The 72,089-nt window shown below is 47.3% G+C and overlaps 2 protein-coding genes across 2 annotated transcripts in view; one reads left to right on the forward strand and one right to left on the reverse strand.

Moving 5' to 3' along the window:
• Positions 1 to 1,888: 1,888 nt before the first annotated feature.
• On the reverse strand, positions 1,889 to 52,015 carry LOC142583716 (tryptase-2-like). Its single transcript, XM_075694205.1, has 6 exons — positions 51,913 to 52,015; positions 27,351 to 27,436; positions 24,475 to 24,581; positions 23,023 to 23,294; positions 4,327 to 4,478; positions 1,889 to 3,945 (listed from the first exon to the last, which is right to left on the reverse strand). Exons 1-6 carry the CDS (start codon positions 52,013 to 52,015, stop codon positions 3,781 to 3,783), a joined length of 885 nt encoding a protein of 294 aa, XP_075550320.1. The 3' UTR covers positions 1,889 to 3,780.
• Positions 52,016 to 68,439: 16,424 nt separating this feature from the next.
• LOC142583717 (uncharacterized) overlaps positions 68,440 to 72,089 on the forward strand; it is a 9,772-nt gene continuing 6,122 nt past the window's right edge. The window contains exon 1 of the mRNA XM_075694206.1: positions 68,440 to 69,500. Within this exon, the coding sequence (XP_075550321.1) occupies positions 68,451 to 69,500 (1,050 nt within the window). The 5' untranslated portion in view covers positions 68,440 to 68,450. The remainder of the gene's footprint in view (positions 69,501 to 72,089) is intronic.

Consider the following 72,089-nt stretch of genomic DNA (forward strand, 5'->3'; position numbering starts at 1 on the left):
TACGCTAATTTGCAAGCGTGTTTGCTCGTGCCTCGCTGAGCGACCACTCGTTGCTTCCATTACACAAGTCTGCGGGCGGCCAGGAAATCGTGATACGAATGTTCTAAGTTTCTAGTTGGATATCAAGACGCTGTGACGGGCACAATATCAAGACTGAATCGCACCTCTAAAAATATCCTTATAGCGTTAAGAATACGTGAAGAGAATCAGTCAGCGTAAAGGAGCAATTGGGAGGAACCTCGGGGCGCAGATTGAACTGTTCGAAGTGCCTCGAGTTCTGCCTCCGTCGTGTCGACTTCTTCCGTAGAGCCAAGGATAGCCGTGTTTGCCAAGCGATGGCTCACGTCTATCGACGCTTGTGCCCCGATGTGTTTTCAGGCTCTGGACTTGCCTTGTCTGTCTGATGTTTCCGCCATTTGGGTGCAACTTACTTTGTAAATGTAGCGGCTGGCTTGTGCACCGCGCTGCGGCTGTGCGCTTTGGCGAGAAGTTTGCGTTGGTCTGACTTCCTCGGTCCCACAATGCGCGGCAGGAGTCCTTTACTGTTAAGCTTAATCGTCGGCGACATTGGAGAACATAAGTTCAGGAACTCTTGATCTCACTGTAGCTTGCGGGAAGCAGACGTCGTGAAAAAGGTTTACCAGTCAAGGCGTGCATTTTGTAACATTTTGTAACGTCGCGTTATTTTCATGGCTCCCATACCCTGGAACACCTTATTTCATGTCATGTGATTAGACAGGGCAGCCAAAGCCTTCGTTTGCCATGTCGAAGCAAAACTCCCGGTGGGTCGATTCCGGGAACAATTCATTAAAAACCGTAGTTGCGCCGATACATATGAGTGTTCTCTACAAGCGGCATCTCAAGGGATTGACCATGAATGCATTATAAAGGCCAACAGTTGACTTTTGGCAACGTAGGAACGTATGTCCTCTGAGGAACAACTTGTGGGCAAAGCGCAACGGAGCGCTGAATGAGGAACACTGGTGTGGTGTAAAGTGACGTAGAGAGTCACGCGATAGGAGGAGAGGCCGCGCATGCGCGGGTGGGTGCGGCCGTCGAGCTGCATTGCACCGTGCTTTCCGCTACACTGCTCTGCGTGAATGTGGTTGTAACGAAGCGATGGCTGTTGTTAGCATAGTTAAATGTGTGAGTGGTTACACAGGAATAGGTGTGGTCAGTGTGTAATAAGTTCTATATAGATACCTGCACGGTAAGTTATATATCGATGGCTATAGATTATATGTAGCATGTTTAAAAGCAACAAACAGGAAGCAGTAGTTGTTCCATTGTGGTTCCGTTGATCATAGCTGACGTACGCTGCCCACTCGTAGACAGCGACAGGTAGACAGCAGCAATACATATGTGATATTAACTCACAACTAACCAAGAGGCAGGAGAGGCCATGCTTATGTTGATAAATAAACGATAGGATCCCGCTGCTGCAACAGTGAAGTCGCTCATGTGAAAGATGAGAACATGCGAGTTTTTTTTTTCATATGTCTGTATGCTAATATAATGTCATGAGCACAGATGAACGTGACCCATTGTACAGCTGCTAATCCGAAAGTGGAACCTGCATGCAAATTTATATTGCTTTTGAACTGTATGAGCTTCCTTTTTACTTTTCCGCTGTACGCTAGTCATTACTGGCTCTTATGTTAAGCCGGCGACTGCATGGTCACGTGTATCACGTCCGTAATCGTACCGAAATATACCGCTGTTACACTTTAGTTTTCTCGCAGCACCGGTATGGCAGAGCGTGAATAAGGTTACCGAACTTACATTTAGGCACATATAACTCGAAAACCCGAAATCAGCTTAGGTAACGGTTGTCGCGTGGTTTATGTTCCATTTTGTCACTCGAAAGAGACATTCAAAGAGCTGACGCTGTTCTTGCTTATTTTTATTTACAATGCGAGCATTGACAGACTTCTTTTCACAAAAGGCATAAAGTAATACGCCTTTCTCACAGGACCAGATCTGTACAGGTATCACCACTCTCAGTTCGCAAAATAAAATAAAACAAACTACACGCAAAGATGAGCAAACAGAATCACAAAAGTGAAGGAATGTGGCGAAACCGCCTTCTTGTCCTTGATATCAGTGCAACAATCTTTTCTATTCCTTCTTTAGTTGAGCCGGAAATACAACGGCAATTTCTGTATAGATGCATTGTGCACACTTTCACAGGCCTACGCGCGACAAGAGTAATCTCTCTCATAAAACATAAAAGCGCGTGAGATGAGGTAAAACACACAGTTCAGTTATAACAGAGAAATCCACGGGGCGATTGCATGCGACTGTATAGAGTTCGAGAGGCGCTCTCGTGAGCGAACGCACAGAAACATAAGCGCGACACAAGAACAAGGCCGCACGTGGTGAGTAGCGCCTGTGTAGGGTCTGTGTATGTCCCCAGCTGGTAGTCCTTCTCGCTTTCTTCACAACGGAAGCAAAAAAGAAGAAATAAGGGGGAGTGGAGGACGGGGGAGAGGGTGCAATTTCTTTCACTCTTGCTCACGCCTTTCTCGATTCGTTACGAGCAGCCTCTGAACATCGGGAGCCATCATGCTCTTCGCCCAATCGAATTAATTGCAATAACAATTTTTACGAGCAGGGCACTTCAAACTTAGCAACTTAACACGCATAACGACATCCTAGTGACCATCGCAGAGCTTACGCTAGCTAAAAAATTTCTACCCTCTTGTTTAAGCCATCTGCATTCACGACACTCCCTTGAAACGCGTGTGAAGAACACGTTCAACTCATGTTTCGTGCGCACATTGAACAAAAGCTTGATATCGGTCTGACAATGCTGGCGCGGTATCTTCCTAGGTTTGTCTCAGGAACCCACAAAGGAGGGCAAAACGAAAGAGCTTCTCTTCCGTCTTTCCGACCGCTCTACGTTATTTTGTGGCTATGAACCTTCGCAATAAAATGTACTCTGCGTTCATTATGAAATTGTCATTTGAGCACGAACTTTAATTGATGTAGCTCGATCTGTGACAACGGCGACAGAACAGCAAAATGCTGAGTCGCGCCACATATTCCGCACTCTATCAACTGGCCAACGCGCTCGTCACTTGGACGGGTACTAATGACACAGTACGATGATGGGACCATTGAAACAATGGGTTTTCGGTGGGTATGTCGCCGCGTGCGAGAAGCGTGAGCTGCTTTGATAATAATCGCGGAAACAGAGTTTAAAAAACTATTTGGCTGTGGTGCAATAGGCAGATCTTTGTGCATGCTCAAAGGATTCAAGCATTAACCAGTTGCCAATAAGCACTTCTCGTGTCACTAACTTCCTGTATGAAAATCGAATAGATAGATTAAAGCTTTTGACAGCCCATGTATAACGCGTTCCCTAGGACTTGTCCCAACTCAGTTTGCGCAAATCCAAGAATGTCGTAGGCCGCGGCTTACGGCTTGGAGGCTCTTGAATGCTGTGCTTTGGCTAGTTGACCTTCGGTGATTCCCTCAGCCACCACCGCAGGACGGAGGAATTCACAGATAATCCAGTTGTCCTTAGGGCACACCACTCACACATTGTATAGGCTGGGCGAATAAGCCTACTGTCCTGACTGTTGATCACAATAGAGGAAGAGAATCCGGGGCACCGGGTTCACTCATACCCAGACTCTCCTTCCCTCCACGTCGCAGGGCGTGGCCTTCGAGGCTGGTCAAAGCCTTCACTCTGCGGCACAGGATGACCTAAATGTGTCTTCAATGACGTGTGCAAGCTGCCTGCAGGTCGGCGTTGCTCACACTTTCGCTGACTGCTTAGTGGGGACGCTGCATGACCTCCTTGATCCAGTCCACGTAGTGTGCCACTTTTGTGTACACGTCGGGGAAGCCCTTCTTTGCGCAGCCAGATCCGAATGATGTGATTCCTGTCAAGTGCCAGCGGCCAAACAGCTTGCACTGCAGAGGACCTCCGGAATCACCCTGCAGTTTGATTTGAAGTGGAAAATAGAGAAGTGAATAATTGCGCCACATACTGAGACGAAACCCTACATCACTGCCAAAAATTTACGTTCTCTTGTTCATTTGTGGTTCTCTTTCGAACCATAGTCCTCGCCTTATGTTTAGGGCCCAGTCGCTCAACATCATGATCGCTCAACATCATGAGCCCTCGACAGGGTTTGCTGTACAATTCTTCATTCCTCCTGGTAGCACTGTTTTAATTACTCCTTTGTAGTAGTTACTTATGCAATCATCACGTGTACTTTTTAGCGCAACAAGAAAGACACGGGATATGGCGCTGATGTCAATGCTGCTGCATACACAACAAGACGAAATAGATCACACAGAGGAAGAGCGTCTCACGTGACAAGTTCCTCGACCGCCGACCAGGGTTCCGGCACATAAGTGCCACTTTTTGATGGGGATTTTGAACTTGGGCTTGTAGGCGGCGTCGCACACACCGTTGTCGTATATCTTCACAAACACCTCCTGAAGAACGTTCGACGGCCGCGCATCTGCGATGTCAGGATGAAAGGTGAATTCAGGTCTCCAAGGTACATTATTTTGCCATAATCAAGGTTTGAAAACCCAGGGCAACGCTTTCGTTTTCCTTCCACACATTCCATTACTTTCATGCAGGATAATGAAACCTGGTAATAGAAATAGCGACGGTACATCGGGTGGGCTAAAAAAGCTTAATGGAAGTAAGAACTACGCATTCCGCCCAATTAGATTCATTTGCTTCCACTTGTTCTTTAAGCCCAATATCAGCTTGGAATGAGCTGTGTAACTCGTCAATCCGACATTACGAAGCCTTAGTGCTTATATCGCGTTATTCGGGCCACTTATCTGTGCGCGTTTATGCATTTTCTTACAGTTTTTCTTTTTTCATTCACATAAGAGGAAAAGCAACACCCATGGTGTCACTGCTTCGCAATGAAACTCTGAAATTAATTTCGTTTATTCTTCCTGGTTGTGACTTTGATTAACACTAGTGACTAGTATTCCCCATTTCTGTAGCTGAAAATGTCGGCATCTTAGAAAGCCAGTGTCTTACGTCTTGTCAATACGCATCAAACGCTTTTTAATGCACCCATCCACAGATACACCGGTGACTTGAGTTGCACGCAGTAATACGATAAGGTGTCAAGCAGTTGCCACTTGGTCATCAATGACGTTTAGAGCCAAATTCTATTTGAAAGGTCAATTGTTTAAATGAGCCCATTGCCATCCAAAGTTATAATATTTCTGAAAAGCTTTCTTATGAGAGAAATGCATGTTTCTTATTAACGTATAAGGGCCGTACTATAACGTATTAAGGGCCGTACTCGTGTAAGAGCTGCATCTCCAACTTGGCAGCCCAAAATTTAGAAAAGAAATTGCCAAGGAATTAACTGATCGCGTTTGGTGCCCCAATGACGCGAGCGCATCAGGGAATTTTCGCGCGCTGCATACTTCCGCGTGCCGCTGCTAGATGGTGAGAGCTGCGCGTTGATCTCTGATGCAATGGTACATCCGAGCACGTGGGGTGTGCACAAGTTACCGGCTGCACCGGCACCATTTCGTCCGAAAGGTTCGGTCCCGTGTAATGGCCGCACCTCATGAAAAACGTGAAAAAAATGCTGCCCTTGCACGAGTCGAAACGGTATAAAATTGAAAATGCGAAAGGCAAATTTTCTGTGATATAAACGCACTTCTCATACAATTGCACATTGCAAGCTAAAAAGTTGACTTCTGAGTTATGCTGCGATAACAATGTAACATGTAATGTTTCAGGGTCGTATTTTACGAAGATAGTTGTCCCGTTTTCCAGGATTTTTGAACTTTACCTGAAGTAGAAACAAGGCAACTACCAGAAGTTTGGGCCACGACGAAACACAGAACGATGTGGGAATACAGTAGGTACGATCGAGGTTCCCCGGGTTATGTGGAAGAGGGTAATGCTTCCAAGACTTACGTTTGGAAATGAGGTTGTGTGTTTGAAATCAGGAGTAGAATCAGGACTATGTGGCAGCTAGTGGTCAGTGGGACGCCTGGCATTGAGACCTCACGGAAAGATTACAGAAGAAGCGGCACCTGGTGATATGGGCTGGTCAAGTTTGGAAATGAGGGAGGCTCAGAGTATTATTGATTTCGAAGAATTACTTAGAAATATGAAAGAAGGTAAATCGGTTGCGAGGGGCGTTCAAGTATTTGTACTACAAGAAGATTGACTCGCAGTGGAGGAAAAGAACTAGGAAGCTTACCAGTAAATATGCGACCGGTATACCAAGCGACATGGCAACAAAGAACGTCAAACGCGAAGTCAGAGAGGCTGAAACTTCTCCTGGGTGGTGGCGATGGAAAAGAACCCCCCCCCCCCATTATGAGTTACTATCTAAATAAATCACGAAAGAAAGAATTCATGGGGACTCAAATGTAAGCTCTTTACTTTTTGATGCGAGATCAGGATGCCTTAGAACGCGTAGTTATATAGCGAGGTACACCATGCATGTTCTTGTTGCGGTAAAGCTAGAAAAACGATGGAATACGTTTTATTAGAAAATGATGATCTCTACCGAGCCGTTGTTTAGGCTCCATGGCCTCCTTGAAGCTATTTGGCTCAGGGATAGCAGGTGGAAATTAAACATATCCATAACAAAGAATTGTCAAAGGCGATAGGAGTTTTGGTGGTAGAAAAGTAGGGAGACCACAAACAACGCAGACGTACAAAAACAAAGTTCCCAGTAATGGTTCAGAAAGTTTGATGCAGGGAATTTTTCGATTGCAAGAAAATAAGATAGGTAACACATTAGGCAAAATAAGGACGGTATGCAATTTGGAAGACTAAGGAACAAGAGCATGGCGGCACAACCCACGGCGCCATTTCAAAGGGGACGCTCATAGCATCCATCTGCCCATCCATCCTTTCTCGTGCGCCTGTTTATCTTTGAACATCCATCCATCTGTTCTCGTGGGTCTCCTTATCTTTGAACATAGGTATGGGCGCGGGCACGCGACGGGGTCACAGCTCCAATGACGCATTTCCGCCACATGCGCATTCACTGTCGCGTCGAATATACCTAAGACGCCTGGTAGCCTCTGGGGTGCTGCTTATGCTGCGCAGCAGCACAGGCCTCGCGTGCTTGCTATCGCTGACATTGCTTCGCTCTTCGAGCGAAACTAATTAACAAAGAGACTGCGCACATTTCTGGAGTTGCATTTTTTAATGTTCAACAATGCTATTACTGGTTCTTGCAATAAACGCTTCACTGTCGAGTTAAGAGGAAGCTTTAGCTCGGGCCCAACTCCGACGCGGCCTATTCAAATACACGTAAAAGGCAGAAACGCTTTTTCTGCGAAAACCCAAAATTTTGTTGCATTTGGGAAAGAAATATAATTCCAGTGAATGTTCGAAGCGGAATTTTGATTTAGGACTGTTCTGGAATAAGAGACAGAGAACTTTTAACTTTTGGAAAAATGACAGACGTCCGTTCGCTTCGAGCGCATCAGGAAGACTCATTTATTTTTGACTAGAAGGTACGGGAAATGAGAGAAAATAGAGTGAAAGGTAAAGTCACAATACACTGCGCCAAACAGGCTTTCCTGCACCGCGCACGTGCAAGCAACCCGCTCCAAACATGAAAGGCACCACCGCACCGCCTGTCGCTCTTCGTAGAACGCGCCCGCCAGTAATTTGCATGCAGTTTGAGAGGTGTCAAATGTCCCGCGCTTCTGCCACAGCGACCTAAGCAGTGTCGTTTTACGTGGGGGAGTCGTCCTCGCAACATTGGCGGTGGCCCCCAACGCGGGGGTACTCTGGCTCCAGAATGCAGGATATGCAACAACTTCCCCCGGATGAGGGAACTATTATTGAGCTCATTGCTCCACAATCTACAAGAAATACAGCAGCTGTATCGGTGGCTTCACCTCTGTTCCTCCACTTAATACCAATTTGCACGACCGCACCCTACCGTCTCTACCCTTAAATGTTTCTTTAATTCTGGCGGTCTTCCCCAAGTGGCGTTTCAAGCGGTCTTCCCTAAAGAGCACCAAGGCGTCTTTCTTTAAAAAACTCGATGTCTTTGGTCGGCACATATGTGCCGATCTGAGCTCCAATAAGTACTCTTTCCGCCACCGTCTACAGAAACCATCAGCCATGGCAGTCCGGTACTTCCAGCGTCGTGAGAGATGCATGCCACCGCCAAGAATTTCGTCCGGCAGCAGGTGTGAAGGAAAGGCCGTCAACTTTCTTCCGACAAGGAAAGTGTGCCGGTGACAATGGTTCTGGCTCTTGAGCATCAGTCAAAGGGCGTGAGTTGATCACGGCCTCCACCTTGTAAAGAACAGTGGTCAGTTCTTCGAAACTCAAGCTGCTCCGACCTAACACCTTTCGCAATGCTACTTTCACAGATCGCGCTATCTGCTTCCAGAATCCGCCCCACCAAGCTGCCCGTTCAACAATAAACTTCCATCTGATCTGGTTTCCGACGAAGTATGAATGCAATTCCTCGACTTGCAACATCATGAACATGGTCTTTAGATCCCTGGCTACACGCTTGAATGTGAGCGCGTTGTCCGAATATACTGTCAAGCAGATTCAAAGGCGTGCCACAAAGCGTTTAAAGGCCAAGAGGAAGGCTGTAGCCGGCAGGTCGCTGACGAGCTCAAGGTGGACGGCACGTGTCATAGCACAGGTGAAAATAGCGATGTAGCATTTTGTGCTGTCGCGTGACTGTTGACAAATCAAGGGCCCTGCAAAATCGATGCCAACGATGTCGAATGGGTTTCTTATGTCACTCTGTCAGCTGGAAGTGGTGCTACTGGTTCTGTAGCTGGAGGGCAACTTTGTTTGTGACAGACGAGGCACTGCTTGATAACTTTCTTTACGGCCTCTCGCCCTCAGATAATCCAATACGATTTTCGCAGCTGTGCTAGAGCATCGCGTACGCCCGTGTGCAGCATTCTCAAGTGTCCCTTCTGTATGAGCAGTGACGTGAGGGGGTGATTGCTAGGGAGAACGATGGGATGTTTAGTCTCTTTGTTGTTATCACTGAAGCGCAAGCGTCCACCAGCTCGCATGAGGCCCTCTTTGTCGAAGTACGGGTTGAAAGGCGAAACAGGAGAGTCCTTGGGCAGCTGTCTTCCCTTCTTCAGGTTTAATATGTCGCTGAACGCATCTGATTGAGCTTTAGCCAACCAGTATCTTTCGGCGCCGATTACTTCTTCAGCTCGTAATGGGCCGATCATCTTTTCTTCTTTGTTGTGGCAGTTGTCGACAAAGCGGCGGACCCACGCGGTTATTCGCACGACTCTGCTGAATGAACTATAATTCTCAACATTGAGAATTGCCATGGATGACGATGATACTATGGACATCACCGTCACCTTTTGCTCTTCCATTTGGCACTCCCCAACCTTCGAGCTCGGCTCACTTATCGTTGGCCAATGCGTGTCATCCTCCTGAAGCCAACAGGGTCCTCTCTGCCACAATTCGCTTTCCTGCAGGGCTGATGGGAGAATGCCGCGGGTGATTAGGTCAGCAGGGTTGTCTGCAATTGGGTAGTATTTCCAATCATTGGGATCTGTCAGTGCTTGTAACTCCGAGACTCGATTTGCTACGAAAAAACTTCCATCTGGCAGCGTTTCCCTTAATCCAGTACGCAGCTACTGTAGAGTCACTCCAGAGGATGGTAGCAACGTTCTTCCGATTCAAGGCCTTGGAAATGCAGTGGCATAGTCGTGCGCCAACAAGGGCTCCCATCGGCTCCAATCGGGGTAGCGAGAGGCGTTTCAAAGGGGCCACTCTTGATTTGGCCATGACCAAGCTTACATTTATTAGTCCGAACGGACACTTGGTCACGATAGATGTGACAGCACCATAGCCCTTCGGGCTTGCGTCACAGAAAATATGCACCACTTTCTCCGTATCATCGTCTCTAAAGTCTGCCGCCATCACTCTTGGAATAGACACTCCTTCAATGCATGGAAGCTCCTTACACCAGCAGTCCCACTCAGGCTGCAGTGTTTCAGGCAAGGGATCGTCTCAACCAATTCCCAACTTCCACAACTTCTGGAACATTACCTTAACGCATAATGTTGTGGGAGCAATAAATCCAAAAGGGACGAAAATTCTTGCCGAGACCTGCAGCCCAAATCTCTTGTCGCCTCTTGAGGAGAGGAAGTCGATGAGTTAAGTTAGGTTGTATTCAAAGTGGTCAGTCTGAGCATTCCAACCAACTCCCAATACCTTTGTAGCTGCAGCATGTCCAGCGTCAGCGTTAGTTCTTTCCACATTACCATTCTCTAAGAAGTTGACGAGATCGAGTTCGTTCGACATCCACTTGCGTAGCCGCATCCATGCTTGAGACAATATATCTTTTGATTCCTGGCACAAGACTTTACCCTTGTCAAGGCTGTCAACCCCAGTTACAAGGTCGTCCACGTAAACATGCCTGCTGTTATGATTGGGGGTTCAACCCCATCGCTCGTGATCCGTTGTCAAGATTGGAGTCCGGCATGAATTCGAAGGTAGCTGGCCCATGCCGTCGTCCAACTTATCCACGCTGAGGACGTTGATGAAGGGAAGGACTGCTTCTCATCGAGAACGAGGAAAATGGGTTTATTTACAGTATTTATATCAGTCTAACATGACTGTTTGAGAAAGTACATCAGTCTAACATGACTGCTTGAGAGAGAGTATCTCAGTCCAACATGACTGCTTAAGAAAAGTGTGTCGAGCATCCGCACAACAGCAGTTTTTAAACATTCGCTCCTCTCGTCATACAAGGTGATGCGAACGTTTGTTTAGTCATCGCAAACTAGCCGCCTCTCCGCAGGACGGTTTACACACACACATGTACACACACACGTGTTTACGGTCCGAAACCGACACCACACGAATTTCATAGAACTCGGAACCGTTCCGGGTAGCGCGTCGTCTTGCGTCTTGGTCGGTGCGTGGGAAGGAGCGCAAAACGGCGTTCCCGCGGCAACTCGCGCACCCGTAGCAGATCAGGTCCGCGTTGGGGAGTTTGGTAACAATAGTTGGCCCGCCGAACTCATTCCGTCACAACGGCGATGAGGCTAGAGGTTGGCGGCGCTTCAGCACAAAGCCTGCTTCATCGAACGCATCCTAGCTGAAGCGACGGAGAGTGGAGGATGCGCGTATTGTTCCCCGACACAAAGTCGATTTAGTCACGCTGTGGCTAGAGGTTGGCGGCGACGCTCCCGGAACGTTGCCGCCATAGTCGTAACTGGGTGGCAAACTTGCACTGCAGCTGCGCAGGATACCCGCAGTCTCACCATACTGTTCCGGCAGGCCTTCAAGATGATGTTGCAAAGTTGCAGCCAAGAGAAGTGGGCCTCGACATGACAACGAACAGCACGCGAGTCATCCTATAGGTCACCACAGCTGAAAATTATTCCCCTTTCTTTGGCGCCATAGCGTACCAGAGGAACAGCACAGCGTTCCGATCTCCCTCCGATAGGGATATTTGCAGAAAGACTTTTTCAATATCCGCAACGATGGCAATGTTGTCGAGAGTTCGACCAAAGTTCGTATGGTCAGGTAACATGGTGATGAAGAAATTGCGGTCACTGACCAAGTCAAGGTAAAGATAACACAGAGACGTTTCAGGACCCGTACGGATTCCTTGATCACACTAAAAGCGGGCAAGAGCCGCAATTAAGTCTGCCAAAATGTGACGTAGAGAACGGGTGCAGTTGGCAGGCAGATTTCCATCAGTCCTGTTGATACTGTTGTCCGTAGTTTGAATAAATAAACATTCTAACAAGAGTCGCGTCATCGGATCCTTTTCCTTAGATATTATGGCAACGTTTTCCCAATCGATGCGGTGACTGCGAATATCGGCGTGTTCTGCAAGGGCGTTCGAGGCTTTTTTTTCTTGTTGGAGACGTCCCTTTGGTGCTCTTAATCTTCTCGTGAATTTACCGGTTTCGCCGATGTAGCTGCAGGTGCAGTCGGCGCATGGTACCTTGTAGATGACACCGGGGTAATTCTTGCTTTCGAGCCGATCCTTTACGTTAACAAGCTGATTTCTCAGCTTGTTGGATGGCATGTGTGCTATTCTAAGATCGTATCTTGAGAATACGCGGTTAAGAGCGTCGCTGACACCAGGCACATATGGGACGCCAGCGCGTTTCGTGAACGACTTGCCTTGAGACGGCTTTGGATGGAGGACACGAGCTTCCATTTTGTTAATAAACTTCTTGGGGTACCCGTTCTTGAATAATCCGTGATGAATTGTCTTCAGTTCGTTATGCATTTCGTGGTGACTTGAGCAGATGCGTGTAGCCCGCATCAGGAGAGATGAGAACGGATTGCTTGTGGCAAGCCGGTTGACATAAATTGAAGTTTAAGTACCGGCTGGTATGAGTCGCCTTCCTATGCACGGCAAATGAGAGTCTCGTTCCACTTCGTCGCACGAGGACGTCCAGGAAGAGGAGGCTATTGTCACACTCGTATTCTGTAGTAAATTGTATGGCTGCGTCTGCTGAGTTGAGAAGACGTAGGAGGTGTGAAGCGTCCTGCCTTCGCACAACGCAAAAGCAGTCATCTACGTAGCAGACGAAAACCTTTGGCGCGGGAGCGAAGTCAGCGAAGGCCTTCTGTTCAATGACCTCCATGACTAAGTTGGCGGTAGTAACGGAAATGGAAGCACCCATGGCTGTTCCATGGAAATTGATCAGCAGGTCAATGAGCTCCGAGTTTAGGTTTGGGCCACTTTCCAAAACATTGTTCAGTGAGAGGCGATTTTTGACACTTGATGATGCATCGAATACTACCCTCAGTTTTCTCATCTGGCTTTCATGACGAACAACTGTTTGGTGTGGCATATAATACACCGGACCTTCCGACGTACCGTAATCCTTGCTGGCTGGCTCTGCTTAGCCCTTTCAATAGGCGCGTTGTCTGTGCTTTAAGACACCTTGCTGCGCACTCGTAGTTGTCGCCAAGCTCATAAACCATACGATCCCAAGGGAACGACACCTTATAGCGGCCATTCTCAATGTTGACGGTTTCTTTATAGTGCTGAAGGAACGCGTCCTGGTGACGAACTGGCTCATGCTCCTTGATACCGATGTGCTCGAACTCCAACAAAGACTTTGGCTGTGCTGATATTTCCTTGTCAATTTGTTCACTCACTCCTATTAGCATCACGCCAGCAGCCGAGGAGCAGACTGCTGCTGACTTCTTTGTGCCGACCTGACCCTGCCGCCTCTACTACCATCAATTTGGAGCTGAGACGCTTCGTGGTTCCCGTGACAATTTCCCAGTAATGATCAGCGCCTATCAAAAGGTCAATATTTTCACTTTCGCCGCCCTGCGAGGCGTCTTCGACTCGGAAGTGAAATCATGAAAGTTGAACTACAACGGAATTTGATGGAGTAGCCATGATATCTGCACAGATACAAGGAACTGCCAGCGATTCCACTCGCACCCTTTCTCCTTCGTACTGGCTTCTGAGCCACAGCTCCACACGACACGTTTTTGTGCCTGTTGTGGCTGATTGGCCACCAAAGGCCAAGATTTCAAGCTCCTCTTCCCGAAGCACCTTTAACTGCAGCTTTTCGGACAGGCTGCGATGGATGAACGTTCGCTCACTGCCACCATCGAGGAGAAGCTCACGCTGTCTGTAGGAGAAACTGCTGCTCTGCAGTGCACATCAAGTTATCTCCCGTGCCTAATGAAGACTTTAACACCGTAGTTCGCTCAATCACAGGATTCGAAGACGCATCCCTTTCATCAGTGCTGAGGTGTCTTCTAAAGTCAGGGTCACACATTGTCGTTAAGTGTCTGCCGTTGCAATGAGCACACCTGAGCCACTTAGCATTACGGCATTCTCTTGCCGCGCGGCCCCTTGTGCACCGGAAACACCGATTGTCACTCAACGCATCTCTCTTATCTGCCACAGACATCTTTGCATTACAGTTGCCGGTCTCATGACAGTTCGAATTACAAAATAGACATCCTGTGTTGTCCTTGATTGTGGTGTGCAGTGCCGCTGCAGTAGGCATGTTCACCTCTTTAATGTTGGTGTTGCGCCTTTCCTTTACCAATTCTCCACTGTTATCTCTAGGTGCTTCGGCCCGCTAAATGATCTCCCGCGTCGCAGCCTCTTTTCTCAAAAAACGCAGGAGCACCTCCAGCTCACCTCCCTTGTTCGTAGCCTCGTCTTTTCGTTGGTGCTCCGGACGAAGGTCGGCAGGCACCGCTTTGTTTATTACGGTCAGTAACAAAGTTCGATAAGTGCCGACACTCACGCCTCAATAAGTGAGGCTGCGTACACCTGTCTCTACTTCGTCGACGAGGCTGCGCAGTTGACCGAGATTCCGTGAGTCGCGCACTGGCTTGATGTTAAGCAGCCGTGACATGTGGTCTTCTATAATTACTTCCTTTCTGCCGACCCTCTCCTTTAATAGCGAGAGAGCAACTTCGTAGTTGGCTTCTGACAAGTCCTGCTACCGCAGCCGCCGCCTTTCCTGTCAAGTAGCTGTTGAGGTACTTGAATTTGTCTACGTTTGAGAGGTTCTGGTTACTGTTGATAGTCGACTCACACTGACTCCGGAACCCTTGCCACTCTAGAAGCTCTCCGTTGTATTTGTTGATTTCGAGCTTTGGCAGCTTTACGGTGGGGCGTATTTGCGAATTGTTTGCGCTAGATTTTCTTTGATCTGAGGAGTTTAGTCTGCGATCTGATGAAGCATTTGTGCAGCTAAAGTCGCGTAGCATGCGTTGTACCTTTGTTTTCGCCACGCTGATCTTTACTCTGTACATTTCGGAGCATGCAACTTCCTCTTCGAAAGCTTCATCTTCAACGTTTTTTTCTATTTCCCGATCTAGCTCTTTCATTGAGTCCTCTTTAAGAGAAGATGGATGGATGGATGCAAAACTTTAATAAGGTCCTGAGGTACGCGACTCAGCGCGCTGCGGGCCGCTCCCACGTTGGGACAGTCAGGCCTTGCCCGACCGCCGCATCGTGGGCCCTCTGGACAGCCCATAGTTGCGCCCCGGCATCGGGGCTCTTGATAGCGGAGAGCCACTTCTCCACATTGATTTGTTCCGTGCCTCGTAACGAGGGGCAACGCCAGAGCATATGGTCTAGGCTAGCGATGAAACTCTTCTTCCAGTTCACCGATTGAAGCGCTGCCGTACATGGTGGATACTTCGTTGAGTAGCTTGGTTGTAGATGTTCACACCACTGCCCTTCTTCGCTTGATTCTGCCGATATCCATCTTTTGACGTCCTTATCCTCGGGTATCGGCACCAAAAATGTTGTGGAATAAGAGACGGAGAACTTTTAACTTATAAAAATATGACAGACGTCCGTTCGCTTCCAGCGCATTAAAAAGACTCATTTATCTTTGACTTCAAGGTACGGGAAAGGCGATAGAGTAGAGAGAAAGGGAATGTCACAATACACTGTGCCAAACAGGCTTTCTTGCACCCCGCACGTGCAAGCAACCCGCTCCGAACCTGAAAGGTGCCACCCCACCTCCGGTCGCTGTTCGTAGAACGCGCCTGCCAATAATATGCACGCAGTTTGAGGGGTGTCAAGTGTCCGGCGCTTCTGCCACAGCGACCTCAGCAGTGCCGTTTTACGTGGGGGAGTCGTCCTCGCAACATCGGCGGCGGCCCCCAGCGCAGGGTGCTTTGGCTTCAGAATGGGGGATATACAACAAGGACCCTAAGTTTTGTTAAAAGAACTTTTTTTTTCATTCCGAAGTTAAAGAATATTGAAGCACGAAGTTTACAAATTAATAGCTCTGAATCAAGAACAGATGTCGCGGTCTTGTAAACGGCATCCATTAGATCATTCAGGGCGGTCAAATTTGATGTGTCACGTTATATCTTACATCATTTATTAATGTAATTAATTACATTAATTAAGGCTGTATTTCCATATTATTAACGCTTTTGATATTCATGTGTAACATATCAATTCCGTCTGCTTTAGATGTACTATTAAATTAAATTCATAGAATTAATATTTCATTTTTCATTGCTGAGTTGCAGAGTTGTAAACTTGATAGTTTGATTTTCTGAAAATTTACGATTTTCGCCATTCTTTCAATAAGGAATAGACGACCTGAATGAAAAATTCGAAACTAACTGTCACTAGATAATAAATTCTTCTTTTCAATGCAACAAACCTCGTCAGATTTGGTGCAGTGGTTGCCAAGAAAAGCGAATTCTCCTTTTGCATGTATTTAGATAGGAGCACCCGAGCTAAAGATTCGTCTTAAGTCCTCTGAAGGAGGGATCAACCAATTTTCGAAAGTAGTGATAAGCCGACGTATACTAGCGGCGCTGTTCACCCGGTCTGCTGTGACGAGTGGCGATCACGTCACGGCGACTTGTGCCCTTTTTGTGCAAGATTCGCCAGCCTTAGCTAATGTTCGTTCCACTGCAGTAGCACTTACTCTGATTTCTGTACGTTTTGCAAAACGTATTCTGATCTCACAAGATGCCCTTTGCCTCGACTTTTTTTGCTACATTTTTTGGCGCCGCAAGCTTACATTTGGGCGTCATCAATCATTCCAGCTTAAGAGACGAGCCATTATTACTTCAATAATTTAAGAATAACTTAGAAAGGAATCTAACTTATAGAATTCGCAGTCTTTTTCCATAAGACAAACAAAAAAGGTATCTTTCCAGAAAGCATATTGACAGAAATGTAGGAGAATATGTTATCCGAGTAATGGGGAAAACTGACTTTGAAGGTTGGCAGTTCACAGAAATAAACAACACCGAGCGCTCCACTCACCGAGCACTCCACTCACTGTTAGCTGTACAACGCTTGAAATTCATAACAAGGATCCCCTACCAAACCATCAACGTTTGACATTGCACAGATGGAAACGATAGTTGAGCTAGCCTAAATTTTGGCTCTCTGGTAATGTTTGCCAGCAGTGGTTTATAGACACATCCCCAGGAGTAGCCAGAACCATCCCCGTCGCTTCCGGGTTTGTTTTTTTCTACTGCGCAATAGGTGCTGCCAAATGCCAGATAAGCGTGGACAGACAAAAAAAATGCAGATTCAGCTATAGCCGACGTCTAAGTTATGTGAAGCATTGAATAATCAATGTTTTAATGTACTCAATGTAATTGAATGCTTTAATGGCAAGATATAAGATTGAGCGCAAACGAAGACTCAGTGGCAAAGCCAGTGGCCATGTTACATTGTACGAAGTGCACTTGCCAGCCTGAATTCGAAAAATGTGGTGCTAGCCAAAATCGGCAACCCTATAACCGCGGGAAATAATCCAAGCGTATAGAATAGGAATATTAAAAGAGAAATGTGTCAGTGCGCCTTCTGTTTTGCTATCGATAAGGAAATTGCATATTTATTGCCTGACCTATGACCGGAAGCATTACCGCGCGCATGCACCGTTGTGTAAAGATGACCAGCCGCTACCTCCTTTTCTGTTTTGCATGTTTGCTTGTACCTTTCATTACTCTCTCTAGTATATTTAAATGTTGGTCTGTCGAAATAATAAATCCGCTGAAAGGCAGTGTAACGCGTCGTTTTCCATGTGTCTTTACCTGCGTTCATATACTTAGAGCTGTTCTCGCCAGAATATGAATAACCAGCTGTAGGACGGTAAGGGGCAAAAGTTGTATATATTGTAATGGTTGTACTGAACAGTTCCGATGGTCACGTCTCTTCGTAGCCGAGAAGGCAGGTGACGCAGAGCAATAACAGCTGGTTGCCCGAACGGCTCACTCTCGTGCTAAGCACTGGCGATCCGGCTGGCCCACTGGCCCACTGGCCCAATGGAAGAGACGATCTGGCTGGCCTTGTTCTTGTGCTTTTATTCTTCATTACGATTACCCCCGGTGCAAAAGCGGAGCCATCCTGGCGACTTACGACGTGGACATGAGTGGGTCATAGAATTTTTTCAGGCGGCGAACGTGAACGACATCCCGGCCACGGCGAGGCTAGTCGGATGTCGATGTAAGCGGCTCTATGACATAGTTGACCGGAGGGGTGCGTTCGACGATGCGGTATGGTCCATCAAACTGCGAGAGAAGTTTTGTTGAAAGTCCAGGCGCGGTAGAAGGCACGGACAACAAGACAAGGGTGCCTGGAGCGAAGTTCGGATTCGTAGCGTCGCCATCACGTTTGGCTTTTTGTCGTTGTCGGTCAGCGGAGGTGAACTTTCGGGCTAATTGACGGCATTCCTCGGCGTATCGGGCGACGGCTGAAACGGGAGAACACTCTGACATGTCTGGTGTATAAAGGCAAAACCGTATCGATGGTATGGGAAGGATCGCGACCGTAGAGAAGAAAGTATGGAGAAAATCCTGTGGTACTTTGTGTAGCCGTATTATATGCGTTCGTCACAAATGGGAGGATGATGTCCCAGTTTGTATGCTCCGATGAAACGTACACGGCGAGCATATCACCAAGGGTGCGATTGAAACGCTCTGTAAGTCCGTTAGATTGAGGATAATACGCCGTCGTGGTCCGGTGAACTATACGGCATTGAGCAACCAGAGCTTCAACCACCTGCGACAGAAACACACGGCCTCTATCACTCAGCAGCTCCCGAGGTGGGCCATGACGAAGTGTGAAACGATGGAGCAGAAAGGATGCAACGTCACTGGCGGTCGCTGCAGGTAGAGCAGCGGTTTCGGCATAGCGTGTAAGGTGATCAACTGTGACAATAATCCATCGTTTTCCAGCGGGTGTGAGCGGTAGCAGCCCGTACAGGTCAATTCCCACACGGTCGAAGGCACGAGCAGGGCACGGAAGCGGCTGTAATAATCCGTAGGCCGGATGAGGCGGAGATTTGCGTCGTTGGCATTGCGGGCACGAGCGGACAAACTTCTGGACAAAAGTAAACATTCCTCGCCAGTAGTAACGTTGCCGCAGGCGCTCACATGTCTTCAAAACGCCTGCGTGTGCACATTGTGGGTCAGTATGGAAAGACGCGCACATGTCGGAACGCAAAGTCCTAGGGATAACGAGGAGCCACTTGCGACCATCGGGCTGGTAGTTGCGTCGATACAAGAGGTTAGTTATCCCGGACAGCAAAATGGACAGCCTGGCGACGCAGGGAGCGGGGGATGGGAGATGCGGGCGAGCCAGAAAGGATATCCAAAAGAGAGGCCACCCAAGGATCCTTGCGCTGTTCTGATGCGAAGGTGTTGACGTCGACCGAGGATACCGCCTTAATGGTAGAGAGGGAGGCCGTGTCGGCTGGCAGCGGAGTGCGGCACAGAGCGTCAACGTCAGTGTGCTTGCGACCTGAGCGGTATATGATGTGTATGTCGTATTCTTGAATGCGCAGAGCCCAGTGGGCAAGGCGTCCAGACGGGTCTTTTAAAGAGGATAATCAACAAAGGGCGTGATGGTCAGTAACCACATTGAAAGGCCTGCCGTATAAATGGGGGCGAAACTTCCCGAGTGCCCAAACGATGGTCAGGCACTCTTTTTCTGTGGCGCTGTAATTGCGTTCCGCTTTGGTCAGCGCACGACTGGCGTAAGCAACGACGTACTCGGAGTAGCCAGACTTGCGCTGCGCAAAGACAGCGCCAAGGCCAATACTACTGGCATCGGTATGCACTTCAGTTGGGGCGGTGGGGTCGTAGTGTCGCAGTATAGAAGGAGACGTCAGTTGACGGCGTAAGGTCACGAACGCGGTGTCGCATGCAGGAGACCAGGAGGACAGGTCGTTGGCACCACTTAAAACTTGTGTCAGAGGTGAGATTATCGAGGCAAAATTGCGAACAAAGCGTCTGAAGTAAGAACAGAGGCCGATGAAGGCGCGGAGTTCTTTGAGTGTATTAGGTTTCGGAAATTATGCCACGGGGCGAAGTTTTGATGGGTCGGGGCAAATGCCGTCTTGTGATACGACGTGACCTAGAATCATGTGTTTGCGCGCGGCGAACTGGCACTTTTTCAGGTTGAGTTGCAGGCCTGCGTTGGTCAAGGACATCAACACTTGCCTGAGGCGAAGAAGATGCGTGCTGAAATTAGGGGTGAACACAACGATGTCGTCGAGGTAGCACAAACACGTGCTCCATTTTATTCCGCGCTAGATATTGTCCATCATTCGTTCAAACGTAGCAGGTGCATTGCATAGGCCAAATGGCATCACATTAAATTCGTATGAAGCATCTGGCGTAATAAATGCAGCTTTAGGGCGATCAACTGCTGACATCGGGACCTGCCAGTCGCCCGAGCGTAAATCCAACGAAGAAGTTAGCGCCTTGCAAGCTGTCCAGAGCATCGTCAATGCGCGGTAGAGGGTAGACGTCTTTGCGCGTTATCTTATTAAGACGGCGATAATCGACGCAGAACCGGATGGAACCATCTTTTTTTTTTTGTGACGAGAACCACCGGTGATGCCCACGGGCTATTGGAAGGTCGAATGACGCCGCCCTGAAGCATGCCGTCCACGTGCTCACTGATCACCTGCCGCTCCTTGACGGTACCCGGTACAGGCGCTGCCGCAATGGCGCGTTGGAGCCAGTGTCGATGTGGTGGCTGACGGTTGACCTGCGACCCAGAGTAGGCTGAGCGACATCAAAAGAAGAATGGAACTGGGCAAGCAGGTGAAGGAGCTGGGAGCGCTGTTCGGAAGTAAGGTAATTGGCAATGAAAGGTGTGAATAAGTCAGGTGATGGCGGAGCAGAAGTGGAAAGTGCACAGAAGTCAGTGAGCTCTGCATACGAAGCATCCGGTACGTCGGTTATAAACATGTCATCAAGAGGCTGAACATGGCCAAGTGCTTCGCCGCAAAGAGCCATCAGGGCTGTAGGAAGCGGATTGTATACAACGATGGCGCTGAAACCGGCTGAAATGTCAAGCGCGGCGAAAGGGAGGGGAACGTCTTTGCGGGTCATGAAGAGTTCTGAAGGAGTGAAGAAGACAGCGTCTTCAGAGACAGCGCCACAGAAGACGGGAACAACGGCAGACGAGTACGGCGGTATGGCAATGTCTTCCCGAACAACTAGCTTAACGGGAAGAGAAGTGGCGCCGACGAGGGGCACGTCACACAGAGGCGATAATTCGAGTGCAGCACGTGCACACTTGCTGACGGCGTTATTTCGCGAAAGTCCCACCCAGGTATCACGTCGTGAGAACAGGACTGCAGAACCACAAGCTCGACAATATAGAGAACACCCTGAATAACAACCCTAGATGTGCGTGCTGCTGAAGGCTGAACTGGCTGGGCACTTGCTGTGTGAATAAAAAACCCAGAAAGTGGCGTCGTAACTTTTCGTAAAGCGCGAGAGAGGCGTTCGTTTAGGACAGACACGTCTGCTTCACTATCAATTAGCGCAACGGTAGGGACACCGTCAACAGTAAGGTCGACAACGTTCGAAGGCGACAAGGGAGGACTTGTACAGATCGATGGCGACATAGTTCCTGCCTCCTGAGCTGCGGCGCTTAATTTTCCTCTTGTGTGGAGACGCTGCACGTGGGCGTAGGGAGGCGACTGCACAAACCCATCAGAGTGCAGCATGCGGCGGTGGCAGAGTCGTGAAACATGGCCAGGAATACCGCAGGCATAAAATATGGGCCTGTTGTCTTGCGTGCGCGAAGGATTAGCAAAGGCACGAACAGGTCGATGTACGAGACGATGAACGGGTGGTAGCGGCCGAGGATGTAGCGAAAGAAGTGGTTGACGAGGAGGCTGCGCGGCGATGGATGCGTAAGTAAGTGGCGCGGCGACAGAGTACTGCTGATGCTTCATTGGTAGACTTGGTCTTCAATAACCCGCCGGAGCGTAGAGGCGAGCTGTGTAGGAGGCTGTTGCGGCAGCGGCTGCTGTTGGGGTAGCTCAGCGAAGGGTAGTAGAGAAAGCTGACGTGAAACTTTCTGCCGCACGAAAGCTTGGATTTGTGTGAGCAAGGGGGAGCGATCAGAGAAGGCTGTCATGGAAGAGAGGGCCTCGTCAGCCACTGAGGCGCGTCTGGTCAACTCGCGCTGCCTCCTCAAATCGTCGTAGATTTGGCACAAGTTTATGAGCTCTGCTACGGTGCGCGGGCTCTTGGCGATCAACATTTGGAAAATGTCATCGGCGATGCCCTTCAAAATGTGCTTCAATTTGTCATTTTCAGGCATAGAAGCATCCACACGTTTGCATAGGCCGAGAACCTCTTCGATATAACAGGTGAATGTTTCACCGGGTTGTTGCGCTCGCTCTCGTAACCGCTCTCGCAACTTGTGGACGGCAGGGCGACCGAAAACTGCAGCGAAACTGGTCTTGAACGCGGACCAGGATTGAAAGTCGGCTTCGTGATCTTTACACCACAAGTGAGCCACTCCCGTAAGGCAGAATATGACGGCATTTCTCTTAGCGGTATCATCCCATCGATTGTGCAAGCTCACCCGTTCGTACGTGGCCAACCAGTCATTGACGTCCTGTTCATCCGTACCGCTGAAAACCGCTGGATGGCGTTGCGAGACAGCGCCAGAGCAGGCAACGGGGGGTGGCGGCGACGTTGACTGGGGAGAGTCAGGCATGACAGGAGGCAGAGTCCGAGACCGGAGTTCCAGGGTGTAGATGTTCTTGAATACCCCGCACCTTCCACCAATTGTAATGGTTGTACTGAACAGTCCCGATGGTAATGTCTGTTCGTAGCCGAGAAGGCGGGTAACGCAGAGCAGGAACACCTGGTTGCCCGAACGGCTCACACTCGTGCTAAGCACTGGCGATCCGGCTGGCCCACTGGTTGCACAGCAGGCATGGAAGAGACGATCTGGCTGGCCTTGTTCTTGTGCTCTTCTTCTTCATTACAATATATATATATATATATATATATATATATATATATATATATATATATATATATATATATATATATATATATATATATATATGGCGTACCACGTAAATTGAACCAAACTTTAAGAAACACGAAAATGCCCCGTAGCTGGACGGAACCAAGGTAATGTTTGCCGTCGCTTGAAGAGATACTCCGATATTTTTTTTTTTTTTTTTGCCATCCGCCTAGCTACACGAGTAGTGTTTCATAATTCGTCAACTTCTCAAATAACACGCACGAGCAATTTGATATTCCAAAAAGGCGCCACTCACTGTAGTCCACCTTGCCCCACCCGGTGGCGGCGCACACGAGCCCCTGGAACTCGTCGTCGGCGTCCGGCAGGCACACGGGCTGCACGTGCTCGCTGTACGGCACCTCGTGCGCCAGCCGCATGAGTGCGATGTCCTGGTCGTAGCCGGAGTACCACGGGTAGTGGTACACGTGCGACACAGGCACCGTCAGCTCGCTGCCCTCAGTCAGCTTCTGGCGGTACTCGCCCAGCCGGACCTTCCAGAACACCGGCTGCGGTAGCACGAACAGCGGGCTGCTCGCGCCACAAGCACGCGCGCGCGCTCGCTTTTTTTTTTTTTTTTTTTTGCATCGAGTATGGCTGCGCGTGCACCGCTGGGCCCGAATTCACACGGAAAGCTTTTACGACAAAACTGTTTCTAAGCGCAAATGCTAGCCAATCTGGATGTTTAACAAACCATTAGCGAAGGCGGCGGGCCGATGCAAAGAACATTCACCAACGATTAGCTTTGTGAATTCGGCAGCCCTGCAGCCCGTATTCACAAAGCGCTCTTACGCTATGGAATCGTTCGCAAAATTAAATTTCAGCCAATCGGGACGTGCGACATATTATTAGCGAAGGCGGCTTGGCGATGGCAAAGAACACCCCCGAACGTAAAGCTATGCGAATGCGGGCCCCGCAGGATCTTGGCCGCCAGGTTTGAGTCAGTCAGGCTTTCTGCGGCTCATGATGGCAGTCGAGTTTCTACGGAGCTTCAGGTAGTTAATACAATCGCCCAATCGTGTGCTGTCCACTCACCGTATTACAAATGTTTTTTTCCGATGAATTATGACTTTCAGTTTGAGCAATAACTATATGAGATTGCATGCGTCAAAGCCATCGAGCAACGGAGAACCTGATACATAGTTTACTCTTAGGTAAAAGGTGTGACATAGGGGCATAAACACGCAAACTTCTGTTAAAAATGCTACAGTGAACTATGTTATTCGCGATAAGTTCAATAGAAGACACCGCCAGTGGCTTTTCTTTACCTTTTTCGGGCTACTATTAGCGGGCAGTCGCCCGTCCGACAAGTATACAACAAATGCTACGAGAATTCAGCAGTCTCGAATGACGGCGCCTGGAAAGTATTTACGTTCTTGTTGGCACACAGAGAACACGCACATTGCGCGGAGTAATGACACCCGTGGGAGTTAAGCGTGCACAAGTACGACGTTGATGGCGGTCACCTTAGACTACGTGATTAGCAGACAGGGCTTCGTGCCCTTTGAATATAATGGCCGTGGCTGAGGACACCGTTGGCTCGTGGAACAAGGTCGTGAAGACAAACATGAATTTTTGCGATGTATTATGAACAAGAATGTTCCAGGCCAGCTAGGTCACTGAGTGTTAGCGACCGAGCCTCATAGCGCGCATCGTAGCCTTTCGCAATATGCTCTCGTCGAGTGCTTCGGGACATGTGCGCTGTACTCACTTTACGATGCAGTGGGCTGCAGTAAGTATCCACCGGTTGTTGAGCAAAACGCCACCGCACCAGTGGCCAATCTTGCCGGCCTGCGGGTGCGTCAGGCGCACCGACACCTGCGCAGGTTAAGCAATCCCTTACCCAGGACGAGCTGAGAGCATGCGCGAGTTAGCTTCGGTTGCAAGCATTACCTCGTCAGCAGTAAAAAGAAACAAGAGGATTTTAAAATTCCTTTGATAACCTGAGCATTGTAAGCGGCTAACATTCTTTGGAATTATTGAGAGAGAGAGAGAAAACTCGCGGACCCGATTACGCTTCGCCAGGGCAGTGAACAGCATAAAATAGGCCCTCCCCAGATGGGCAGGACATGAGGCGCGTGAAATGCCTAGCGCCATCTATCGGTGTCGTACACTCGACGCTGCGTTACTGAATGTGTACCGAAGTTAAAGAATCGAATCTCTCCAAAAAAACGCAGCTATCGATTGGTATTTAACTGCTATATGAAAATGAGTCATTTGGGAAGATATTTTGAATGTTTCCGCCCTGTAGTAATAAACCTCCGGCGCCCATATTCACAATAACATCTACAATTGCACGTAAGAGCAAATTCCCGCCAATCCACATTTGGTCATACGATTAGCGAAGGACGTCGGCCAGTGGCGAGATCATTTACGAACGCAATGCTTTGTGAAATTGGCCTTAGGTTCCTCAGTAGTTTGGTTATTTCAATGTCATCTGTTGAAGTATATAACGAAACGAAACGAAGTATAAACGAAAGGAAGTCAGAATATCGCGCGGGAATTTCTCATGTGCACAATTACCTGCAAATAATCTGGAATATAACATGCAAAGAGAAAGCAAACATAAACAAATATTAATTGAGAAATTATTTAAAAAGTAATAAATAATTAAGGACTTATGAATGAATGAATGATCAACTTAATAATTATCTTATTTATTTATTTACTTATTTATTTATTTATTTATTTATTTATTTATTTATTTATATAAAAATCACGAGCTTGTGATTTGAACAAGCCATGAAATATAAAATAATCACTTTTTGCATTTATAACGGCAACGCAGAGTACATTTTTAGCAGACGTCAACAAGATTATGTTTTAAACAAGATAACATCAAATTTTTCTCCAGGTAAAACGACTGCATCTTCTATTCTAACGACTGCACGACTGCATTTCTGTGCGCTTTTATTATTTATCTGATGTTTTGACAGCTAGCACATTTGGGGCCCTATAACGAAAAACTATTACAATTTGTTTTTATTCCAATCTCCTGACGTCAAATTTATGTAACAGCCGACGCAAGCATCGGGCGGTGACCCGCAGCGTTGTCTGAACACCCCAATGAAAAACTCTCCTCGTTTATAGGAGGTCACTTTTGTTTGCTTTCAAAGCAAATAACATTTCCTACATTTAGCGCTTTTTCTTATCTAACTGACTGACAAGAGGCGAGGAGAACGCACAAGTGGAAAGGGTTTCTATGGGGCCGCGCCAGCGAAGCGAAAATCGATAACCGGTTGAGGGTGGCGCCGGCGTCTGCGATTGGTCCGCTTCCCATTAATAGATTGCAGTGGCTGCGAAAAATCACGGCGGCGTGCAGCGGAAAGTTAGGAATGCCACTAAAACGACCCTCTGCTATGAATAGTTGGCAAAGCGGTGTCGTATACGTGCCGAAAGGGCTCGATAACGTTATACTGTCACGCAAAAAGCTTTATTATACGCAAATAGATCCATGTTTTCCGGCAGGTGCGAGTAGCCAATGCCTGAGCGATCGGCGGGCAGCCATCTTCCATTCTTTTCGGACCGGGACAGTCTCCGGCTATCTAGAGAAAAATGCAGTTTTGTTCGGCATATTAATGCATCTTTAACGCCTACACGTCATTTTGAAGCGGTGAGTTTTCGAGGTCTTGTGACGTTGGGTGACAGACAGGCGAAGCGGGCGCAGCCTAAAAACTTTTCATCAATAGCAGATGGCTAATGTCGAAATGCGTCGAATCAGAAATAATTATGTTACTTTCGTTCGGTCTATTCACACACAATCAGTGTGTACACGTCGTATCGGACGGGGAGCTGTCGCGGGTTTCGTGACGTTTCGTGACAGACAGGCGAAGTGGGCGTTGCCTGAAAACTTTTTGACCAATTGTGGACGGCTCATTTCAGAGTTGGAATAAAAAATATTCGGATAGCTTTACGTTATGGCACCCTTGGTAGCGGTTTAATTTGTAGATTTCCTTTTTTATTTCACTGGTCAGTGGTACGGTTCCAATCGTTCGTGCTGACGTTTTTGCGAGTGGTTGTAGGGCGTTCTTCAGCACCAGCCTCGCCACATAAGTGAATCTGTCTTCACAAAGCTCGCCTTTTACTGCAACAGGTATTCTTGCTTGGGTGGGGCGTGTCGCCTCCTTTATATAGTGTCAGTTCTCATTGTCTGTACGGTGCAGTAACTGCGTTCTGCATATCTCAGCGTCCCCTGACCATCCGTGTGATACTGTAGATCAATCCTTACCGGATCGCCCAATCTTCCGTTCTAATTGACGATATGCAAAACCTACACGTGAGCTTGTCGACAAACCTCGTTTGATTTACCCGAGATGGCGCACGTCGGGCTGGAACAGCAAATGAGGTGTCAACATGCGGGCCGGTGACCTCATTCCTGCCACACTCTTCGGGACACCGTCCAAGATTTGAAAACGTATGCCATAGCTTTAACAGTGGTATTAACCGGAGCGCGCCCACTTTGATTAAGGCAAGTTAAACGTGTGGGAATGCCTTCTTACGGAGTTTTACGTTTTCGCCAACAATGGTTCCCTCTAGAATAGGAGCGATGTACATGCCTGAAGAAGGTCGATTTTAACGCCAGCTTACCTGCCACGGCCATTCATCCTTGTTGGCTTCTCGGCCGCCCACGATACGAAAGTCGGGATCGTCGGGAAACTTGCTCTCGCCACATGCTGCGGGAAAAAAACAACGGAATGAATAGGCAGGATCACGCCCCGCTTTGCGACGTCTTGTACGTACACAGGTGCACAGTGTTTTTTTTTTTGTCAAGGCTTTAGACCAGAACGTAATGCCCGTAGACGTGCTGCGCCATTGGCAAAATGCATAAAAATACACAAAATCGACCTCAATTTAATAAAGCATATTTGTCTGTTTTAATTGAGTGCAGTGATCACGCTGCTACTCGTGTGCCTACGAGGTTCGCCGGACCCTCGGTATATGTATAGGCACCCTCGCGTCACGCTAGTGCGCCGACGTTTATGCCACGGAGTGCGCAGTGATGTGAACACGGTAAGAAGGAAGCATCGTTCGCTTTCGGGCGCTTCGCTTTGAATGCATGATTCACGGGCCCTCTGGCGTCACCTTGCTAATGCGAAGTCATAAGTAATATGGCGCAACGTACAATAAGCTTGTCACTTCGTAAGTAATACCACAATTTGTGAAGAAAGCATCTTAGTCCGTGGTGCCATGTGACGCGCGTCAACGGATTACTTTCAGTGTGACATTCAACCTTTGGATGAAATGTACCAGAAAGTATGTCTAGTTCGAAGGAAGCGCAAAGAAGTGATCGAAAAATTCGCTTGGGTCTTTCCATTTCCAAGTAGCAGTCCTGTTTATGTTGTGAACATCTGGATACCCCGAAGCCTTTGGAGGTTCACGTTTTGTAACACTTGACTTATATCTGTGCAGATGTGAATCCAGCCAGCACATCCAGAGCACCCTGTTCACTCCCGGAGAGCACTCGCGCAAAACCTGCGTTTGTTGTCCCACACTACATTGCCTGTCATCGAAGCAACGGGCGCCCCCTTTCCCCTAGTTCTTCTAAAGTGGTTGCCCATGTGACTGACAACCTTCATAGTTCCACGAGACTGCCCACCACTTTCCGTGAACCATCTGAAGAGTCCGATGGCGCGAAGCACCGAGACTCCTACCGCGACGAAAGAGGAATGAGCCGCGCATGACGCCAGCACCTTCCCCGCCTCATTCCTGCCGTCGATGGGCCGCCAGAAGGATTTAAGGCAGAACCGGTCCATTGAGAAAAGAGAGTCGCCACCAGCCGCCCCGTCGTTCCGGTGTGCTCTTCCCGCTACATGTATGCTATTTTCTGTTGTATCCGTACATACTGTGTAAAGCTTTTCGCTTCCTCTTTATCTGCTCCAAGAGTCCGCCTCTCGTCCTCCACCCCGAAACCGCAATAGTGGTGGCAGCGGTGGGATAGGCCGACCAGTATCTCATCAGTGGATGGCAAGCTACGAGATACGTGGTCCGAAAACGCCTGCTACACCGCTCAATGGCCGCCACGAGACCAGCCGGTGTCGACCAGTTTGGCTGGGTGAGCACCTGATGCTTGCTTTTCATGTCGCCAGACCTCTCTAGCACAGGCTCATATTGGGAAAGTGTTTTGTTCTTTTGGTGGGCTATGATTTACGAAAGTTACTCTCTTTAAACAGTCAATTCTAGTTTGAAGTAAAGGTAAATTTATTGGACAAGCAACACGAGGAACTAGATCGCGATGGAGGAATTCCAAGCTCAGGACCTCATTCAAACTTGCGAGGAGTTTGGCGTTTCCGCCGGCTCCGCAAAAACAAGGAAAGCGATTCTCAACGTGATGCCGACGAATCATGGGAAATTATTGCAGAGCGAAAGGTAAAAGCAGAAAAGCGTGGAAGTGAGCTTGAAGCTGAGAGATGTGAGCGGGAGGGAGCACAACTTCACGCTCTTAGGACGGAGGAGTTTTACTGGGAAATTCAAGCGCTCAAATGGCAGTGAACCCAAGGCCACCTTCACACCTTCAGGACAAGCGAAGATACCATTATGTTTCTCTCTTATTTGGAAGGAGTGTGTGAAGAAATGTCAGCCGGGACACGTGTCAGGCGGGACTTCTGGCCCAAGAAGTTGGTCACGTTGCTCCCGTCTAAAGCCGCGAGTGTTTTGGAACACCTGCTTAAATAGGAGAATCGGGACTACACTGAGGCGAAGAAGGCTTTGTTGAGGCATTTTGAAGCTATAAGTCAGGTCGACTGCGAACTCCAAAATGATAGCGACAATGACGAGCTTGTTGAGGACAGACCGCCTATTGAGATAGCTACTATAGCTCAGGATGCGTAGGAAATGCTGTGGTGCCGTTGATGCTCACGCTGTGTGACAAGAGGGAACACAATATTGCTTCGCCGTCTAGAGAGGTCGCTTTGGAAGCAGTGGCCGACAGGGACGCTTTTGATTTCGATGGCCTCGATAAAATCCAGCAAGTTGAGGAAAGACGTCAGAGCGAACGCAGATGGCGTCGGATGCAGTCATGCTCTGTCAGAAGGACAGACATCAAGCGAGGAACAAGCGCATAGCTTGGTATTGCCGCCCGGAGTGATATCGTTGCGAGGAGAAGGCAGCGTCCCTGCGAGTACGAGTGCCGGGACCGCAAGCTTTACGAGGCGCACAGAGGGCAAACGACGAAGAGGCAAGCCAAGAAAGTCGTACTCGTGTGGCGATACGAGCCGGGTCAAGCGCACCAACCGCCACGACGTTAGGTAAAAGCGTAGTAGGTTAGATCCAAAGCTTAGGTGGTTGTTGAAATCTAGAATAGGCGTGACGAGCGTCGGCACAGAAAGTATTTCGCAGAAATTCAGACGTAGCAAATTCCGCTTCTTCTCAGCTGTGGCAAGGCATTATAAGCAGAGGAACATAGCGCAGCATCTGGTCTGCTCGAAAGTGTGCTTCAATGGGCGTTCACTTTCTAGTGGAAATAAAAGCGACTGCCTAGCGGACAGGAGGGCACGCGGATTCGTGGATGCGCCGATCCCTGAACGTTTGGAGGTAGTGAGTCGAAAGTCTAGGCTGCTGCAGGTTCTTCGGGCAAATAACCTTTGTTCTGGTGTCGCGATTGGACAACGTGTAGACTCGAGAATGGGAGACCCGCCCGAGCGCGTTTGAAACGGTGTATTTGTGAACATCAAGCGATTAAGAACAGAATCCTTTGTAAGCCCATCCTGTTATTTGCAATTTTAGTATTGATTTTTTTCAACGTCTTTTTTGGAGTGAAGTTGAGCCGCGTATTGAGCACATGAAAGGGTTGAGATGTCAAGAAGAGTGCATTGTTTTAAGTTCTGGTCCTTTCTGTCCGCGAGACAGACATTTTTTAGTTTGTTGTTAATGTTTTTTTACTGAAACCTGATTGTTTAATGCTCGAGTAAATAAAGCGCCAGCATTTGCGTTAATTTGTTGTATTCACGTAAATGTAGGATAGAAACAGCCTAAATGCTTAAACTTCATTGTGACTTGATTTATGTATCGTACGCTTTATTTGTAAGTGTCAGTGTAGAGTTTGGATTCACCTTCGTTTTTATGCCGCTCGTGTGAGTTTGAGTACGTTGTTTCGTAACGGGTGAGCAGTTTTGAGCTTCAAAAATGTGGTACTTGTTTTGCCGAGTCTAGCACTAAACGGAGGGCTATTTTGGTTGGCGGTTACAGTTGGTGGTTGTCGTTCCGCGCTTTTGCGAAGTGGTGCCCAAGCGCGTAGATTAGAAGCGCTCAGTCTTTGGGTCATGGCATTCGGTGGCAAAATTAGGTCATCTTCCGCAACCATTGTCTCTACCAACCTGCCCGTATTACAGTTGAGAATCGCTAGCGAAGCACTTCTGATTTGATTAACACTGTCAAGCACTAACAAATAAAGAAAGGTCCGTATCTGGAATTTTCTCTCAGATACGTGTCTCGTATGTTTGAAAACCTTCTTATTTTCTAAAATACAGAGGAAACAGCCTCAAAAGAGGCCGTCTGCTGAAATCACTGCTAAGCACTGACATTTTGGGCCGAAGTTCTAAGAACCAATCTAGACTGCACCACGAAGCAGACACGACCACCGTTTGGGCTGATCATAGCTCGAGAACCGATCTCAATTCACCATTGTTACAGATTTGCAATAAAGGACGCAGATCCCGGGCGCTATAACGTAAAACTATTCCAAACTTTCCTATTCCAATTCTGCAATCATTGGTCAAAAACTTTTTTGGACCGCCCCCACTTCACCGGTATGTCACGCGACGTCACCAAAACCACGATAGCTTCCCATCTGATATGACGTGTGCCCACTGATTATGCATGATTTGACCGAACGATAGAAAAATAGTTATTTCTGATTCGACGCCTTTTAGCCACTAGCCCTCGGCCATTGGTCAAAAGTTTTCGGGCTGCACCCACTTCACTTGCCTGTCAAGCGACGTCACAAAACTGCAACAACTCACCGCGTCAAAGTGACGTGTGCGCGTTAAAGATGCATTAATATGCCGAACAAAGCAGTGTTTTCCCCTGAATAGCCGCAGGCTGCCCCGTTCCGAAAGGAATAAAAAATGGCTGCTGCCAATCGCTCAGGGACTGGCTACTCGCACTTTCCGGAGAGCATGGGTTCATTTGCGTATAATGAAACTTTTTGCGCGGTTGCTTAACGTTTTCGAGCACTTTCGGCAAGTTTACGACCTCGTTCTGTCAACTCTTCTTTGCTGAGGATCCGTTTTAGCGCCATTCTTAAGCTTCCGTTGCATGCGGCGGCGATTTTCGACCAGCCACCACAAGCGAAGTGAGGGAAAGTGGACCAATCGCATACGCCGGCACCACCCTCTTTGTCCGGTTACCGATTTTTATTGCAGTGGCTCGGCCCCATCGAATCCCTCTCCACTTAAGCATGCTCCTCGCCTCTTGTCAGCCAACTAGACAAGGCAAGCCGCTCAGTGTAGGCAATGTTATTCGTCTTTCAAGCAAACAAAAATGACCTCCTATGAACGAGGAAAGCGTTTGATTGGTCTGTTCAGACAATCCTGCGGCTGACCGCCCGATGCTTGCATCTGCGGTTACGCAAATTTGACGTTCGGAGAGTGGAATAAAAACTTATTGGAATAGATTTACGTTATAGGACCCCCGATCTGAAAATCACTGTCTCGCGAGGCATTTCGAAGGTATTTCTCTGTATGTAGCATCGCTTGGGCAGGCGCAAATTGTTACCAGGTGGCACAATGTGTCCGTGTAAGGTGAGCGATTGGGTGTGAGACGCGAGCGTACGCGTGATGACGACGGCTTGACATCGACGACCAAAATGGCGACACCAGGTTATGACGCTTGCTCGGCGCGCCGCTTCTGAGTCTCGTGCTCAGCAGCACCACGTTCTCGCCCGTAGTCAAGGAGGCAGCTGGCGTGCGCGCAGCTGCTTTCGCTTCCCTAAGCAAATTGATAATGTTCGAAGTGATGCACGCGCCAATTGTCTCAAAGCACTATAGCCACGAAAGCGAACAGAGAGTTGTAGGTTGACAATAATACAACCGTTTCAAGCGCACTACCCCGGCTTAATCGGTAGAGCATCTGCCGATTCGACTAAAGTTCAATCCCACGATCCCGCGCATCTCATTTTCATTCAAAGGGCCCATTCAGTGTCTCGCAGAGGACTGTTGAATAAAAATTGGAGGCTTATCAAGGTTAAGCCCAGTGGATGCGAAGCGTCCACTGGGCTTAACCTTAGCGTATCCTTAGCGTTTGGAGGCATCTTGACCGCATACACGCCCGGCGCAAAGACGCTGGCGCGGTTGCGGGCACAGAGACTGACGCGACGGCGGGCGCGCGCCGCTTCATCCCTGGCGTGACGTCACATATCACGTGATGCAGCGATGGTGGCGCAGCCGCGGTGTCGCGCGCGACGGCGCGAACCGAAGCGTGTAGGCCTCCGCCGGGCGACGTCCGACGGCGCGATATGAGGCCCATCTGCAGCCGGTGTGACGTCATCACGTGACGTCACATCATATGATCTCACTTCAGGGTCAATGGTGGCCACCGCCGGGAGGCGACCGACGGCGCGATATGAGGCCCCATCTGCAGCCGGTGTGACGTCATCACGTGACGTCATGTCACGTGACCTACTTGAAGGTCACTTGAAGGTCAATGGTGGCCACCGCCGGGAGGCGACCGACGGCGCGATATGAGGCCCCATCTGCAGCCTGTGTGACGTCATCACGTGACGTCATGTCACGTGACCCCACTTCAGGGTCAATGGTGGCCACCGCCGGGCGTCGCGCGAAGGCCCGAAACCTACGTTAATATGCTTCGCATAAAAATGTGTCTGACGAGGTGTCTTATACTTGTGTCACACGGGCACATTTGGAAGGCCTTCCAAATGTGCCCGTGTGACACAAGTATAAGACACCTCGTCAACGAACAAGATTCAAGAGGCGCCAAACAATGCCAGAAAGGAACGTATACATTAGTACGACCTACTTGCCTACCACAACGTGGCTGGGATGCTTCGCATTATTGCACAGTATTTCGCTTCAGAAAACGCTACGCATCTGCATTAGAGTTCAGCAAGTACCCACCTTGATTGCTTAGTGCCTATGGTTTTCGGCTGCTAAGCACAAGGTCGCGGGATTGAATCCCGGTCATGGCAGCCGCATTTCTATGGAGGCGAAATGCGAAAACACCCGTGTACTTATATTTAGGTGCACGTTAAAGAACCCCAAGTGGTCCAAATTTCTGGAGTCCTCCACTACAGCATGCCTCATAATCAGGTCGATGTTTGGGGAACTCCGGAAATTTGTACAGAAGCTTTGTTACAGAAACTGTCTCTCCTAGGCCTTCGTTGATCATTCTTGAATTCATTAACTAACTTTCTGCAGGATAGACGACAGTGTGTAAAGCTGGGAAATAGTTAGAGCGTTTTTACCTGTATTCATTCTGGAGTCCCTCAGGACTCAATATTAAGCCCTCTGCTTTTTAAGATTTATGTTAATGATTTATCCAATGTAGTAGGTAATTATATATATCAATCTGCCGATGATACGGTTCTTGTATCCTATGCAGCTAATTACTCTGATGCAATCAGCTCCTTACAGAATGAGGCAACTAAAGCTATGGACTGGTTTGCGGCTAATTTAATAAGCATAAACCCTTCTAAAACGCGACTTGTCTGTTTCCATAACCCAATGAAAAAAATCCTGCCTACGACATCATTATTATTACAAACATCTGACTGTTACGAATGCGCATGTCAACCTGGTAAAAATGCATATTCTGTTAAGTATCTTAGGTTGCTTTTTGACTGTGATAGTTTATGGAACTCGCAATTATCCCACCTCTGTAAAAAGCCGCGCGCGGTCTCCTGTGTGTTATACAATATGCGATGTCTTATGCCAATCTCCGTGGGAAAAATTATTGCCCATGCTTTAGTCTACAGTGTGCTACGTTATGGCTTGACTGTGTATGGCCATTGTACTCTTAGGTGGATCTCAAGAATTAATTCAATTTTACGTTCACTACTGGCAACAGTGGCCTACGATTTGTGTCCAAAGCAAGATGCAGATGTCTTTAGGTTCTTGAATTTGCCACACTTCCCTGATTGTCGAAAGTGTTGAAATTAAACACTTCTGGAATAATGATTTTAAAATACGATATACGCCTCTCCGCTCCTTAAGACCGAAGGAACCCTGCGTCATCCCCAAGACTGCGACAAAGTACGGAAGGAGAACGCCACAATACTATGTTCCTGCCATATTTAATAAATTGCCAACGCCTGTGTTAGAAGCAAACACAAGACGTGGAATTAAGAAACTACTCAGAATTTCCTAAGTTTAAGGTAATATTTTGTATAACTATTGAATATTTTGCTCTGACCCGCTAATAGCTAACTCCGCTATTAACCCTGTGCAATTTTCTGTGACCTGACTGTCAGGTACTGCCAGTCAAGCCCTCTGAGGCTTTGGTAGGCCTGTTATCTGTAGTTTGTTTTCCTTTATGCACAATAAAAATTGTATTGTATTGTACTGTATTGTATTGTATTGTATTATATTACAGGCGCTCTCAATATGGTGAATTCGGCGCACGAACCTGGGCCCGCCTTCCTCGTCTTCGTTGTGGCGAACTTGTGGGCACGTCCGGCTGACTGTCCCGTCACGCAACCCTCCGGCGACAGGAGTGCCGACTCGGTGCTGTTCAACGACGAGAGAAGTGGTAGCTAGGATAAGCGCGGCTAAGTTTAGCGCGCATGGTATGGTTTGAGCCGCACAACGCACACAACTTCACTGCATCGGCGGCGGCCAGGCAATGTGGTCGGGGCGAGAGAGCAATTTCGTAGATGAGCTTGGTGACTCGTTGAAGGAAAAGCTAAGGGGATAGTAATTTTTTCGAGAGCCCGAACCGGCGTGTTGGAGTCCTGAGGAGGACCAGAGAACCTGGCCGAAAGCGGGTGAGTCGACGACGCCTGTCGTATATCACCTTCTGGTGTTTTTCCGACGTGGCTAATTGCTGGCGGATAAACTGACGAGCGAGATTGGCTCGGACGATGGAGCCATAGGAATATTCATTCATAGCAGGCGCAGCGGAAAGCAGTATCATGGGGCACATGGGGCAGCATAGGGCATTTGTTGCGTACTCCAGGGTAGCGTATCTCACTGCTGCCGAGAAGTAGCGGCGCCTGCCTATCGAAGCTCGACCGACGTTACTTATCGGGTAGCGTGGCCTTGTTGGCGGGCTGCAGGCATCCGGCGGACCATGGCGACCAAGCAAGGGCGAGACGATTTTCTAGTGCGAAACTTGCACGGTTTATTCAAAGGTAGATGAAAGAAAATTAGAAGAGCATGAAGTGATTAAAAGTACATTTCGGAGCCCCTTAAATAGGCTCTCTACAATTGTGGGCGAGATCTTGCTTCCGTCGATGTCACATGACAGGCACGGAAGGAGGGCCCCTCCTCCTCTGGTTATACCGAGCCTGCTGAAAGGAAGAAGTCGTCCCGCCTCCCGGAATTGTAGACGCCTGTCCACCTCTTCTGCGCTTTGCGGGTTCGTGGAAGTTCTATTCTAGGTCCAATTCGAGGAAAAGGCCTCTCTAAACTCGCACACACACACACGCGCGCGAAAAAAAGAGGCTGTACATTGCGCGGCTTCCGGCAGACAGGTAGACACTCGAAACGGTCATGGCGAATTAAGAAGTCACGCTTCATTTCGACGAGGCCTGGTAAAAGGTCCGGTGAGAGAAAGTTATTTCTGCACGTGGATCAGGACGCCCACAATAGCAGGCGAAGTCACGCCTCAATTCGACGAAGCCTGGTGGAAGAAGGTCGGGTGAGAGAAATTTCTTTGTGCACGATGTGCGGGACGCCAAGCATCGCCGGAGAAGTCACGCCTCATTTCGACGAAGATGGTCGGGCGAAATTCCTGTCGCCACGTGGTGTCAGACGCCGGCCCTAACAGCATCTCCGGCGGGGGAGGAAGATCCCGACGTGTAGGGCCCAGCAGCCGCTGTACGAGGGATCGGTGTTTCGGTATCAGGATTCCCCGTAGAGGTCACGAACCCTTAGTTCGTAGCAGGTAGATTCCTGGAAGTGGTCATCAGTCCTCGTGGCGCTCTTGTGACTGTTCTTCCTGGTCCGGTCCGGTGAAATTGTTCTTGCAAGCAGGTCTCGCAACTTTTCGTCTCCTGCGTGGGCAAGCAGTCACCCCCGAACAGTGCCGGGCCCACAACCACAAAGCAGCGAGCACAAGGCCAGCCTCCCCCAAGACACACCCGGCTTTAAAAAAAAAAGAAAACCCGTTACACCTTTCCCATTCCTTACGCGCGTCCACCCCCCCCCCACCCCCCCTGAACACTAAAAACAGCCATTTCTTGAAAGCGTTAAGACGTGGTGATGAAAATCAGCTAACAATCGGCTTCAATTCGAAAAAAACATATGAACGAACGTAAAAATGCCACGGAAACCCGGATGAGCATGAGGCTTTCGTTACTCTAGGGCCAACGATTCAAACCATCGGCATTGCCGTTAAGCTTACCCTTCTTGTAGCAAATATCGAAGCTGTACTCTTGAAGAGTCAAGCTCCAGCGCAAAAGACGACCGTTTTTCGTAGGCATGGTCTGCAGCCATGTGAGGGGACAGTGGTCAGTCTCTATGGTGAATCTTGAACCAGCGATATAGCAAGCTAGCTTCTTCACCGCCCATACTACGCAGGCGCATTCCTTTTCTGATGCACTGTATGCTTCCTCACGAACTGAAAGCTTTCTACTGGCGTACAGTACAGGGTGTTCGTTCTCGTCATCTCTCTTTTGACAGAGAACCAACCCCATACCCCAATCGCTGGCATCACACTGAAGAATGAATGGCTTAGAGTAGTCGGGCGCGTTCAGCACTGGCTGACTCGTTAGTGCGTTCTTCAGCATACTAAAAGCCTTTTCTTTTGCGTCATCCCACTTTACTGTTTCTGGTTCTGTTTTCTGAGAGCATCCGTTAAAGGACTCGCAATCTCGTAATACCGCAGGATATACCTTTGGCAATACCCTCCCAACCCAAGGAATGATCTGATGTCCCGCTTGGTGCATGGTTGCGGGAAGTTGTCTATGGCGGTCAGTCAGGAAGCGCTGTGTCTGTGTATCTGTTTCTTTCTTCGTCCTCGTCCAGTCGCGCTTATACACTCGACCATGGGTCAGATTAACCTAGGAAGGCTGACGATGACCTTGCCCTATTACATGACCTAGATAAGCTACCTCCGCGCGCCCTAATTGGCATTTGGGAGCCTTCACAGTTAAGTTGGCCTCTCGTAGACGACACAGCACGGTTCGCAGGTGTTGCATAAGGTCGGCCCATGACGAAGAAAAAATTGCTATGTCATCGAGATACGGAAGTGCAGACTCCTCCATTCCTCGTAGCACCTGGTCCATAAGGCTAGAGAAGCAATATGGCGCATTCTTCAATCCAAAGCTCAGGACTTTCGGACGAAAGACTCCCATCGGGGAAATAAACGCCGCAAGCCTACTTGTCCTCTCGGTCAACGGAACCTGCCAATACCCTCTGACTAAATCGAGCGTAGAGATGAAATTAGCACTGCTCACTTTCTCAAGCCTTTTCTCGATATGCGGTATTGGATAAGTCTGGTCCTTCGTCATTAAATTGAGCCTGCGGTAGTCGATACACGGTCGCGGCTCCTTTCCTGGGACTTGAACTAAGATAAGAGGCGAGGTATAATCACTCTCTCCGGGCTCGATTACACCTACCTCTAACATCTTGCTTATTTCAGCGGCCATGACTTCACGCTGACGAGGTGAAACGCGATAAGCTTTCGAATGAACTGGGTCCCATGAGGTTAACTCAATATCGTGAACGATCGCAGTCGTCCTGCCCGGCGTGTCTGAAAGTACGTCTTTAAATTCAAACACGAGTTCCCTCAGTTCGGCCCTCTGATTGGGGTTCAACTCCGCCTGCTCTACGAGCTTGTAAATGGTCTCGTGAATGTCTTTTGCCCCCGTTACTGCTGTTAACTCTGGAACGTCGACAGGCATCTCCTCAGGTTGGTTATTCAACGAGGGTTTCAGGATCATTACATTTTCCTCAACTTCAAAGCATCGCGTGCGAGCCGTCCTGTCATAGTAATGCTCAGCATTGCTTTGTGCTTTACGCATTTCCTGCTCAGCGATCATTGTGGCAGGGCTTACGTTCAATAACTTTCTACATTCTGCCTCGCGAGACATTTCTGGCTCCGCTGCTTTCCTGACCTTTTCCTTAGCTGGTGTACTTTCCGCATCATCCCCTATGGGGCTGTCCTGTTCGGTACTGGTTGACGAATCCGGCAAACCTGTTTCCTCCACCACTGGACACTCATACACTGCCTTCGCCGCGATCTCCCGTACCTTGGAACGAGTTAACGCGTGCCCTATCCCTTCACTAAACCCGATTCCCCTGCGTCGTAGCAAATCCTCAGATTTGTTAGAAAACAAATATGGATACTGAGGCGGGAGATGTGCCGAGATGGCAGCTTCATTGTCCAGTACTCCAAAAGGTCCTTCGATACGAATCTTGGCCACAGGGAGACAAACACTGGAGGTTTCCATGGCTTGCCTTATCCAAGCACATTCTCCCGTGAACTGGCCTTCCTCAACGTACGACGGGTGCACTACGTCCATTCTGGCTGCCGAGTCGTGGCTGCCGACACCACGTGCCGAGTTTCGCCACGTGGTGTCAGACGTCAACACTAACAGGCAGCATGAGGCACGACATCGGTTCCAGAATGGAGCGTTTACCCTGTCTGCACTTACAGGCTACTCTGCTGATTTGCATCCCTGCTCAGCTGCCTGACGCGGCCTTTCTGTGCAGCGACACCTCGTGTACGGTGTAAATGCCTGAGAATATGACACTGCAGCCAACGCTGGCTATTCATCAGTAACTGCACTGGCAACCATGGTCATCGACTGACACTAGCACCATGGGAGGTGCCGCATTCAAGCAGTTTCCCGAAGAGGCTAGCTTTGGGCACTACATCGGTTCCAGAATGGAGCGTTTACCCTATCTGCTCTTACAAGTTAGTTACTTGGACTACTACTGCTGTGCCTGCAGCAGCAATCGTTGCTTGGTCATGGTGTCATGCCCCAGCGAACTGTTATTAAGTTTGAGTGCTGCAAAAACTGATTCCGCCAATGCATTTGAATGCTTTTGTTATTACTATCCGAGGACGTTGAATGTAATCCCGGACCAAACACGAATGAAGCATTGTGCCACCGTCCTCACTACAATTAGGAGGATCGACTCTAAGCAAGAAGAAGTCCTAAAGGATTTGCGCGCCTTGAAACTTTGGCAAACATCTGTCGATGTTGAAGTAAAGCAGATATCCTCTGGAATCCGTACCGTCGAAGTTGATGTCGTAGCCTTGAAGTGTAGCCATGACCATGCAACAATGTATGCGAAGAACTTAAGGCCATTGAATCTTGATGTGAAGTCGCCGAAAAAAGGCTAACGCATTCTAATTTGTATTCCTTTGGCCTCCCCGACAAACCGTCCGAATCCTGGTCGTCGTACGAACAAAAAGTTATCAACCTATGTTCACAGAATCTTGGAATCGTACTTCAATCATTAAAAATTCAAAGGGCCCATAGACTTGACAGATACCAAGCTGACAAGCGTAAACCAGTCCTCACAAAATTTACGTGCTTTAAAGACAAGCATGGTATACTATAAAATGGTGCCAAACTGAAAGGCACGCACTTTGCCGTCCGGGAGAATTTTACTCTTCAAACACGGTTTGCCAGAAAGAAGCTATTGTAATTTGGAAAATTTAAAAACTTGTCTTACAAGATTTCTGTTGATAAACTACGTATTGATAATGTTATTTATGTGTATGATGCCAACATTGACAGAGTAACACAAGCTCCGCGATAGCTAGAACGCAAAGCAGCTACGCGCAAAGTTGCAAATAATTCACTGTGACGCACTGATCGCGTTCAATATGAGAACTTCATTTTTATCTCACAGCAACATGTGTATCACACTTGCAAAACGTATTTAACTACGCTCGTACCTTTAAAAGTGCAACTGTGACATTTTACTGCTTACGGAAACGTAGCTTCACTCCAGTATCACTGACAATGAAGTCTTGCCTGATTCATTTGATTTCCGCATTTACAGAAGAGATAGGGTAGGAAGAATGAAGGGGGGTGTGCTCATTGCTACAAAAAATTATATTATGTCCTTTACGGTCGATATTACATCACTGTTAGAAATTCTTTGGGTATGCACTTCACCACATGCTTCTAAGGTCATTTTCGGGGTCTGTTGCAGGCCACCGGACAGTGTAGATAGTTTCGTTGCCGGTTTGCATGAGCATATAACGGCACTGCGCTCGAAGTTCCCTACAGCCGACCCTTTCTCCTGGGCTCCTTTAACTACCCTGATATTGACTGGTCAACTCAAACTTCTCACTCAAGCAGCTCCAGACAATTTCTTGATCTAACACTTGATTTCTCTTTTGTTCAGTTAATCGATCAACCTACTCGCTACTTAAACACCCTCGACCTTTTTTGTCATTGGCACCTGAAAAAGTTAGCTCTACAGAATATCTCGGTGGCTTCAGTGATCATCTTCACATTCGCGTAACAATTCTTTTGCCTGTATCCATACGCTAGGTGACTCCTATGCTCATACTCAATTATAAAAAAGGTGATTTCACAGCCTTAAATCAGGGCTTAGAAAACTTTTCATGCTCATTTTGGCCCTTCTTCTCCGACCGGTCGGTTAACGAAAATTGGTGCCTCTTAAGAGAAAAAATACTACAGCTGGTGTGCCACCATTTTCCTTAATTATCCATTCGGGGCAATATTTCTAAACCATGGTATAGCCGAACACTTCACACCCTAAGAAATTAGATAAAGCGTCTATTCAGAACGGCTACGTTATTGCATTCTTAGGTTGCATGGGCGAAACACCACGCTTCAGAGAAGGCTCACTTTCATGCGGTGCGTTAAGCTGAACACTAATTCTTTTGCCACGACTTGCAGTCCCTTTTAATAAATGACTCCAAGAAATTTTGGAAAATAATCGCTCCCTCACGCTCTACTGGCTGCATCATGCTCTTCTGCATCATGCTCTTCTACTGGCTGCATCATGCTGGTCTTGCAGTCGCTCCTGAAGAGTTTCCTGCCGCATTCAATGATTACTTTACTTCAGTTTTCACAAAGGAAGACTATGCCAGCATGTTCATACCAACTACAGTCGATTATCGGTTTATGAACACCATAGACATTACCCCTGCCGGTATCTCATCACTAATTAATAAACTTAAGACTTCAACATGCTCGGGCGTCGAAGGTATTAATTCTAAAATTTTAAAGCAGACTGTTGTTCTGTCTAGAACCGTTCCCAGCCATATTTTTCAGCAATCGCTACAAACTGGCGAGATTCCATACGACTAGGAAATCGCCAAAGTCATCCCTATCTTCAGATTCGGTGATAAATGCCTGCTTTCTAACTATCGTCCCATGTTTCTTACAAGCATCCCATGTAAGCTACTCGCGGATATTCTTTCATCACACGTTGCATTTCACCTAGAGCAAAACAACTACTTTTTCCATAATCAGCACGGCTTCCGCAAAGGACTATCTTGAGATACACAGCTCAGTGAATTCACAAACGAGCTGCTCAACAACACGGATGAAAATTTTTCAACAGAGTGCATATTCACTGATTTTCGCGCAGCCCATTGCAAATTAATAGCTAAAGTGTCGTCTCTTAACATATATTCTCTCCCTGCATCTTGGATTAGAAACTTTCTGTTTTCGTAAACAGTTCGCCGTAATTGATAACATGTCTTCCCCTCTCACTGAAGTGATGTCTGGAGTTCCACAGGTGAGTGTCATTGTCCCTTTGTTGTTTTTAATATTGATAAACGACCTTCCTTCGGATTTCACGTCATCTCTATTCGCTTTTTTGCTGAAAACTGCATAGTCTATCGAAAAACCCAGTCACCATCAGATCATATCGCTCTGCAGAAAGATCTTGATCGCGTAACAACCTGGTGCGCAACTTCGCTGATCACGTTAAATGTTGATAAGTGTAACCTAATGACTTTTACTCGAAAGCGATTAGTATCTAAGTTTGAATATTTCCTTGATGGTAATCCTGTCCATCCAACTTCGTCCTACAAGTACTTAGGCAACCACTTCACATCCCCCCTTTCGTCGTCTATTCATATTAGCAAGGTTACAGCGGATGTGTCTCGTATGCTAGGTTACCTAAAGCGCAATCTTGCGATTCCCCTCTTCCACGCGAAAGCTCGCCTACCAAACATTTGTGTGACCTAAACTCGAATATGCGTCTTCCATATGGCCACCCCAACAAGCTTATCAAATCCGATGTTTAGAATCAATCCAAAACCGCGCAGCACGTTTCATCGTTGGTGACCAGAGCAGACATCCCAGCGTGAATAGAATCAAACAATCGCTATCACTGCCTTCTTTGGACTCACGTAGAAACATTTTTCTTGTCTGTTTGCTGCATAAAATCATCACCAGAGAACATGGCTCTTCAATGTCGCTTCTTAGACCTTATCGCTGTTCCCACCGTTTGCACAATAAGCTCAGTTTTGAGCGCCTCTATGGTCACACTAATGCATTTAACACACCTCCATTGCCACGTGCTATTGTATTATGGAATAATCTTCCAGATAATATAGCCAACGTTCAAGATTCCGAAAACTCCAGGAAACTGCTGGAGGCGCTGTTTATTTAGCACGAGAAATGTATTCTTGGCCAGGTACACCTGTTTATATAGATCCATAACCTTATGCGTTGTCCTTAACATTGTGTAATGTTTCATTTGCGTTTATATCTTATATTTCTTAGAACCAAGAGTTTGTCATTCTCAGATCCATAACCTTATGTGTCGTTCATTAACATTGTATAGCTGTAAGATTTCCGTTCTGGCTTTGTATTTGGTGCAAGCAAGTGTTGGTAATTATTTTCTTCTATTCTACTGTACATTGTCTTGTTCGCTCTCCGTACAACAAAAATATGTATCCCCCCTCACGCAATGTTCCCACGTGGAACACGCGAGGTACCTGTATAAATAAATAAATAAATTAATTAATTAGTGTGTCCATAGGTAAAGCAGCACCACGGACGAACAACTAGAACCGCAAGAATCCGGTGACATCATGATGTCACGAATTGTAAGCGAACGTCACGAGTGGTAGACTCATGTTGCAATCGCGGTTGTCGGTAAAAACGTTCATCGACAATGTCTGTAAGCGTGCAATTCAAGCGTACTGTTGGCACATTGGTCAGGCTCCATCCAGGAATGTCGACAATCACTTTAGATAGAAAACACGGGTTCCTATCCGTAAGGATTGTTCGGGATCGCCGAGATGAAGGGTTGCGTCGAAATATTACTGCGATCGTTATGTCATAAAGCGCTTCCTTGTTGGAATTGGAACGGACGATGACGTTAGAGTGTTGTCATCGTAGAGATAATCTAATATCTTTAACATCTTTGTTAATTACTCGATCGGTCACTACAATAAGTGAACAAGAGCCGAATACTTTTTTGCATGACCGCTTTGTCGCACGTGGTAAAGAAAAAAAGTGTGCACAGTGCCACACGCCATGGAACAGATTTCCGCGTGTTGCTAGGGCTTATTGCAAGCCATTTAGGTAATCGTGTGAGGTACGCTTCTTACAATGTCACGGCTCACACTTGCGTCATCGATGCTACTCGCAACAAACGAAGAAGAAGAAGAAGAAGAAGAAGAAGCTTATTTTACCACATAAGTACACTGGTATATACAAAGCGGTAGGGATGGCAGGATAAAAGCTGCATAACGGCAGCTTGACTAGTCCCACCTCCCCATGAACAACAGGCAGCAACACGGCAAGATATTCGTAGTACATACTTGTGGCAGGGTCAATATATACATATTCACAGAGGCATATATATACACACATCAAAAGAAACATCAAAAAGAAAGCAAGGCTTTACTGGTTCCACATTCAAGACAAAACCTTATCGCGCTATCTTGTCGGAAGCGATCGCAGACACATTGCTACACGGCTTTTCGAAGCAGAGGTCCCTAAATCTCCCTCCGCTCGTGACGGGAATGGCCGACAGTCGCCGTTACGCAATCGTGCCCCGAGGAGCACACGATGAGCAAAGCGCGACACGTAACTACCAGGGAAAGGCAGAGGAGAAACGAGAATGAAAACTTGGAGCATGCGTCTGTAAGGGGGCCCCCCTCACAGGGCGCTCTTTTGAGCCGCCGCTTGTGCCGTCAAGGTCGTTCGCCCAGTTGCGTGATTCGCTCGCGTAGAGCGCGTCGGGTCGGTGTGACAGCCGGTAGCCGCCGGTCCCTTACGGCTCCCAGACGCGCCATTTATCGGGCAAGAGTTGTACAACACACCAGCAGCGGGCGAAGATAATAGTCGTCCAACCGACGGGCTCATTGCGCAAGCTGGGATCGTCGACCGTCCCCGTGTTCGTTGCACGCAAGAGAAAGCATTGCCGAGCATGCGCCGGCTGCTGTAATGAGAGATTCTCGTGGGTCTTCGGGTTACGTGCCCGGAAACATTTTTTACTGCGTGTAATGGCGGATTCCAATAGTCGTGCGAGAGAGTGTGCAAGAAGAGGCAGCCGTAAGGCGTCGTCTTATTCTTCCTATTGGACTACACGCCTTCATTTCAGAAAATAGGCTCTCGGGCCTACTCTCTCTCTCTCTCTCTCTATATATGTGTGTGTGTGTGTGTGTGTGTGTGTGTGTGTGTGTGTGTGTGTGTGTGTGTGTGTGTGTGTGTGTGTGTGTGTGTGTGTGTGTGTGTGTGTGTGTGTGTGTGTGTGTGTGTGTGTGTGTGTGTGTGTGTGTGTGTGTGTGTGTGTGTGTGTGTGTGTGTGCGCGCGCGCGTGCAAAGTCTCTTCTCTGTGAGTCATTTCATCTCTCAACACGCACAAAGAGCACAATCAAGATGAGGAACCGACAGCTGCAACAATCGGCGGTATAAAATATGGATACAACTTTTATCATACAGAGAGTAGCATGCGTAGCATAATGTGAGCCCGGTTGCCGTTTAATTTCTCGTTGAAGCCAACCTACCCGCCTCTCTCAAACTTCGCCAGTCAAATCGGGCTAGTCATTAAGCACAAAGAAAGCCTCCAACTCAGGTGCCAAGAAGCGTTACAAAGGTTCTAAATATCAACGGGGTGAAAAGTTGGGCTACTTGGTGTGGTGACAGGGTGGCTGCAAGTGTATTAATGGAACCCAGCTAAAGGGACGAGGCAAGATGCAGATGGAGAAGGAATTATATATTGGGGACATTTTGTATTCTCAAGGCTGTTGCTCGTATTCGATCATATTCGGAAACATAGGTGCGCCTTCAGTGCACGTTCATTGGGTAAGGCAGTGCACGGTATGTCCATTGCTCCGATGAGGTACCGCGCTGGACGTTATGCCCTGCAAACGTGAAAGTATACCCTAAAGCTACCCACCTAAAATGCGTCCCCTGGCCACTACATAAGCGCTGTATGTCTAAAGAAAACGAATTTCCCTAAATTTCGCTTCACTAGTGCGCCCAATTATATTAGCTTTTTTTTTTTTTTGCACTGTTTGACTGCTATTTTAATGGAGCATCGCGTGTGATGACGGCTGTTTGGCTGAACGTGTGGACGGTACTTTATCTGGCAGCAACCGTCCTTTCATATGAATGCAGTTGTTAGTGCAGTGGTGCACTAACTGTGCGTCCTCTCTTATGTTATCGCTAGTTTCGCTCCATGAAGGACTGAAATCAGACCGCAGTCCTCGATGGTACTCGCCTCATGCGCTGCTTCTAATACTGTCACGTTGTGTATCGACGGTGAAGAACCACAGCGGTACAACAGCGGGTAACGAAACTAACTCTTTATTGGGCGAACTTGTGCACTGAAATATATAGGTAATGCTCAAGCACAGCGATAACGGCGAGTACAGTCGTCGATCGTCGAAATTCAACCCACTTGTCGAACGCGTCAGCTATACTTACAGGACTCTTCGTGCATTCCAGAGTTATCGCTACTGCTCGCACAAGTTATGGAGTGTACACCACTACTCTCTTCGAGCAGGCAGTTTGATTAGACAAAGATTCTTTCGCCGTAGGATGGGCGGCAACATTCGAGAAACTTCCCATACAGGAAGGCGCGTCTTGCGCCGGGGCGATAACTTTGTAGCAGTGAAAAGGCAGCACCGTAATGACACAAACAATATAACACTCGTCAGTGTCCCCTTTTAAAGAGCATCGTCCCGATGCGGCAAACATAACTTGAAAAAGAAAAGGTGCATGTAGCAAAATAAAATAACAAAGCGAGTAAGAATTACAGTTACCACTGCGCGTAAGCGCACGTAAAACTGCTTAAGACGCACTACATGAACAACTTCTGGGGCGCTATAACCTAAAGCTATTCCAGCCTTTTCTATTCCAATTCTGCAATCAGCCCTCCACGATTGGTCAAAAAATTTTGGAGCCACCATCCATACGCCTGTCTGTCACACGACGTCACGAAAACCGCAAAAACGCCCCATATGATAGGATATCGGCACGCTGATTATGCATGATTAGACCAAAGGAAAAAAAATAACAGTGTCTGATCTGACGCCTTTCTCGCCATTAGTGAAAAAGGGGTTGTTTGACCCATTGCTACTGCTCAAACTCTTTTGGGCTGCACCCACTTTGCTGTCTGTCAGGTGACGTCACAAAACCGCGAAAGCTCATCGCTTCAAAGTGACGTGTAGGCGTTAAAGACGCCTTAATATGCCGAACAAAATTTCAACTTTTTGTGTATAGCCGGGCACTGCCGCGTTCCAAAAGGAATAGCAGATTTCTGCCCGCCGATCGCTTTGGCACTGCCTACTCGAAGCTGCAGGAAAGTTTGGATTTATTTGCCTATAATAAAATATTGTGCGTAGCCGTATAACGTTATCGAGACCTTTCAACACGTACACGACATTGCCCTGTCAACTCTACTTTGTTGAGTGCCTGTTTGAGTGGCATTTTAACCTTCTGTTGCACGTATTCGCGATTTTCGACCAGCCACCGCAAGCTTAGTAAGGGGAAGCGGACCAATCGCAGACGCCGGCACCTCCCTCCTCATCTGGTTATCTACTTCCACTGTGCTGACTCAGCCCCGTCGAAACTCTCTTCACTTGAGCGTGCTCTTCGCCTTTTCTCAGCCAGTTAGATAAGAAAAAATGCTCAATGCAGTCGATGCTATTCGCTTTGAAAGCAAAAGAAACTGACATCCTATCAACGAGAAGGGCATTTGATTGGGCTTTTCAAACAACGCCGATTGTTACCACCCGATGCTTGCATCAGTGGTTACGTAAATTTGACGTCAGGGGAGTGGAATAAAAACAAATTGGAATGGTTTTACGTAATAGGGCCCCAGGTCGTACAAGGCACCGCAGTTATTGCGTAACACCAGATGGCACGACTTCATAGTCCATGCAGTCCACCAAGACGTTGGAGTATCTTGTGCGGCCGAATGTACTGCCGCCAAACTTTTTCACTGAGTTCCCATAGGCGTATCGGTGTCCGAAACCAACCACGGTCGCCCGGCTGGTACTCCACATAGCGTCGTCGAAGATTGTGGTGGCGGCTGTTCGTTCTCTGCTGGTTCTTGATGCGCAGGCGGATGAGCTGTCGGGCTTCTTCGGTGCGCTGGAGATAGGCGGCAACGTCGAGGTTGTCTTCGTCGCTGACGCTCGGTAACATGGCGTCAAATGTCGTCGCTAGGCTCCTTCCGTAAGAAAACTTCAACGGCGTCATTTGCGCTGTTTCTTTGCAGTGTCGTGTTGTAAGCGAAAGATATAGTATGGAGAGACCACATCCTACGTGTCGTGTTCGACGTCGACACACGTCGCTAAATGACGGCGACAGTTTTATTCAGGTGCTCTGTGAAGTCTTTCGTCAACGGGTGGTAGGCGGCCGTCCAGCAATTGATGGTCTGGCTGTATTGCAGGATGGCTTGAGTTAGCTCCGCTCTATTGGTGATAAGGGGTTCTGGAGCGTCATGTCGTAGCAGGATGTTCTCAACGGAAAATTTCGTCACTTCGGCAGCTCTACCTTTGAGCAGGGCTTCCGTTTCGGCGTAGCGGGTAACGTGGTCCCTAGCCACGACTGTGGATGTAGGAAAGTCCATTCCGATCTGCTGGGATGGTTATAAAGTAGGTTGAATAATCTGTAGCAATCCCGCTCACTTTGCTGGTGGTGCCTTTCGTCACTGACAATCTCGGAATGTTTTATTAAGGTTACGAATGCCGTCAGGGTTCCGGCGCGGCCAACAATACTTCTCTTGTATCCTCGCAAGCGTATGGAAAAACCCGAGGTGTCCGGTTGTCTTATCATCATGGAGGGCGTGCAGGACTGTCTGCATTACGTAGTTCGAAATTTTTCCGTAACCCAAATAATTGCAAGGCAGTTTTTTTTTCGTCTCATAATAATTAGCCTCCGCTTTAGATAGCGACCTGCCATCGTAACCGATGAAACATTCAAGTCCGTCTTTGCTCTGAACAAGCACGGTGCCAAGTCTTATGCTACTGGGGCTGTGCGGATTTCGGTATTGGCGTCTTCGTCGAAGGGTGCGAGTACCGATCGCGACTCCAAGCGTCGTTTCCGTTATTGGCTCGGCGATGCGGTAAAATTTCTTGACAAAAAAGCTGTCGTAGTCAGCACACAGGGCAAGCAATTTGTGCGCTCCCTTCTTGTGGGCAGTATGCGGGAAGTTAGGTATTGCAGCTGTCTTTTGCCAGTCAGGATGAATTCCAGATTCGCTGATGACGCGGCACGTATCCGGCTTTAGGGTGAGTCCCTATGCTTTCATTGCCTCAAGAACGTTTTCAAGCCGCCTAAGGTGATCGCCAAAGTTCGAGGCAGAGACAACAACGTTATCCAGATACGCTAAGAGATCTGCTATTTCAAGCGAGCCAATACCATGTCCATTACACGCTGGAAAGTTGGGAGTGCCGAGCAAAGGCCGAATAGCATAACCTTGAACTCGTAGAGACCATCCGGCGTGATGAAGGCGGTCTTTTCTTGATCCCTCATCGACTTCTATTTGCCAGTAGTCCTTGTTGAGGTCCGTCGACGAAAAGTACTTTGCATTACACAGCTTGTCAAGCGCGTCGTGCACCCATGGGAGAGGAGAGGGTGTAAGTCCTTTTGCGTGAGTTTGTTCAGGAAACAATAATCAACGCAAAAGCATGAGTTCCATCCTTCTTCATCACGAAGACAACAGGAGGCACCCATGGACTCTTGGACAATTGGATGATTTCGTCGCGCAGCATTTCATCGACTTGTTATGGCTTCTCGTCGTCGTGTCGAAACTCTATCGGTACGGGCTGGCCGAGCGAATTCTCAGGTTATTATGCGATGCTTAGCAACTGGTGTTCGTCGAATCTTGATGATGGCGAAACGCAGTCGTTGTATCATACGAAACGATTTATGAACTAGCTGCTCGTGTTTACGCATGGCAAGACCTAGAATGATGTCGAAGGTTGGATGAGGAACTATGGCCGTCGAAGCAGATGTCGGTGCGACAGAATTCGTGAGAACAAACATATAGCTGGCTTCCACAATTCCTTCAATCTATGGGATCGTCATGCCCTTCTTGAGGTGTTTGCACTGGTCACTTTCGCTTTCCCTCCGTGCAGTCCAGCGATTTTTCTTGCAACGCAAGTTTCACGGTCCACAATCGATGTGGATGCCCACTACGACGCTTTCAACCTCTGCGGGTGTTTCGATACCGACCGAAGTGATGACCACAGAGCGAAGCAGTAAACTGACCTCATCTTTGAGCACAATTTAGGCACAGTAGCTAAGACTTATATGCAGCGGCACAGCTTGGTTCGGGGACTTGGTTTTCGAAGTGGCTCGTTCTTTCTCTTTTCCTTTGTTTCTTTGCATACTTGTGATAGGGTGAGATAAGCAATTCATAATAGATTACTCAATTAAGGAAATCATTGTAAAATATGTGTATCTATATGCACTACGCTGCTAATGTCCTGCTTCTTCATCAATGAAACGACAGCTACATCAAAATGTACTTATCGCAGCGAGTGCCAGACTTACGGTTTATTGGTTTTTATGTGACGCGAACGTGCTAACGTAATCTATATTCCCAGCTGCGGAATGCGTCGTTATAAAACGTTAATAGCTACGCGACCACAAAGGATTAAGCAGCCGTTCATAACATCAGGGGCTTGCAGCTGCAAATGTGCGCAGTTTAGCAAGTAGCAATGCCTCCGTCCAATGTGCGTGTGAGTTTTTTTCCCATTCATGCTAGGCATATGTCATCACATTGACGTTAATGTCCGTGCGCGAAGTAACCAGCCAGCCGTTTTCTCAGTTTATCTTTATTCCCATGCTGACTGAGCATTATTCTGACAACCGCAAACCACTAAGAGCTCGTCTTTTAAGAACTCTCCTAAAAGTGTTTGGGGAAGGGGTCGATACGACCTTTTACGATGATTTCCTTAATTAATTAATCTATCATGAATTTCTTATCTCACCATATCACAAGTAGAAAAAGAAACAAAGGAGAAGAGAGGGAACGAGCCACTTCGAAAACTAAGTCCACGAACCAATCTGTGTCGCTGGATAGAAGTCTCAGCTGCTGTGCCTAAATTGTGCTCAAAGATGAAGTCAGCCTACGGCTTCGCTCTGCAGTCATCACTTCGGTCGGTACCGAGGTGAAAGTACGTAGCACCAAAATATCCTAATGCTGCGAACGCAATGAAGACACTTTGCAGCCGATGTCTTGCAATATTGCGCTTAACACTTCTTCATTTTTATTATCAAGCACGTGGAATTTCTTTAATGCCGTTAATACCAGTCTTCTCATTCAGAGCAATGTTGATCGACGGGCTGTGAGAATGTTGCCATAGTGGCTCCAGTCGAAGTGACTCACTGTTTGTTTTCATCTACCTCATATACGCGCTCACCCTGCCACTGGAGCTCATTAAAGATATGCACAATGGTCTCTATGATCAAAAATGTTACTTCTCTCTGATTCTCTGCCAGTCCCTTCGTCTCCATTACAAGGAGGATTCGTTCCGCATTTTAATCCCGCGTTTCTTTCTCTAATGACGAAGTGAAAATAAGGTAGCAACTGCCTTGTGCGGCAGAGAGTCGACTCACAGTCATTTGTGCCGATCGCGAAGCCCCGGTTCATGGAGGAATTCCAGACCTGCGCCCGGTACGCCGGCGTCATCAGCAAGAGGAGCATCAGCAGCTGCGCCATCGTCTCCCGGCGCCGCATCCACGCCGATGTGCTGTCACCGGGGCGCGCGATTGAATCTGCCATAGCGCCGGCAACTCCGGCGAGTGACGCGCCTTGACACTGAGGCAAGAGGGTTGGTGGGAAGAGGGAGGGGGTAGCGACCACGAAAACCGGATGGACATCTCGCGCACCTCGCCGGACGCTTTCCCTATCATCGAAAACGACGTGCGCGGCTCTCTCCGGCCACTCCACTTCTCTGTTTTCTCTTTTTCTCATTCGACTCGCCCTTGTCGTTACTACGTCAGGAGTCGGTTATCTCGCAGCTCCCCGGGTTCGGCGACGTGACCGCACAGTCAGGAAACCCGACGGACCGCGAGCGTTGTGCCGGAGTCGTCGACCCACGCTGCGGCAATCCGTCGACACGAGGGGTGCATCCCCCCACCCTCCGCTCGACCACACAGAACCCTTTGCATCCGGATCACGGCACATCGCAGCAGACAGAGAAGGAGAACAGAATGCAATTTTGGGCAGGCGGAGAAGCGGGAGTGGGGTTCCTCGGACTGACCAAGTGAGCGTCTTGGCGGGACCATATCATTAAGCCTCCGAGCTTATACCTTACGCAGCTTTACGCTATACAGGATGCCATTACCGCCACTGCACGAAAAAGTGCAGCTGTAGCCGTGCTGATGTTGTCATACACGACCTTTGACGAACACGCGCGATTACCAAGTTGATACGGAAAAAGCAAACAAAAAGAAATATATGCTGTCTCTACAGCCCTGAACAAAAGAAATATAGGTGCTTCACCTCGCATTTAGATCTCGGCCCCTCACCTGAGTTACTTCGTTGTTATTACTATCCTATTCGGGAAGGCGTTGTACGCTGAATTGCGAGACAGTCGTGGGAACCCCGGGCCCGTACTCACAAAAGGTTCTTAGGCTAGAATGCTTCGTACGAGAAAATTCCAGCCATCGGACATATTATTAGTGATGGCGGCCAGCCAATGCCAAATAGCGCTTAAGAATGACTAGCAATGTGAATTAGGCCCCGGGTTCATTTTACACATCAACAAAATATTTCACTACACTTAACACTTGAGCTTCGACAGGAAAGGTTGCGCGTTTTACACATTCGGTGGAACGCCCACAGATGTCTGACATCAAATCTCTTTCAAGTCGCTTTGAAGGAGCTGGCTTTCTAAAACCGCATGTAACGGAAACATATGACAGCATTATCGCTTATATTTTTGCAAGCGCACTCCTCACGCATCTAACTTTGGAATGGTTATGTAAAGAAGCCATTACTCGATCATGCATATGTCGCGGGCACAGACGGTCGTTGTTGTGGCGCCACACATGACGCAATCGGAGCTAAACTTAGCCTCACGCAGGCGGCGTTCAGGGAGGCATAGCTCGACAGTACGTTTGTCGATCCGTTATGCAAAAAAGAAGTGAGGCGTGCAGACAGGACACAAGACTTCCTTTTTGCATAATGAATCCTTACCAACTAGCTCAGCTTTCTGTCGTTCTAATATGTTTGTCGATCCGAGCGGAAGTGCATGGTCGCGTTTATAGAGAGCTTGCCCAGCCTCAAGTGTGCAATTAATTGCGGCGTTTCAAGCTTCCGCACCTATGACACGCCAGTGTTTGACACGTATGGCGCTGAAATAGCGGGAAGAGACTCGGGCAGCAAGTCATAGGAATATCCAATTAACCCTTTGACCACGGCAGAACGTGTTCGTTTCCATTGGGAGCGCCAGCGCAGGAGCCCCAGTCATATAGAAGTGAGGCGGGCTCGAGCTATGCATGGGCAGTCGCAGGCGACACCAGTATGAGAGTCGTCATTTCTTTACCCTAATGCTCAAATACCACCTGCAAAACAAACGGGCCCACTACGAGCAGGGAGTGAGCGTGATCGCAAAGTTAGACCCTGCGATCCCCACTTGTTGTAACATAAGTTAGACATGAAAGCTTTCTATAATGCGTGTATAGATGTGACTTCCGTATTTGGTTACGTCATCTCTCTATACCCCCCGTGCCCATACACCCTCTGCAGCACGCACAAAACGTTTAAGGAAGGAAAAAGTGGAGAAGGAAAGGCAGGGAGTTTAACCAGTTTAGCTCAACCGGTTTGCTACCCTACACATGAGAGCAGGATGGGGGGAGGAGAGAGAGCACATAGCACAGCATACACATCGTCAGTTACAGTCCGTCACTCTTCCGTGGTAGGTGACATCACTGTCATAGCCGCTTATCCAAGCACGTCTCTTTCAAAAACCGATGTAGTCCCTTCGTCGCCTTCAGCTGCGGTGTCTTCTGTAGGCGATATGTGAAAATCGTTTCAACTGACAATGGTCTATTGTCAAGGTGCGCTAAAATGGACGCCAGGGACTGTCTCTGAACATTATATTCAGGACAGTCGTGCATAATGTGTTCTAAAACGTTTAAGCTAACCCACTGCGGCTGGGTCCCTGATACACCCTACCCGAATTCTTCTCTTTTCTTTTTCGGGCATTTGCGGAATGGCTTTGCGGTTTTCCATTTTCTGACTGCGATGCACTGGTGCATTTCTGGTTGACTAAATGCAGCCGAAGTTAACTCAGGTATTCCCGATTTTTGTATTCGCACACGTATGTAATTCTATCCGAAAATCCAAAGTAATCCAGAGTTAAGCTGAGAAAATACAGCGAAAATACGCCGGCATGACGAGCGGCATCGGAGCCAGCCTCGGAATAAGACGGCGACGAACGCGCGAGCAGTGCCTGCGCGAAGCGAGCTCAAATGACTGGCTGTACCACACGCCGCATTTTCCAGACCGTCCTGTGCATGAACATTTAAGGCGAAATTTCGCCTTAAATCACATGCCTGCGCGGCACGCGCAGCACAGTCACAGCGTAAGCTGGAGGAGCGGCTCTAAAGGAGCCCCGTTTTCGGTACCACGCACTACATGTCTTCGCGGCGAAGTATCTTCGCGTCGTTTTCACGAAAACGATCTGAAGCGGGCTAGCGGCGTCAACGGCCAGCTGCGGCTTGTGCTCCTCTAAGCACAGCGGTCTGCTGAGCCCGACGTTTCCTGGTTGCTGCCGCGCACGTAGGTCTACGATTCGCTTCTTCCGCAGCGGTTGCTGCCTTGCGAGGACGCGCAGTAACGTGTACCGAAGGGTAAACACAGGGATCCAGACTACGTGGCGCACATGTCAGATCCCTTGACCTGTGGCACGGTACGGTGCTGTTGAGAATAATGATGATGAAGATAACGATGGTTTCAAAGTCAAAGAGTTTATTCACACAACGTATGGTACAGTTGCCTAGGGCGTAGACCAAAAGGCAAGTGGTTGCCTGACAAGGAGTCTGCGCCCCTCTTGCTCCCATTCGAGAGCACAAGACATTCAGCGCATAAAATAAACACTAAACGAGATGGAAATACAGGGTGGTCCGTAACAATCAAACGGGAGTTATTTCATATTGAAGATTTGTGCACAATTGGAAGAAAATGCTGTAAGAAACAACAGAAAAAAAAAGTAGTGGTCATGCCTGCAGTGACAATAGATACATAGTGATGTTATTTTTGAAAGCTTTCAATGATTTACTTTCCTGGATAATGTTTACAGCAGGATGGTGATCGTTTAAGAAACCGGAAATTCTGTAGCTAAATTTCTGGGTGTCGTAGTTCGTGCGTATTTTTTCCTTATTGTAACATATGTGCCGGGTGTTGTAGGCGTGTGTTTTCGTTAGATACTGTTGAAAAAAAATCCGTAGGATCGGAATGCATTTGTAGGTAACTAGCTAACGCTATGTTTTTGTTTATAACATTCCACAGTGTAAGCAGTTGATGTTTTCTAAACAGTGGGGCAGTGTGGCTAAGGTATGGTGCATTATCAATTAGGCGCAAAAATTTCTTTTGTAATAAATATATGCTTTCTATGCTTGTTTTAGGTGATGTGCCCCAGACAAGAAGACAATAGTGGAAACGCGAATGTACCTGTGTGTAGTATAGTTGTTTCTTTAGCCAGATATGCAAAATGTTCTTTATTTTATACATGATACCAATGGACCTATATATACCAGTGCGAACTTTTTCAATGTGAGGTGACCAGTCAAGATGCTCGTGAAATATGACACCAAGAAATTTATGTGTTGCTACACGTTCGATAGATTCATCGCGAAATTCGATAAGTATTTCTTGTTTTATTCACTTGTTACGAGCGAGGAATATAATGTACTTAGTTTTTTTTTAGTGTTTAACTCTAGTTCATTACCGTGGAGCCACGTGGACAAATTTTCCAGCCATACATTGGTTTCTACTTGGAGGACTTCTAGGTTTGTCCGCAGAAGAATACATTGGTATCATCAGCGTACATTATTATTTCTGGTGTAGAGGGCACGTTAATTACATCATTTATATAAAGTAGAAATACCAGCGGCCCAAGGATTGATTCTTGTGGAACTCCATAATGTATCTGACCTAAGCTGGATTTTGCATTCGTAATATTCGTGTACTGGTGACGATTTAAGAGGTAATTCCTTATTAATGTGAGAGACGTTCCTCTAATGCCATATTTATATAACTTGTAGAGTAAAACAGGGTGTTTAATGGAGTAGAATGTCTTTTTAAAGTCTAGAAAAACACCTATTGTATATATTTTCTGCTCAAAGTTGTCTATTATCTTGTCCTTAATTTTTATTAGCGCCATTTCAGTAGATTTCTTTCTGGAATCCGTATTGCTGCTCGGCGATGATATCGTTTCGCTTGCAGAAGTTTGGTAGCCTGATGTTTATAACTTGTTCAACTACTTTCGAGAGGATTGGTAGGACTGAAATTGGCCTATAATTATTTATGTCTTTTCTATCACCTCCCTTGTGTATGACAGAGATTTTTGCAATTTTTAATTTATCTGGAAATATTCCGGTACTCAGAATCAGGTTGCATATATGCATAAGTGGCTGACTAATCATGTGACTGATGGATTTTATAGGTTGAACTTTAATATCATCAGCACCACATGCACTGTTACTTTTAGGTTTTTGGTTACTGTACAGATTTCTAATTCTGTAGTTGGAAACATGAAGATTGAGTTTTCGATGTTGGACGTGATATACGCTGTAAAATCACAATTACTTGCCTGATGTTTACTTGAAGCCCCTGATATAAGAAAGTGTTCATTAAGTTTGTCGGCAAGCGATGCCCCTGTGTAAGGGCCCCTGTGCCCCTGTGTATAACGAGTTCAGAGATGCCGTCTCTTTTGTTGTTGGACATTAGCTGGTTTACTGTATTCCATACTTGTTTAGAATTGTTGCAGATATCAGTAAACTTATGTTCGTAATAACTAGTCCTGGCTTTTTTAATATTAGAGCTTAATTTATTACGAATTTGTTTGTATCCAGTCAAACAGTCCATATTTTTTGTTCTGATGAAAGAGGCAAATAGTCTGTCACGTTCTATAATTCTTTTTAGAAGGTCGGCATTTATCCATGGCTTTCTGGCTTTTTTACACTTTTTGAATTCTATGGTAGGGAAGGCTTGACCGTAGAGCTCAGTAATTGTTTTAATAAAGACGTCATATGCTGCGACGGGGTCAGATAGTTGAAGATCATCTGCCCAGCTTGTTTCTGCTACTAAGTTTCTAAATATTGTGGTCTTAGCTTCATTAATGATTCTGTATGTAATGGGTGCATATGTTTTGGAAGGATTCTGTGGTGTACGGTAGGGTTTAAAGAACATAAAATAGGTAAGTGGTCACTAATATTAGCTATTAGTACACCTGCTTGCATATCATTCTTTTTGTAACTTGTAAAACACACATCTAGTAAAGTATGGCACGTCTGTCACTCTAGTTGGCATATGTATTACATTTTCACAAACAAACGAGAGAAAAATATCAAGCGTTTTTTGTTGATTAGAATTAAGCAATAAAAGATCGATATTGAAATCACCACAACTAACTACAGGCAACTTAAACTGCATGCACTGTTCGCCCCCCCCCCTTTAAAACGGGGTGTTGACAAATTGTCACCTAGCCTGCTTGAGTTAACCAGGTCCAGCTACATGCAACATGCAACTTCTATATGCAATGGCTGCATGTCGGGACACCTGGCGAAATATAACGGAATTGCAATGCAGAGTTTCTACGTATCGACGCTACACGACGCGCAATGTCACATTGCGTGTCAAATGGCACGATACTATGCTAATGGTGATGACGTTTTAATGGCATTGCCTTTGAAACGGGAGGGTAAAAGTAACTTAGCCTACTTGAGTTAATGGGCATGTCATACATGTTTTTCACTACATCGATATTTGTACATCTACTTTATTTTATTTTTTTACAACACACTGGTGGTCGAAAGACTAAGTAGGGGGTGTAACAAAAGCAGTTGACAAAATAAATTCAAAAACAAAAAAAGACGCAGTGAAACGGTAGAACACACTACAATACACAATTCTAGTGAAAAGTCAGCAGGATAGATCAAAAGCGCGAAACACAATCAAAGGGATACCGAATATGAAAAAAACACCGAAGTTTGTACCATGTGGTCACAAACAGAAAGGTACACAGCTCTCAAAGTCTGGGTTATCCCCATAACAAAACGTTTCCAACTATAACGCATTCCATTCTTCTATGGTCCGAGTGAGTGAAAAGTTCATTCTAAATGTCCGGCAATTTGGGCGGGGTGAGGCCATAAGCACCCCAGCCTAGGTGACGGCCTCGAGTCCTTGGACACGGGCGGCTACCTCGGCGTGCCGGACGGCCCACAGTTGATCTACGAGGTCGTGTCTGAGCAGGGCCGCCTCCCAACGCGCCCCTCGGTTCGAGACTGCCATGTCTACCCCGTTCGTCGGGGAGTCCTGCTGCTCGATACCGGTGCATGCCCACAGCATGTGCTGCAGCGTCTCTCTGGCTCCGCACGCTTTACAATCGTCGAACGAATAAATGTCGGGGTGGCAGAGGTGAAGGATCGCCGGGTTCGAATATATGTGTGTCTGCAATTCCATTCAGGTAACCGCCCATTCAGGGTGTAGACGAGCCGTATGTAAAAATACTGAAAGATATCTATAGCGTCTCCACAGCCACCGTAGTCCTCCATAAAGAAAGCTACAAAATCCCAATAAAGAAAGGCGTCAGGCAGGGAGATACGATCTCTCCAATGCTATTCACTGCGTGTTTACAGGAGGTATTCAGAGACCTGGATTGGGAAGAATTGGGGATAAATGTTAATGGAGAATACCTTAATAACTTGCGATTCACTGATGATATTGCCTTGCTTAGTAACTCAGGGGACCAACTGCAATGCATGCTCACTGACCTGGAGAGGCAAAGCCGAAGGGTGGGTCTAAAAATTAATCTGCAGAAAACTAAAGTAATGTTTAACAGTCTCGGAAGAGAACAGCAGTTTACGATAGGTAGTGAGGCATTGGAAGTGGTAAGGGAATACATCTACTTAAGACAGGTAGTGACTGCGGATCCGGATCATGAGACTGAAATAATCAGAAGAATAAGAATGGGCTGGGGTGCGTTTGGCAGGCATTCTCAGATCATGAACAGCAGGTTGCCATTATCCCTCAAGAGGAAAGTTTATGACAGCTGTGTCTTACCAGTACTCACGTACGGGGCAGAAACCTGGAGGCTTACGAAAGGGGTTCTACTTAAATTGAGGACGACGCAACGAGCTATGGCAGGGTTGCCAGTTCCGCTTAGTATAAGCGAATGTGGGCTTCTTTTTTCACCGAGTCGCTTATAAATTTTTACAGTCGCTTGTCGCGTTTTTTTGGGCTTACTCGCGCTTTTCCTGCAAATATTGGTATTCTAATGCCCGTCGCGCGCGTTTCTCGTTAAATATACTTGATAGTAGCAGGAGTCACAAAGTACGAAACTGTCCCTATCCATTCGTCAATGTTTTGTCGCCTTTCCAGCACTCGTGGTCGTCTATGTCGTGGTGTGTTGGTGGTGTTCTTTGTGCAAAATGGCTTCGAAGTTGTCGAAATATGGTAAACGATATTGTAAAGAGTGGGAAAAGGAAGCGCAGCTCAAGGACTGGTTACGCCCAGTCGCCGGAGACGATAAAAAAGCTGCATGCAAGTATTGCAAGTGTGAAATCCGCGCTCATCATGCTGACCTCGTTCAGCACATGGCAACAGAAAAACACGCGAAGAACTCCCGGCCACTTTCCAGTCCACGTTTGACAACCATGGGCTTCACCAAATCATCGCCTCCAACGGCAACACCAGAATTGGAGCTCAAGCTGGCATGTTACTCGGCGTGTAATGCCACTACCAACTCTGTGGATCATCTCGGCGAGCTGTTACAGTCGTCCACGGCGTGCGAGGTAAAGCTGCACCGAACAAAATGTGCAGCACTAATAACAAAAGTTCTTGCCCGTTGCCTGCTTGAGGATCTCGTGAAGGATATAGGTGCCTCGCAGTACTCATTATTGATTGACGAAAATACTGACGTAGCAAATGAAAAGCAGGTCGCTGTCGTAGTTCGCTATTTCAGCACCTCACTAAAAAAGTAGTCTCCACGTTCCTGGGACTGTTCACGCTCGAGGGTTCAAGTGCCCAACAGATTGCACAAGGCCTCTTAGACTTCTTGACCAGTGTTGGTCTGGATTTCATAAGGTGTATCGGAATTGGGATGGACGGCTGCAATGTTATGGTTGGGAGGAACAATTCTGTGTACACACACTTGCGTCGAAAAAATGAGAACCTCATGCTAGTCAAGTGCGTTTGTCACTCGATTCAACTATGTGCAAGCAAGGCAGTAGAAGTGCTGCCCCGCAGCCTGGAATTCCTGGTTGGCCGTTCGTACAGTTGGTTTTCGCACAGTTCACTGCGGCTTGAGGAGTACGGCAAAATTTACAGGCTGATGAACAACAGCAAAGAACCATTAAAGTTGGTTCAGCTGTCGGGGAGGCGGTGGCTGTCAATCTCCGGCTGCTGTAAACGTATACTGGAACAATGGGAGGAACTCAAGCTCCACTTCACCATCTGCAAGGACAAGTACCGTTGCTATGACGCTGAGATTCTGTCCGAAATGCATCGGGATCCTGTCAACAAGCTGTACCTAGTGTTCCTGAACCCATTGCTGCAAGAATTCTCAAGAATCAATAAGCTGTTCCAACTTGAAACTGGGAATCCACTGAAACTGGTTGATTGCCTTCACAACATTTTCCGGTCATTGAGTTGCAGAGTGCTCAACCCGTTGTACATCCCAGCTGCAGGAGAAAGACTTCTGGAAGTCAATCTGGAGGGCAGTGCGACCCACCTTCCACTTTCTGCTGTGGACTTTGGAGTGCTGTTCAACATCGAAGTGGCAGCATCCAAACTTAACGCTGAGCAAGAAAAAGACGTTAAATTGAGATGCCGGGATTTCATTTTTGAGGCTGCAAAGCAAGTGCAGCTTAGGCTTCCTCCCAACATTCAGCTATGGCATTCCATGAAATCATTCTCGCCCGAGAACGTATTGAGCCAGGTAAAACTGCCCCTTCAGGACGTGCCTCTCCTCAAACTGTTCAAGGGAGATGTAGGACTCCTGGATACTCAGTATAGACGGCTGTGCCTCCTTCCTCGGAAAAATGTAAACGACAAGGACGGCGCTTCTTTCTGGGTAGAAGTGCTTGATTTCAAGGATGAAAGCGGCGAAAGTTGTTTCAAGGAAATAGCAGAGTTCGCTCTGTCGTTGTTGGCCATGTCCCTTAGCAATGCCGGTGTCGAGCGCGTGTTCTCGCACATGAACCTGGTGAAGTCGCGCCACCGAAACAGAATGAAGAATCCAATGTTGAGCGGCATCCTGCACGTACTTTATGGCCTAAAGTTTCGAGGTTTTTGCCGCTGGGACTTTCAACCGACATTAAAAATGTTGCAGCTATTCACCTCTAAAAATATGTATGGTTCCGAAGTGGACGCGGAGGATTTTCCTGGTGAGTCGAACACATCCGACGATGACTGTCTGTAGTTGAGCCGTGAAATGAACCATAGGTTGGATGAGTCAACAAGTAACTTCATTCATGTACAGGCCAACGCGCAATGACTAGGGTGCAGACTACCCTGGGGACAATGTTAAAAAAACTACATGAGTGTTTTCGCTCATTCTTGCGGATATTGTTGCTGTTCAAAATAATTAAAGTGATTTGTTCGCCTTCCATTCGTATTTGTGCGATTATTGATACTGTAATTAAACGATTTGCAATAATCAGGAAATTTGTTATCGTTCGCTTCTTTAGGGCTTCTTAGCAAAAGTCGCGCCGCTTTTCTGGGCTTGTTTTGGGGTGGTTATTTGCTTATTTGCTCGGCAGCATCTGGCAACTCTGAGCTATGGAAAGAAGAATGATAGGTGTAACGTTAAGGGATAAGAAAAGAGCAGATCAGGTAAGGGAACAAACGCGAGTTAATGATATCTTAGTTGAAATCAAGAAAAAGAAATGGGCATGGGCAGGACACGTAATGAGGAGGGAAGATAACCGATGGTCATTGAGAGTTACGGAATGGATTCCAAGGGAAGGAAAGCGTAGCAGAGGGCGGCAGAATGTTAGGTGGGCGGATGAGATTAAGAAGTTTGCAGGGACAACATGGCCACAATTAGTACATGACCGGGGTAGTTGGAGAAGTATGGGAGAGGCCTTTGCCCTGCAGTGGGCTTAACCAGGCTGATGATGAGGATGATGATGATGATGATGATGATGATGATGATGATGATGATCCGCCCGTTTCTTGTTCAAGGAAAAAAGAATACATGAAAAAAAATCGTGCGCGCAAAGGAAGGTTCAAGAGTATGAGCATTTGTATGTCTAGTTTGACCTAGAAATTCGCTGTGTTAACTAAGTTTCACGTTTAATGTTAGACTTACCAATACATAGCGAGTGGAGAAATTTCAGCCTAGCAATTGCTGTTCGGTATTATCAAACAGGGACGTTATTACTAGCCATGAACTTTGATGGCCTGTCATTCTCTGGTAAACATTAAATATAAGACGGACGGCTTTTCGTTGCACCATCTCCAGATTCTTAATATCTTTCTTGAGATGGATCCCAAACGACACTAGCGTAATCTAATTTAGGGCTTATAAATGCATTATAGGCCATTAATTTTATTTCTGATCGAGCTGTCTTTAGTTTGGCCTCAAGAAACCGAGCTTTTTAGAAGCAGATGAGCATGATTTAGTAATATGACTTGACCATGCTAAGCGGTTTGTAATCGTAATACGTAAATATTTATATTCATAAACCATCGTCAAAGCGCAATTATTGAGCGAATACGTGTAACTAAGAGGGAATTTTTTGTGTGTAATGCGCATGAAGACTGATTTATCACTGTTTAGTTTCATAGACCAATACTTACACCACTTGGAAACGGCAGAGAGGTTAGGTTGTAGACATTGTTGATCACTAGGAGCGATAATGGTTTTAAAAAGTATGCAGTCATCTGCAAAAAGCTTTATACTTATTTTTGACGTATCTATGGAGGTAACAATGTCACTTATGTACACTAAAAAACGAACAGGTCCCAAAGCGCTACCTTGAGGGACTCTTGATGTTACAGGCAGAACGCCAGACGCGCAGTCGCTCACTTGTACATATTGCTTGCGATCAGAAAAAGGGAATCAGTTACCCAGGTTAACGGGTAGGCCTATGCCTTGTCATTTCGAAATGAAATTTCTGTGCGTGACGAGGTCGAACGCCTTACCAAAATACAAGAATATAGCAACAATTTGATTTCCCATATGAAGCGATGCGGCGAACTCGTGAATTGTTGAGTTGTTGTGGTTGTTGTTGATAATTGTTTCCTAAAGCCGTGCTTGAAAGGTGACAGACAGTTACTTTTCTTCAAGTAAGTGGGCGATTTAATTCGTGACTATGTGTTCTAATAGCTTACATGTCGTGCAAGTTAAAGACATAGGCCTGTAGTTTCCGAAGTTTAGGCGATCGCCTTTTTTAAACACTGGCACTACACGTGCCGTACGCCAATCGTCAGAAATTGAGCAGTTTTCGAAGGAAAGACGGAAAACATGTGTCAAAATATGTGCAACCGGTTCGGCATAACTGCGCAAAAGTGTGGTGGGAATACTATCCGGACCAGCTGAGGATATCGTTTCTAGGTTTAGTTGCAAACACAGTACACCCTCATATGTTATCAAATCGGGAGACGTTACTGGAAGGCAGTTATGATGCGTTGCCTCGTGTTCGGAAGTTGTAAATACGGAACAGAAGTAATGCTCAAGCTGCTCAGCAATTTTGGGGCAGCATTCATGAGACAACCGTCAACGAATATTTCACGCGGTATATACAGCATGTTTATCTTCTAGATATCGCGAGAATTTATCAGGGCTTTTTATCAAGAAGTCAGGCAATTAATTAGGGAAATATCTAACTTTGGCATCGGAAAGTTTAATAACAAGCTTGCCTTTTAGGCCAGTAATTATGCTGAGGGATGTCTTCTTCTTTTAGCTCGTTTTAGCCTACGGCGTAAATGAATAATTTCTCTGATCATTCACGAATTGTTTTTGTTAGTACGAACATATTTGTCAGGGACGAACTTGTCAACGCAATAATGAACAGTCGCTTTTAGAGCATCCCAGAGTGTCGTGACGCTGCGCATCATGTTGTCACAAAAGTCTCACAGAAGTCTCACAAACGGTCCAATATGGCGTGGTCGTCTGCTTTGGCAAAATCTTTAATTCGTTTTTTGTTTGTTTGTTTGTTTGTTTGTTTGTTTGTGTTTTGTGCGACTTCGTAACTCCTAGCGGAAAGGAGAGACACACCACCTTATGATCCGAAACGCCGTCAACCACATCCACAGTGTATGTAGATATGTTGTTACTAATCAAATTTAAATCAGTTGTTGAACATGCGCTTCCTACTTCTCTGGTATACTCTGTAACAGCTTGTTTAAAATCACACATGATCATAATATCCACTAACGGGTTAGTGTCAACATCAAAGAATGGAGCGGGATTACGCCAATCAATGCAAGGATTATTAAATTCACCAGCGAGTATAACCTTCTTATTAGTGAACAAAGCCATGTGATCGCATAGTTAGGACGTGTATTCAGGAGAAGCCAAAGGGGGTCTATACGCAGCACATACGATAAAAGAATTGCCTCAGTAGTTTACCCGTATGAACAAACTTTAGTGACCACCTACTTGGTAGATAAAAGCACCAGATAACGGGTTTTTTAAGACTATGGCTACGCCACCACCCCTAGTTCGGCGATCTCGACGGAAAACATTATAGTTTGGAGGAGATAGAACCGAATCACTAATGTCATCGTGTGACCAGGTTTCGGTAATTATTATTGCATGCAGGCCATGCTCAAGAAGTAACAGTTCAAGCTTTCCTATTTTATCTACAAGGCTTCGACCATTGAAATTTAGTATTCATAAGTGTTTCGTCCCTGCACGCGCATTACGTCAATGTGGGACGCCCCGTTGTCTAGGTTATGACACACGTTCGCTCTTATCTTCGTCCCGTACAAACAGTGTACCATCGATTTTTAAGTTATCATGAATAAGAGATACGCGTTTCTTATTCTCTGGATCATGTCTAGCGCTCCCACAAAAAAGTATATGCACTACTCATAATTCCATGCAGTAAAGAAAGAAAAAACGCAGATGTGGCCCAGTGGTATAGTAGCTGACTGCCAAGCAGCGGACCCGGGTTTGATCCGGGCGGGAACTGGGCTTTATATTTTTTTTTCTTCCCGGCGATAGCTGCTGCGTAAACCGGCAGCGGGTGCGACGGCGGACACCATCGCATACCGAAAGGGCTATGGGAGTGAACCCATAACAGTTTATGCTGTTGGTACCGGTAGAGTGTCCTTTCAATGACAGTGGCAATCTCCCAGTCAGGATTTGGTAATGCCTGCACTCCAACCCATCTTTATTCTTAGGCAAATTTCCGTCTCATGATCTGGGTCATCATCATCATCATCATCAGCCTGGTTACGCCCACTGCAGGGCAAAGGCCTCTCCCATACTTCTCCAACAACCCCGGTCATGATCTGGGTGCCCTGTGAGTAATAGAAGTAGATAAACGTACTCCTGAAGAGATTCTACAGGCTGACTTGCGATCATGAATTCTTGTTCCCTTGCCAGGCTATTGAACATTACATGTATCTTCTACATATTAATCTTCAATCCTACTCTTGCGCTTCCTCTATTAAAATCTTCAATGATTTGCGGCAATTCATCCCCCGTTTTACTGAACAGAATAATGTAATCTGCAAATCGAAGGTTGCTGAGACGTGTACATACCGCAGCTTTATATATAGACGATGGGGAAGATTAGGAAAGTACACTTGAATATTCTGACAGATATCTACAAGAATTTCTCAAGAATATGGGTGTCATCGCTGTTCGGTGACAGTGGACTTGGCACATAAATTTATAGGACGCTTAAGATTCGCCTTTAGTGTGAAGAGCGATAGCATATATTCAGAGATTCCCGACAGCTTCTCACGCTTCCCGGCAGCTGCAGCTTATGTAACCGCAATGTTTACCGGGAAACGCTGGCGGCGAACGCTATGCACGAAGGCGAGCTTTCTGGGGCGCGCTATAAGACAGACCTCAAACGGCAGCTGGAAAAGGGGATTTTGTTTGAGTTTCGGCGTGATAAAATTATGTTTTCTCGTATATTTAAATTACAGTCCGACGCTCTCATGTGTGGAGGTTGTGTCTAAGTCGCACTTTAGGAATTTTCTGAAGCATTTTGCATTGAGAAATTCACTTAGTTCAGTAAGGCTTCTAAGCCATGTGGAGGACCTGCGTGTATCGGGATGCGCGGTTCGGGATAATTTTTCTCACACGCACAACATCGCCGCCGCCACCGACACCGGATATTCAGCTGCGACACGGGGCCCTTAACGTTATCGCGTTAATAATGAGGACGGCACAATCACTGCGAAGCCTTTGCCAAACGCGTTACTACAGTTTCGGTCAAACAAGCCTTTACCAACCCTCGTGGCTAGGTTTCACTATGAGGCCAGTGCAACAGTATTGGGAGCGATCTCCACAACTTCGGTCTATGAACTTGTTGGGGCTATTTACTGGCAAGTTCATGAGAGCGGAAAGAGAATGGTTGAATCACATTTTTAAAAAAGTCATGGTATATGTTCATGTTTGCGTTAGCGCTAAACAATGAATGTATACTGGATTATGAAAAGAAGCAGCTGGAAATTGCTCGCTAGAAGACCGATAAACATAAAGTGAGATGCAACTTGAGAAATAGTGATATTGAAACGTCCAGTAATTCACAAGAAAAAAAGATTAAATCGTCGCAACGGCACGTCACCAGTCGCCGTAGGTGTCGAGGTAGCTAGTTATAACGAAATTATTTTCAATAGCTCTGATAGCGTCCACGCAACAATGGTTGCTTGTGTATTGGTAAATATTGATATACTGCGGCCTCAAGCTCACGGCACGGCGCGAAAACGCGCTCGCAGCGAAAGCAAAAAATTGTGCGCGAACATGCATGCAGACGCGCAGCCGGTCGCTGCGAACCCGTCCGATCGCTGCACTGAAGCTGCATTCTGGTTCGCTCCATTTGGTCATACATGACAGCCCACTGTTGGAACATATTTAACATAGTCAGCGACTGCCTGCATTTCGCGCAGGAGGCCGATTCGGGTGGCTCCATCACGGTAACCGCGCTCAGTGGGCGTCACTGTACGTACTCCTGAAGAGATGGTGTATGTAAACCATTCTGTGATATTTATTTGCCCAAGATTATTATTTTGACAGTAAAAAACTTCCTTCGTTACGACAATTCTTTCAGAAATGTCCACGAGGTCTACAACGTGGTGTTTTTTATTGAGCACCGACAGCCAAACCTACGAGGAGCACGCGGCGTTATCCCTCATACCACGCAAGTGAGGCGTTTCCGATAGGTGATGACTCCGTAAGTCCTCGTCGCCAATTGCCCTAGGCTGTCACAAATTTCAATGATATGTACACGTGCCGAAGTCGTTCCGCAGGGTGTAGATATGCAAGGTGTACGCGGGACCGCACAGTCTATAAGCAAAAAAATGGCTGTGGCTTAGCTAAGGTTAAGCCCAGGATGCGAAGCATACTAGCCTTTATTTTAGTTGTTGAACCACTGTTTAGCCTGGTGAACTGCTGTTGCTTGGCTATATTTGGTTCGGCTAGTAGAAGAAACAACTCACGCGTTACTCTGCTTCGCCTTCAAGAGTGGAACGCGACAGCGTTCCCGTCGACCCGCCAAGCGGTGTAAGACAATGGGCTACGGCGCAGCGACTACGCGCCCCGCATTGGACGCGGTGAGCGTCGAGCAACGCAGCGTTCGGCGCGGCAACGAAATGTGCGCCTGAGCAAGCGACGCACGCCTGAGCCTTAGAAACAGCTCGTTTCTAAGGCAACACCGCGTTCACTAGAGGCGCTTTTGTACCGCTTTGAAGCATCGTACTCGTGGCAGCGAAGACGGCGTTCCGAACGGTCGCTTTTCTCATGTTCTCCGCTTCAAAGGTTTTATCGGCCCCTGGCCGAGGTGCTGCTCAGGCTTCAGCCAGCAGCAATGACTACCGTGTTGTGTTACCCCGTCTTCCTACCGGTAAGCTGGTTGTGGACTCCGTTTTCCTGCATGCTGACTTAAGTGGTCGACCGTACAGAGCCCAAGACTTCAGAGACGCCCTTCGGAACGTTATTGACCTGAAGGAAATAAGTTCCATCGGACAATTTCAGATGTCGCACGTGTGGATGGTGACGTGCAAATCAGGGATGACAAAATCAAAGCTAGTCGCATGCGGGGAATTATCCGTAAAAGGTAGACGCTGCGCCGTCATTGATCCTGAGCCCACGGAAGTCCCAATGAAGCTTTTGTGGCTTCCTGAGCGTTTGGAAGATGACTACATTCGAGATGCGCTTCAGGCTTACGGGAAAGTCAAGTCTATATCAGCAGAAAGCTGGAGAGTATCGGAGATGGAACAAATGCGTACGCTAAATCGGGACGTGGTGTTGACTCTTGCCGATGGAGTGAGCGTGGGGGACGTTCCACATCTACTACCTGTTTTTGGAGTGCAGAGTCTCGTATTAATTCCAGGCCGGCCCCCACTTTGTCTGCGCTGTAACAGGGTGGGGCACATTCGTCGAAACTGCAGAACCCCGCGTTGTGAAACCTGCCGACGCTTTGGTCACACATCTGAAGAATGTGTCGTAACATACGCCGATAAGTTACGACACAGAACAAAGCCTCCGGATGAAAGCTTGCAAGAACACATAATGGACATTACGGAGGTTCTTGACGCGACGGGAGACGTTCCCTCTTCCGCGGATACCCGCTGTGCCAGTAAGGCCCCTCTGCCTGTTAAAGACAGTCACAATGGCATCGCAGAACTGCCCGTGAAAAACGAAAGTAGCGAAGAGAAAGATGACCAACCGAAGCAACAACCCAAAGGAGCACCCGCTACCACGGAGCCAGCTGCTGCCCAGCAAGCGAATGAGGGAGCCGGAGACGACTCGCCTGATGCACCCAAGCGTCTCGACACGTGCGCTGAGCCGGCAGAGGACAGACGAAGTAACGCGGATACTTCAGTTCCGAAGCGCCGTGCGACTAACAGATCGGAATCAAGCACAGACAGCGAGACGACCAGTACCACAAGAAAAGCACGTCGCCGCAAAACATCGAAACACTCAGGAAAGTGCCGTCGATCACGGTCCAGAAGGCCAGGTGGGGTTTCGGAGGGAGCCTCACCGTTGCCCTCTAGGACCGATCACATAGATCATTAGGTCCAAATAGTTGGTAGTCACCATGGCCCTGTCCCAGCAACTTCTATTCGCAACCTTGAACGTACGAGGCCTTCGGTCTTTGCAGAAACAGGCGCAGCTTCGCCGGCTTCTGTCTAGGAAGCGCCTCGACTTCGTCGCCGTGCAGGAGACGAAGATTGAGCGTGATGACGAGACAGAAAGGGCTTTGCGACCTTTTCTGTCTGAGTATAATGTTTGCGTTTCACACGCTCTTGGTTTATCCGCGGGCTGTTTCCTGTTTCTGAAAAAGAGCCTACTTTATTCAGCTTTTAGTTATCATGTCGACACTGAAGGTCGATATATATGTTGTGATTTTGTGTTGCAGGGTGTGCCATGGCGCATAGTCAACGTCTATGCATTTAATGACGCTGCAAAACGAACTCTTTTATTTGATACTGTGTCTAGTCTATTGGACTGTGATCGCTGCATTGTTTTAATGGGAGATTTCAATTGTGTATGTGATCCCAACGATCGAAGCGGCATTAACACTCAGCGGGACAGGAGTGGTGAAGTTTTGTCTAACATAATAGAAAATGCAGGGCTCGTTGATATAGGAGTGTCGGGACAGGGAGCTCGCTCTTATACAAGAATTCAAGGTCATTCCTACGCCCGCCTTGATCGGATTTATGTTTCTTCATCGCTCCTCTCTCGAGGACTATCCTGCATTACTATCCCCGTTTCATTCTCTGATCATTGTATGGTTATCGCAAACATTGGTGAAAAATTTGTAACTAATTTCCGACCTCAGTGGGCACTCTGGAAGCTTAACTCTGAGCTCCTAAATGATCAGGAATTTATTAATCGCGTGCGCATGGCTCTAGCCAATTCTCTTTCTAGTGACTTGCCATTATTTGCTGCTTGGGAACTCTTTAAACAAGAGGTTCGTGCAGTGGCTATAGAAATTGGATCGGTGAAATCATTCTATAGAAAGAATGAAGAAAAAACGCTTCTTAAGAGCCTATGTAGCCTTTATGAGATTGAATGCGAAATGCCAGGCACTTACATTGTTGACATAGAAAACATTAAATGTGAGTTACAAAAGTATGACGCGCTACGTTACAGAGGTGCGCGAATTCGATCTCGAAACAGGCGTGCTCTGCAATCTGAGCAACCAACACGTCAAGCTTTACTTGACGAGCGACGTCACGGTATTTCCAAAGTAATTCCGGAAATATACTCCGAAGGTAGTCTTGTAACAAATACTAATGACATAATTTCTCAGTTCGAAACTTTCTACACTATGTTGTTTAGTGCCCCTCCGGACGATCACGATGCAAAAGTTTTAGAGAGTTTTGTATCTCTTGTTAAACCATTACAGGATGATGACTGTGCAGTCATCAGTGGTAGCCTTACGATTCAAGAAATTGAGCTAGCTATTGATCAGCTGCCTTTGTCGAAAACACCCGGCCCCGATGGACTTTCATGTGAATTTTACAAAGCTTTCAAATCAATTATCAGCCCCATATTATTGGATATTTTTATTTCAAGTTTAGAGATTGACGCCCTTCCGCAGTCTTTTTGCAAAACCCACACAGTTTTAATTCCCAAAAGTTCAGATAAAGAGAAACTGCGTTCCGTTGAAGGCTATCGACCAATCACATTGTCAAACGTGGATTACAAAATTTTTGCGAAAGTTCTATCTAATAGATTGCAATTTGCGATGTCAATTCTAATTGGTTCCCATCAGACATGTGGAATCACGGGCCGATCAATTCAAACCAACATACATATCGCCCGTACCCTTCTTCAATACTGTTATGGTTCCACTGAGCAGCTTGCAATGCTCCAGGTAGACCTTGCTAAAGCTTTTGATCGTGTCAGTCACTCCTATTTATTTTCCCTTCTGGAGCATGTCAATGTTGGCTCCATTGTGCTTAAAGGCGTTAGGCTTTGCTACACCTGTTGTACTACTCGTTTAGTTATTAATGGCCAACTCTCCGAACCCATTTCTATTTGCTCATCAGTAAAACAAGGCTGCCCGATGTCCCCACTACTATTCGCCCTTTACCTGGAACCGCTATGCTTAAGCGTAATTCAGTCGAGTAACATCCATGGCTTCAATATACTGGGTAATGAAGTTAAAGTCTTAGCTTATGCAGACGATCTAGCGTTCTTCTGCACGGATAAGTCCAGTGTTGAAAAAGTAGTATCGAAAATAGAAGAATTTGGCAGCGTATCAGGAGCGCGAATGAACTCCTCAAAAAGTTTAGGCTTATGGTTTGGCTCATGGTGCTATACACCAGAACAGTTTGCAGGCGTTAAGTGGACTGATGTCCCGCCAAAGTATCTTGGCGTGCCGCTAGACGCATATAAATTAAGCGCACACTATTGGAAAGAACGGGT

Source organism: Dermacentor variabilis, chromosome 5 (genome assembly GCF_050947875.1).
Source record: "Dermacentor variabilis isolate Ectoservices chromosome 5, ASM5094787v1, whole genome shotgun sequence".
NCBI lineage: Eukaryota > Metazoa > Arthropoda > Arachnida > Ixodida > Ixodidae > Dermacentor > Dermacentor variabilis.

Coding starts and splice junctions, on each gene's coding strand:
- LOC142583716 (XM_075694205.1), bottom strand. CDS start 52,015: ATGGCGCAGCTGCTGATGCTCCTCTTGCTGATGACGCCGGCGTACCGG. Junction 24,582..27,350: donor AGGATGAATGGCCGTGGCAG/GTAAGCTGGCGT, acceptor TAACCTGCGCAG/GTGTCGGTGCGCCTGACGCA. Junction 3,946..4,326: donor GCGGTCGAGGAACTTGTCAC/GTGAGACGCTCT, acceptor ATCAAACTGCAG/GGTGATTCCGGAGGTCCTCT.